The sequence below is a fragment of the Gavia stellata genome, chromosome 8 (genome assembly GCF_030936135.1).
Source record: "Gavia stellata isolate bGavSte3 chromosome 8, bGavSte3.hap2, whole genome shotgun sequence".
Classification (NCBI taxonomy): domain Eukaryota; kingdom Metazoa; phylum Chordata; class Aves; order Gaviiformes; family Gaviidae; genus Gavia; species Gavia stellata.
The window spans coordinates 30,568,121-30,634,155 of record NC_082601.1 but is presented as its reverse complement, the minus strand read 5'-3'; the positions used below and the strand labels follow the sequence as shown (position 1 = coordinate 30,634,155).

At 39.5% G+C, this 66,035-nt stretch overlaps 1 protein-coding gene across 1 annotated transcript; it reads left to right on the top strand.

Moving 5' to 3' along the window:
- The first annotated feature begins 12,960 nt into the window (after positions 1-12,960).
- On the top strand, positions 12,961-38,038 carry FAM117B (family with sequence similarity 117 member B). Its single transcript, XM_059820635.1, has 8 exons — positions 12,961-13,564; positions 21,299-21,450; positions 26,311-26,403; positions 26,911-27,024; positions 33,102-33,245; positions 34,296-34,521; positions 35,368-35,488; positions 37,720-38,038. Exons 1-8 carry the CDS (start codon positions 12,961-12,963, stop codon positions 38,036-38,038), a joined length of 1,773 nt encoding a protein of 590 aa, XP_059676618.1.
- The last annotated feature ends 27,997 nt before the right edge of the window (positions 38,039-66,035 follow it).

Below are 66,035 nucleotides of genomic sequence, written 5' to 3'. Positions count from 1 at the left end.
AACTTCAACGCATACGTCATGCTTCAACAGACACAGTAACTGTCACAGTAAGGAAGGATTTTTTCAAAGTTCTTGCAGGCTTCTGCAGATGTATTACAGGAGCATATATCTGTCAGGGGCATAGCATCTTGCCTGGTAACTATTTTAAAGCAGAAATAATTAGCTTTTGCAACTTGCCAGTTTCAAGGGCTCCCAAAAGTCCATATTTGTAGCTCAATCACTTGTTTTTAAGACAGAGCAAAAATGTGTGAGGTTTATTTCTAGAGCACTTGATTCACTTTTTTTGTGCTTCAGAACTGTATCAAGAAGTATCACACTTCAATCTTGTTTATTCAAAAGGAAAGAAAATAGTTAATGCTTCTGTAGTTTGTAAAAAGTCACAAGAACAAAGAAACAGGCAAGTCCAAGTTATAGCTGACTTTCATTTGTCACTTTTGAATTTCCTGATTTGTGACTCTTCTCTCTCTCTCACACTGTTGAAATGTATTTAAAAAGGTTTGTATGTAATGTTTCTTGTCTGCTTTTTGTCTCTAGAGGAAAGTGTGCTGTATTCACATTTATATAAGCTAGAATCATATTTTACAATCGCTGTTGATTATTTTCCCCCCAAATGCAGTATAAGAGGAAAATGAACATGGCAAAGACTGATTTCTAGGGTTTGGTCTTCTGTAGAAGCTGAAATAAGGAGATGTGAAACTGCCATTTTCCTCATGAAAGACTGTAAAGAGAGCATTACTTTCTGAGCGAGCTTTTCTGGGGAAGAGGGGGAGAAACCCTAGAATATGGAGTCTCATCAGAACCCTTTTGTTAACGGGTATTTTTGGTTTTTCTCTCAAATGAGTGAGGAAATATCATGTATGAATTTATAAATAATTGCTTTCAGTTATTTCTTTTGTATAAGCTGCCCAATACCCTTGCTATGCTGTATAAGTTGTGTTTATGGAACAGTGTGAGTATGAAATAAAAAGCTAATTTTTGTTTTTTAATCATCTGTGGATGCCACTATGAAAGCTGACATTGTTAAAGCCACTACAGAGTTTTCTATGAATACTTGTAAGAATTGCTTTGTTTATATATAAACCTAAATAAAGAGATTGTATTGATACGGAGACATTGGATAAGAACATTTAGAAGGCTATTCTTTAGGTCTAAAAGAAAAGGCTTGCTGTAAAATGGTGCATTATTCCGTTTATTAAAGATCATATTAAGGACAAAAAGCATGGTCTTTTGTGGGTTTTTCATGGTATTATTGACCATGAGTAATAAGACATGCTCCCAGGAATGAGAGGAAAACCCCTGTTGCAGCTGTGTTTTGTTGGTTAAAGGATAAGGAACTACTTCATTACTGAGGGCTGAGTAGGACTTTCAGACACCTTACGCATGTGACAGATTGCACGCTGCACTGTTACCAGATAATAGCGTGCAATAATTGGGGCCTGCCGTTGCTACATTAATGCAGTGCCTCTGCTTGCTTTTTTGTCCATTCTCACCGGTCAGCCAGTTAAGATGTTTGTATTGGCAGCTAAATGTAGTTTTGTAGGCGTTTCAAAGCAGTGGGCCTTACATAGCCTCTTGTCACACCTTGTCTGTCTGCTAAGTGTTTAAATGCAGAAAAACAAAAGGGAAGAAAAAACAGAAAAGAAAAACGGGAGAAAGAGGCGTTAAACTAAATAGTTTTGTCCTTCACTTTTGGTTGGGCTGTACTTGGGCGAAGCACAGAATTGGTGGCAACCAGGCATGTGGGAGGAACACTGCAAGCAACAACCTTTGCAGGTGAGACAATTAAAATAGCAACCCCCTATCCTTCCCACACAAACTATTACACTTTTTCTCCTCCCCATCAGGAGACAACGTCGTGGCATTCTTGCAAGCAGGAGCTTTCCCAGCCTGGAGCTGCTGTCCTGTCCAACAACTAGAAGAGATGGATTAAGTCAGTGGAAGGCCCTGCAAATTTCCCCCGCTGACTGGCCTGACCCAGGAGTTTGCCTCCTATGCCTTCTGAAGGCAAGGGGCTGGGAAGAGACAAGGTCTGTTCCCCGCCGCAGTCTCCTTTGGTTTGCTTCCTGGTGTTTTTCAACTCCTGATGCAAGGACTTCATTTTGAAGGAGTTGTCTGGGATTTTTTACTTTGCAGTGAAGAGCTCTTCCTCCAGTTTCCCTTCTTCCAGTCATGCTTGTGGGGAACTTCAAGCTGAGCCATTAACTGGAATCACCACCATACAAATCGTAGATACACTGTACCTGTACACAGGTGATGCTGCTCATTTGATCTCGCCTTTCTCAATTCCTGTGAGACCATCGGTTAAGTGCGAGAGGGAGTTACTGCTCCATGGCCTGATTGCCTCTAAGGCAGGCATGAGAATGCTGAGGCTTTAGGACATGGATGCTTGTCCATGTGAAGAACAGAGGGAAATGAATGCAAAATGGTCCCGAGAACTGAGTATCACCCCCACTAAGTCATCTTCCCTTCTTGACCAGAAGGAAAATATTAAATCTTCCCTTTAAACAAGAAACAAGCCCCATCTTTCTTTCCCTTTCTAGCCATCCAAATGCTAGCTGAGCTCTGAGGCAGCCATTCTTCCTATGCATGTGGAGGGAACTCAGTTCTCCTCTCCTCAGCTGTCTTTCTGGAGCACAAACTGAGCTGTGCTGGCTTGGGTCGTGCTGCCACTGCACTGCAAGCTCACTTGGGCAATGGTCACCACAGCTTTGAGGTAAAGTCTTACACAAACTTCAACTAAACGCAACTTAATGCCATGTCACCAGAGTGGTGAACTCCTCTTTTCTTTTGTTCCACTCCCAGTGTTCCTGGGTTTTCCTTGGCCTTGGGAAGGGGTTCCACATTAGCACCAACTCTGTAGCATGAGTGTCCCAGACCCTACAGTGCTGCAACACACATCTTGCACTTTAAAGCACCAAGCACTGTACTGTGGGACCTCGCTGGTTCCAGCACTCTCCATTATACACAGATTGGTGGATGCATCTTGCACCTCAGTTGCTTCGTTGTTTGTATCTCTCCTCCTTACTTGATTCCTGTTAATTTATTTTTTTCTATCCACAGTCATGATTTTTGCAAGCAAATAAAGTGGTGCAAGTCTTACTTACACCTCTGCGGCCAAAGAACTACCTACAAAATGCAAAGAAAGAAGGGAGACAGAATGAGGAGCTTCATTTCTTGCTGTCATAAATAAGGAGGAAGCAACAAACTGAGGCAGTACCATATGGGTTGAGCACCTGCCTGAATGGCAAATCACCTCGCTCCCACAAATGAACCTAGAAACCCCTGGCTACAGGGAAGGGCCATGACAAGCCTCGCTTCCCTTGCAAGCTGGAGGCAGACTCCATGTTCCAGGCTGCATCTGCAGCTACCTTAGGGGTTTCTGGCTCAGAAAAGGATTAGGAGATTAGGACAGTTATCGACAAGGAGACGGTCCCTCCCTGAAAAAGAGCACTGCGCTTACGTGCAGTGGCTTGCTGTTGGCTCAAGATGGCTGAACAACAGCAGCTCACAGGAAAGAGAGGCTGGCTAGCCAGGTTTTATTACCTACGTGTGGGGTTTTAAGGAGAGGCTTACAAAGCTCTTTGTATCCAGAGATCTCAATGACATTGGTAGGAGCCTGAGACCTCTGAAGTCCTCTCAGGAACAGCTCCAAGAAAGTCAGATTTCCCATGTGGCTGTAGCCAGGGAAAGTCAGTGGGGACCAGGACACCAGGAGCGCTGGCAACCACATGTAGCTCTTGTTTCCCTGGGGTACAACAGGCTCGTTCCCTGCTGCTGCCCTGCGTGGCAGCTCTGCCTCTGGAGTAGGGGAGAGAAGCTGGTGGCAGCACTGCAGCAAGTCAGGGAGGGATGCTGACCTGATCATCGCAGAAATAACAAGAGTTCCTGCATGCCCATTCCACCTTCACTAGTGCCCTGGACGGAGGGGTTGCTGCTACCAAGGAAGGCTGGGAGCATTGGGGGGCACAGCCGTGACAAAAGAAGTAGACGTACACCCCCAGCAATTACCACTCCTTGCCGACAGCAAGAGCAGCCAAGTCCTCCCCTACCCCGGCAGGTGTGGCTGAGTCTTATCCTCAGGGCATCTGAGAAGCCTTGACTCAGCTCTGCAATAATAAAGTGTTACTGGTGAATTTTACTGATGTATTTTTTACTGGGTGTGTGAGCTACTCAGGCTTAAGAAATAGTCTCCTCGTACATTTTCCTGCATGACCTCATATACTCACCTCAGCCAGCTCTCTCCTGCAGAAATAACAACCACTTTTATTTGGCTTTTGCTTTGCTAATGGGAAATGAAAGTAAAACAACAATAATTATATTCCCCTTTGTTCCAGAGCAGTGAGGCAGCTGCAGAACGCACTTTGTGGAACACAGCCACATCGGTCTTCCATTTGTTTCCATTCAGGGTTTTTTTCCCCATTTACTTCTTGGTAATTCTGATGCTATGGAAATTCTCCACGTGCAGGAGATTATAGACATCTGCTCGCTGCCATGACCCAACGCACGTTCTAATGGATAAGAAGGTTAATTTTGCACAGGCAGGAAAACTCAACTATACCAAAATGTTTGTATCTGTATAAATTCAGCTTTTCATCTTAGCCTGAAAGGTTGTCACTCTCCATCCAACAAGGAGTTGAAATGGTTTGATTTCTAGAATTTAAATGGCTCAGTCGGGTCTTCTGCTTTTACGTCAGGGGATCTTTCTCTCTTCAGCTCTCAGTACCACAGAGAAAGTCTGCGAGAAATCCACAAATGGTGATCTGAGCCAAAGTCATGCTTTGGGGATCACTCATGCCTCTTTTACAAAGACAACAGATAACACTGCCTGAGGACTCTGGGGCAGCCCCATCTGTCCCGAGTGGTCTGTGGATGTTGACTAAGGAAAGCAAGTCTGTATTTACTATGCAGCGTCTGAGCAAACGGCATTTCTAGATGGGGCTCGCATGGGCACTGGAAAAATGTTAAGGATGCAAATATTGAGAAAGGTTGGAAATGCCTGATCCAGGTGCATTTCAATTCCTGATAGGAAGGACAGAAGCTTCCCAAGACCCTCTATCACAGTCCAAGCACCTTCTGAGAATGAGGACGTACACCCAGTACAGTGCAGGCATAGTTTGGGCAGATGATGGGCAAAAGCCAGTGGGCAGTGTCTCAAGTGCATGAGGTAGATTTGAAGATGGGGAAGGAGTGTGGGGGGAGGGTAGAGATATTTGTTTCAGGCATCAGCAACACGGTAGGACTCAGCATTTGTCTTTGGCCCTAATTCTTTGTTGTCCCTGCCAAGTGCTAATAGGAAAGGATAGTGTAGGGCATTGTGATAAAGAGGCTACAGAGGCTGAATAGCTCATTTTACTAGTGTCACTGTTTGCAACAGGCCTGCAAGCAGCTCCTGGGAATGGTACAGGCTTTTTTGCTTCCCCCTATCACTTACTGCAGCCTTTGTTTGCGAGAAGTTTATGCCATGGGCTATCAGATTTCCTAATCAGAATGACCAGAAATATGGTTTTCATAAGGTACTTTTATGCGCATGGAACTGCGTGCATAAGAAGTGAGGTTAGTTTGTGCTCTGTTCCTGGTTTTGTTACTGATGGTTTGTATTTTTTACAGCAACTGGTATTATACCAGTCTGACATAATATTGAAATTATACCTGTGTTCTCAATTTCTTTCTCCCTTTCTCCCTCTTTCTTCCCCTCCCCCTTTCCTCTTATTGGAAAGGTAATAATTAAGCCCTGCAGATATGTTGTAAAGAGTAACTCTTAGCACCTCCAGGTCTCTGGATTAGTTAAAAAAATCAGATCTGACACAAACCATTGTAGCAAGTTGTAGGTCTGACTCCAGTCAATGAGGTAGGTGTTGCTGCTGCACACATCAGTTTTACTGGTGCAGCCAAGGCGTGTATGGGTGGCCAGAGAATCTCCTGCAAAAGGGAGGCCTTGCTGGATCTCTGCTGAGGTGGAAGATATTTATTGGGAACCTGCATTTCTGTTGCCATGCCAAGAATTTTCTTGCAGGACCATTAAAAATTCTGAATCAGGCCTCAGAAACAGCTGGATTAAAATCATTATTAAGCAGGCTAATTTTATTTATTGTCTGCTTCTGGAAAACCAGAATGCAAGTAAATCATGTGTTTGAGCTTTACCCTGTGATCATGAGGGACAGAAATATGCTTTCAAGGCACAGGCAGGCAGAAGTTCCCATCTGCTTACATAAGCCATGAACTGAGACTGTAAGTGAAACGTGAGGTATTTGCAGCCAAACAGAAGCAAGCAGTGGTATCAAAAAGGCTTGATTTGAGCACTGTGTTAATCCTAGCATAGCAGCCGGCCACAGGAGGTACTCACAGGTTCTCCTGTTGCAAACCAGCAGTGGCCAACAAGCTGCAGACTTGGGAAACCTTCCCCTGTCCCAGGTTGGGGTGCAGGAGGCAGGCAGAGGAACTGAACTCTGCTAGGGCAGGGAGGGAGGGAAGCAGGAGGAAGGGCATGTTGGTTAGTGATCCGCCCCTGGTGGGATGCCAGCTGGGAGACCTTTGGCTCCGTGCTGGTGTATGGCAGAGCTGAACAGCAGCTCTTGCACACTGAGTTTTTCCTCAGCATGCTGCCATGAGGCAAGTGTGCTTAGGCGGTTGCCCCCCTCCTTGGAGGAAACAGGCATAGTCCAGCATGTGGTTCAGGGTGGCTGTCGGGCTGTGCTTTCTCCTGCAGCCAAAGGGTTTCTGTGAGCTACCAGGCAGGTTGCAAGTGTGTTCAGGGAAGCCAGGCAACACATGAGGGTCAGGTGTCTGCATCACCTTCCTTAGACCACCACTGCACAAACCTGCTGCTTTGGACAGGCTGTTGAGGCTTCTTTGGAAAGACCCCAAGTAGACCTTGTCCAAGGATTTACTGGTCTCTGCTCTAAGGATAAGAGACAACTTGCAGGCTCACCGCTGTGAAGCATCAGCCTAGCCATGCCAAACATGACTGCTGGAGACGTCTGCATGCTCCTGCTGAGCAGAGTGAGCCTGACACCCTGGCTGAGCATTGGATGAGGCCTTGGCTGCTAACAGCAGCGGGGCTTGGGGCTTTGCCCAGCTTTGCTTTTTTCATCTTCTCAAAGATCACATCCTCTTTCTTAGTGATGGCTCTCTGGCTCTCCTGCAGGCAAGGTCAGACTGAATGCAAGGTACAATGCATGAGGACAGCATGGCACAGCTGAGACGAACTGATGTCTGGTTGAGATGCAACCAAACTAGTTAAAAGCTCCCCTATCCCCCATGGCTGAATGTAAGGAGGATTCAGAACACTGCTTGATCCATTCTTTCTAAGTAGATGTTTTCCCAAATCAGAGAACCCCATGCTCTCACTTCATCACACACTCTGCTATGGTAATTAGTTTAACTACAGGGCTAGTATATATATGTGGAGAGAGAAACAAAATCATTTTGTCACTGCCTCTCAGTGCATGAATAATCCATGCCAACATGCTTTTCACTAGCTTTTTAGCTTTCTTAAATGTTATAAAAAACAGAAGCAAAACAAGATTGTCAGCCTGAATCAGAAGCTGGGAACTCTCTTCTCTGCTCTCTTAAGTGTTCATCACATATTCAGGATGCTTATCATCCTACAATATGGCCATAAAATCTACATTATTGAAAAATTGGATTTATCAAATTAATTTACGTCAACAATTGAAATAAATATTTTACAGCATATAGTTCTCTTATACTCACAGTATAGAAATTGTGCCGGTGGCTCGTAGGAGCTATCAGTGTTTAATGTTTGTAAACCAAGAGTTTCCTTATATAGTTCGTACACATTCTTCTGCCCTGAGACTAGAAATACAGAAACACATGTTACATCTCTATACACAACACAAATACAGACAAATCTCTGTATTATATTTGCAAGCTCTGTAAATATGTGCTAAAAATACTAAGTTTTTGGAAGATAATTTTAAAGAAAAATTACTTGCTTCCTTAAAGGAAGGAAAGTTTTATTGTTGGAGGGGAGGAATTGTGTGCAAATTATCATTCAGCATCTTTCTTGCAGGATACCTGGGGGAGATTAAACTGTTTCTTGTTTAAATGAACTAGGCCACTTCTCTCAATGTTACCGAAACCAAAGATTCAGAAATGTGGGGGACAACATGCCTTTTCTGCTGCTCATTCTCTTTCCTCAACAGAACCCAAGGGCAGTTGCAGTCACTCTCAGCTGGTGAGAGCTCATGTTGGCGAACCAAGCTTGACTCCAGTTGCCCCTCTCCTTCAGCAGCTGGACACTCACAACGAGGTTATTGCTTAGTGCTGCTGCTGTCATTTAGCATGTGCTCAGAAAATCTGTATGTGTGGAAAAACATGTTGCATGTAGGTGAACTTAGCACTAGCTTCTAACAAAATTAAGCTTGTACTTCTCCCAGGTAATTATGGGTGCCGTAAACGCACAGTTCTCAAGCCTGCAGTTAAGTATTGCATTGAGGAACAGGGTTTGTTTGTCAAAAACGTGTTATCTTAACGCCAGTGAGGCATTGAAGCCTCAGGATGTTATTTATATGACAACTTTTTTTAAAGATTGTACTTCATAAAATGTGGCAAGAGCGCATTTTGCTTTAAGTTGTCTTTTGCTTATCCCATACAGTTTGATTTATGTCCAAGGTCCCATCTGTTGTTTTTTGTTGTTTTAATCTTAATACTTTATTTCAATCTGTTTGCCTCCTCAAATCCCCCCAGATATTCTGGAATATTAACTAGGATCTTACAGGTTTTGTGTGAAGCAAATTCTATTACATTTGTCCTATTTTTTTAAATGTCTTTTTCTCCTGTTTATGTTGAACACCCACATAAACAAGCAAAACAAACTCACTCTGCAGGGGAGAGATGAGAAATGCAGCGAAATATCCTGGGGCATAATCTAATGTTTAGATTAGACTCCCAGAATCTTTAATCTTTCAGCCTTCAATATCACTTGCAACAACTGTAGGTAAAGCAATTTCAGGCAGTATATTACTCCTTTACATGTGCTGCTTTGCATTCATATAATTTTGGAATAAGACAAGAACATATTTGAAACTACTTGGAGCACAGTCATTTTCCAGAAGGTTTGCTATTATTACTATTATTTTTAACAGTATATTTTTCATATAAGTATTACTATGAGCAGTGAGAGGTTCTACTCATAAACTCTCAGTCCATAGTACAACAAAACTCCCTAAGTATTAGTTGTTCTGATAGCCGTACAGCGGGATTTGGGCCTATGAACGTAGATAAACCTCTTTGACCCTTGTTTCTCTGCTTTTCATTCGGGGTTACTACTTTGACCGCTTCCCTGACTTGTTTACATCCCTATTTTCAACAGGTTGCAGATTAGTTCATGCAGCGCTGTGTGTTTTATCAGTCTGCCTTTGAGGGCACCCTTGATACGCTTCCAACACTTGGATTGTATCTGCAGCTTTTACTACACACCGTACTTTACAAAAGAACCAACACCTTGCATGTAAGGGGATGTCTGCAATACCGGGATTCCACCTCCCAACAATGACTACAAAGCAGTACGTTTCAGCAGGCCTCTGGTTAGGTGCCGAGTGCCTCCAAGTCGGTGGGAGTGCTCATCACCTGCTGGGTATGTGAGCATACCAGGATCTGCTCAGCGCATGCGGGCCAGTGGGTTGATTAAAATAGCAGGTAGAGACGCAGAGATGGATCCTGCGTATGTGGGATCACGTGTGACTCCAATGAGTTTGGAGTCACTGAAGTGGCTGAGGTCACTAAACGCTGGTTCAGGTGATACTGGTAGAAGGCTCACAGCGTCTGCGACGACAGTGAGTTTCGTTCCTGTTTTTTGGATCACTGTTGGCACCATTACATTAGGTGTTATGGCCAGAGTAAGGGCATCATGGATGTGAAGAAACCCCAGCCTAAAGGCTCCATGTGAAACCCTATGAAATGTGTTGTTCAAAGTTGGCTGGGACAGCGTTTGGCAAAGTCTGAAGGCAGTAAGGGGTGTGACAGCTGAAACAAAACCCAGAGCTTGGGAGATGTGAATTACAACGATAGTCTGGGGTGATCTGGATCCAAGTTATTCGGGGCTGGGGTTTTGTTTTGGTTTTTTTTGTGTGATTAAAAGTTTCAAAACTATTTTCAAGTAATTCATAATTCTGCTTTAGTTGTTTCCATTATTTCTGTAAGGTGTACGAGCAAGATCCTGTTGTAACACATTTGTTACAGTTTAAACAAATAAGTGTATGAAGTACATGGTGTTTGATTATGTCTGAGTACGTGACTTTCCATGTTGAACTTTCACATCTAATGTGTGTAAAGCAACTGCTGATGAGAGGTATACATAAATGCTTTGCTTTGTATTCTCATAAAAACTGTGTGGAGCAGTGCCATTTTTTGCAGTGTCACAATAATGTGGGAAGTACTATAATTGTGACAGCTATCTTCTGCATTCAAAGTCGTGACTTGGCTCCATAACGTGCATCATGCAAATTAATATGAATCAATACCTTTCGTTTTGGGCCTCTTCAAAACAGTAACAGGAATTAGAACGTGTTCAGAATATTTTATGCCTTAAAAATATCTTTATGGCACACTGCTTCCAAACAGACCCAGTACTTCTAAGGGGGGATAAACTGTCCAAGGGATAAAAGTCTGCTGAGCAACTGTACTGGCACTGGCAGTGGGTGCTGTCACAGTAGGAAGAACTGCAAAGAGGATTGCATCTTCTGCTCTTGACTGAAAATTGCAGCAAAGAAGTGAAACAAATGCTGCATAGGTTAACCTGCTTTAGGATCACTGTGCACTGTCCTGGGCTACCAGCAAAGTGGCAGGCAGGTTCCATTTATTTCTCCAGACGTGTGGGGGTGCTGGTTTTCTACCTCCTGGGCATTTACCTGTGGAGCACTATGAAGCTCAGGTTCTCTTTTTCAATATATACATGGAGTCACCGAGGGAATCATGAGATCCCCTCACCTCCAACGCTGGTGGTACACAGCCCATAATGTTCTCTGCCTCTCAGTCATTCCTGGTGAGGAGAGCACTGTCTCCAAGATACTTCACTAATTAAGTGGGTTATCTGGGATTTTGATGCTTTGCCACATTGTACCAGCAGTGCTTATGACGGCTACAAGAAAAGGACTGGGAAGTGGCCCTATGTGTGTAATTTATAAGGTGACTTAAGTAAATGGCACACTTTAAGAAAGAGATACAATAGGACTGATGGTGATCTGCCAGTCTTCTGGTGCCTTCCCTTGACATAGACGCTTTCAGGGGTAGCCCAGGATAATTCTCAAGACTGGGCACAGCCTCTTCTAGCCAGTTTTGGTTGACCCATCCAGCTGTCCCGCAGGCTATATTACTAGTATTTACAGTACCTGTAAGCAAGCGTAATGTCCTTCAAAAAAATGTAATTAATCCAGAATGCAAGAGCTACATTCATAACAACCTCATCACCAGAAACACATCCGTCCTGTTCTCTTTTGCCAGTCTGATTTCTCATAAAAAGCTCTTGACTCTGACAAGAGCTTTATTTAGCCTTCAAGGCTTTAGGTAGGCCGGTGTCCAGGCATCCTTAAGAAAGGCCTGTGCACATAGTCTTGCTTTTCAGGTTTGTTAAACTCCACAAGGATGGGGCTCTTCAAAGGGCAAGGTGGGCCTTTTTAAGTGAAGTAGGCTTCAATCAGAAACAGCAAAGGGGAATGGAGGAGAAAAAAAAACAAACACAAGCACAACCAAGCTGAAGAAAAGAGAGAATGCTATGTAATTTGTTGCCATGCCATTTGTACCATAGCAATGGTATTAAATTGCAACATGCAACTTGTAGGGCAATACTGAAAAGTATTTGGGTAAGTTCTGGTAACCCAGAACTGACATTTGCAGTAAAGACAGAGAGAGGATTTATTGATTCCTTCGTGTCATGAAGTGCTAAAGTGTGTTTACCTTCCATTTAAATAATCCAAACACGTGAACTAAAGCCTATTTCAGGCATGTATTCACTTCTCTAATGTGTAAGTCAGGTTAAGAGGATGCCGGCAGTTAACAAGTGTTTTTAAAAGATTACAGTGAAGATGCAACTAATCTAATGGAGAAGAGTAAGCACAGCAATTAAGGGAAAAGGGGGTCAAGTCTGCCTGGATATCACCCACGTATCTGGTGTCATCATCGGTAACGCTGAACTGGTGGCAAAGCCATCGGATAAACCGCTGCTGAGCCCTCGTCCTCTCGTATAGTGCATTTACAGCTAAAAGTAATTGAGCAGCCCCGTTTCTAGCGCACAGCCGCCTCCTTGGGACAGGGTCCGAGACGAGGGCAAGCCGCAGCCGCCACCCCTGCCGGGTTCCAGACTTTCCACGTGACCGTGCACACCTCGCCCAGGCCCGGCGCTGCAGCGGAAAGCCGAGGAGCGGTCTCACGGACGCCCCAGCACCGCCTGCGCCCGCCTCGCCCCCGGGGGCAGGACCGCGGCCCTGTTTGCCCCCGGGGAGTCTGGGGGTCGCCCTCGGCCAGGCCTTCCCGGGGCCGGGGCTGCAGCCCAGGGTACCCTCGCTTGCTCGCTCGCCCCTGCAGCGCCCCCGCCCGCCCCGGCGGCACGTGCCGTGGGCAGCGCGGGGGCTCGCGGCCGGCCGCGTGTTGCTTTAAGCGCTGCCCCTCCCCCTCCCCGCGCAGGCTCGGCCACTCAGGAGCGCGCTCCGCAGCCAATGGGAGCGCCGTAGCTGCGCGAGCCGAGCTGCGGCGCGCCCAATGGGAGGGCGCGGGGGGCGGTGCGGGCGGCCGGGGCACTATTGTTGATGAGGCGCACGGAGGCTGCGGAGGCAGCGCGGGTCGCCCCAGGCTGGGGACGGCGGCGAGGAGGGGACGGGGCCGCGGCCACCGTCGCGGTCGCCTGAGGTGTTGGACCCCTGCGAGGACTTGCCTGCGCCTCGCGCCTTTCCTTTCCTTCCTCGCCACCGACGGTCTTCCGTGAGCCCCGGCTCCCAGCGGACAATGTCCCACCAGCGCGTGAGGCGCAACGGCTCCCCGACCCCGGCCACCTCCCTGGGGGGAGGAGGCGCGGCGGCGGCGGGTGGCGGAGCGGGAGCGAGCAGCCGCCTCCAGCCCATGCGGGCCACGGTGCCCTTCCAGCTCAAGCAGCAGCAGCAGCAACAACATGGCAGCCCCACGAGGAGCGGCAGCGGCGCGAGCGCCCCGGGCGGGGGTCTCCCACGCGCGACGCCCGCCTCGCGCAGCATCAGCCCCACGCGCGCGGCGCCCACGGGCAGCGGCGGGCGCGGCGGCCCCGCCATGGCCACGCAGACGCCGGGGGGAGGGGGAAGCAGCGCCGCTGCCTCAGCGGCCGCCGCCTCCTCGCGGGGCAGCCCCACGCGTGCCGGCGGGGCGCGGGGGAGCCCCCCTCGGCCCCACCACCTACCGCCACCTCCCCCCCCGCCGCCGCCGCCGGGTTGCGGGCCCTCACCTTGCTCTTCTCCGGTGCCTCCGCTGCCGGAGGGCAGCGCGACAGCGGCGGGCAGGGTCCGGCACCGGCGGCACTCGCCGGAGCAAGGCAGGAGCTCCCCGGAGAGGAAGAGCCCCAGCTCGCCCGTCTGCAAAGGTGAGCGCTTCTGCCAGCCGACCTCCGCCGCGCACCTGCTGCCCGCCCGGCCGCTACTGAGGGGGCGCGGGGGGGGGCGCGCGCGCCGCCGTTACCTGAGGGGAAGGGAGAGGTGCGCGCCCAGACCGTTACTTGGGGGGGGGCGCAGCGGTCGCCGGGGGGCGCCGGGCCCAGCGGCCGAGGGCGCTTCCCGGGCGGCTGGGCGAGGCGGCTCGGCGTGGCCGAGTTTCAGCCAGCGCTTTACGGGGTGGGAGGGCTGCGACCGGCGGTGCCCTCCGCCCGGTGGTGTGCCTGCGAGCGCGCCGTGCTCCCGGGAGGAGAGGAAGGGACAGGGGCCGTGCCCAGGCTTGTGCGCGTTCTGATCTCTGGCTGGCGGCAGCACTTGCGAGGCGTCTGTGTGTTTGTTGAAGGGCTTGTTGCTTTTGTTGCTGCTCGGTTGCTTCCTGTCGTTTAGAAGAGGAACAGAGAAAGCCAGGCATGCCATGTGGGGAATTGTAGCCACTCCTGTAGCGCTTCTGTAAGTATTGCCGAAGGTTTCCTGATGAGAGAGAGTCAGTGGTGTAAGAGATGTGCTGAAGACACTTCGGCACAAGCTTGAGGTGAATTTGGTGTTCGGGGGCTGTTGTGATCTTCTCCCCTTTCTGTGCGTCTCGTGCCAGATGGTATGTGGTTTTGATCCAAGCAGTGTCCGCAAGCTAGTGATTGGGAAAACTAGCTAGCACGGCAGGCATTGCACATAGATGTAGGAAAGAAGTACTCAGTATCTGTCTTAGTAGTTACTCTCAACGTGAAGTCTGCAGAAGGACGTGTAAACTTCAGAGAGTGATGACGAGCTTGCGCTACAGTGAAGATAGAAAATAGTGTGGGGATGGTGTACATTTCATAGCAAACTGCTTTTTAATGTTTTTGAATAATTAAAGCATACTTACTGAGAATGCTGAAATTTAAGCAATACGTAGCATCTGGTTGAGGATAATAGAGGCTTACATATATAAGTCCTTTTTCTTCTTGGGATAAAAGTTTACTCAAAAATGCATGAGCGAGGCTTTGTGTTAATGTCCTCAAATCTGGAAAAATCTGTGACTTTTGAGATACCAAAGCTTACAGCTACTGTTTTTCATGAAATTGCATGTGGTAATCTACACAATAAAGTTGACTAATATGCAGAAGTGTATATGCAGAAATCTAGGACCAACACGATTCCCTTTAACACTTCTACTTCTCCTAATGTTGCTTTCCCCCTGTCTAAAATAATGATTATAACCAGATTACTGTGTTGGGTTTTTTCTTTTTTTTTTTTCTCTCTCCTGGCCCTTGAGGAATGATGCTGCCAAATTAGACAGTCATAACCAATTGCTACAGTACTTAAGCTAATGTCTGTGTGACTTAATTTTTCTTTTTTTATTCAGACATACCCCTTCAAGATTACCATGTGCCTGCTTGTTTGCAGCATAAGAGAGCAGTGCCACAAAGGCGTTCAGGTTCTGGATTAGGTTTTCAGCTTTCCAGATAAGAGTAATGTGGGTTTTTTAAGGTTATATTCTGAGGCTTTGGATTGAGGAACGTGTATTTTTCATTTGAGATTCTTGTTAATCAGTAATCTGAAAAACTATACACGTCACAAAATCCCATCTTCTTCCTGTGAACTTTATAGAAACTCTTGCCCAAGATACAATCTACTGGCCCGGAGAATGAGGAACAGGATGGCTAGCCTTGAGATCTAGGTTCAAAAGCTGTTTGTAAAGGCATGTGTCAGACCACTTAGGGTGGAAAAATTGCACCATCTTCAGATCATTGCGCAGAAGTCTGCTGAAGCCATGAGATCTTCTTTACTAGATCTAAGAATTAGCTTATAGAAAGAAACAAGTCATTTGACCACTACTGTGTTAAGATAACTCCACCAGCTTTTTACAAGATGTGTGAAAACAGAAGAGTAGTGTCCATTTAATTGCTTCCATGTGTTTAAATTTCTGAACAGTACTTGTATTGGCCCAAAATGCAAATTAAATCTGTTTAATACTGAGTAACATTTGTATTGCGTAGTCCAGTGCTTGATAGAGACTGAGTTAACTTAAATTTCTTCTTCATCTAGATGAGAAAACTTAGTGCTAGCTGAGAAAACTTAGTGCTAGCTGAGAACATGGAAGTGGAACTTTATTTTTGCTAATGAAGCTACAGTTGTGAAGCCGTGCAGGCCACTTCAGGGTATCAGTCAGAATCTACTGCAGAATAACTTGGGTTTTCCTGTTTCTTGTTTTCAGCTGATAATGGCTTTTGTTCATTCCTACAACTGCAGCCATGTTTTTTTAGATTAAAATGAACCTTGAGCTTAGACAAATGATAGCTTCTTCTGAACTTCGATACTGGTTCTGTAAGTAAGTTGTATGCTTTAGACTCAACTTCATGTTTTGCAGATTTTCTTTTTTTTTTCTGGGAAGCAGTTGATTAGTTTTGAACATAGTTTTCATCAACCTGCTTAACACTTGAGAACCCCAACTTGTGAATTTGCAATTGTGACTTAATAGCTTCTTTTGGGTTTTTTTGGTGGTGGGGTTTTTTGGATGGGTTGGGTTTTTTGCTTTTTTTTTTTCTTGTTTTCAGAACTGAATTGGAGCTAAATGTTGGAAATACTTAACTGAATTTTCTGTTGATGATCGGAAATTTACAAACTGAAGATTCCATGGCACAATTTTTAAATTTCTGTGCTTTTCTTGCCACTTCCCTCCTAAATATGACCAAAAGCCTAGATCTTCCTACTACCCATTTTTCATCTTTTACTTTCCCTCCCTGCAGTCTCCAGCACTTACTTCACAGACTTCAGCTTCTACTTGCATGTTAATGTGCTATGTCCTTTCCACCACTGGTGTGGCCGCATTTCTACACTGTGAGGTCTGTCCTGCAATCTCCAGTATTGGTTCAGTTTTCACATATGCCTCTCTCTACCTGTCTGCAAACCACCCCTGTTAGAAGAAGTTGGTTTGACCTGCTAGTAGACTGTTGCAAAATGAGATAAAGAAATGTGTATGTTCTACCTTTACTTTATTGTTATATTTATCTTGGTTTATCTACTGAGTAAGGATCAAATGTGATCTTGTTATTTGTGTTCTTATATAAAACACATCTTCTTGGAAGAGTTCAGGTGTTCAACTCCAAAAATGTTCTAATGCATCAGGATGTGTAAACAAGGAGGCGAAGACAGAGCCATGGCCATTCAGGTTGTGAGAGGTTTCTTTATGGGATACTGAACTTTCTGGTATGTTCCAGTTGACTGTACTGGACATTTAAACTCACTCTGAAAATTAAGGAGAAAAATTCGTTAGTTTTCTTCTGGAACTATATTGTCCTTTAATTATTTAGAATAGTCTATGGAAGAGTAATATTAAAGCCTACTTGTGTGAAAGGAAATGATGAAAATTGTTATAACAGTATACTGGAAAGTCTTAAAGAGTTCAGATGTGAACCCCTCCTTGGGGTAGGGAGAAGGAATGGAACTCCATTACACTCTTAAATTTCACTGTAGAATTTGTTTTAAGAATTTGGTGACACAATCATAGCTGCAAACCTGTCAACATTAATTGCCAAGGTTTTACAGTAGTTATGAAAGATACTACTGTAGGATAAGAGAATACAGAAGGCGCTGTGTACCATTACATGCCAGCTTTGCTTACCTAAACTGTTTAACAAATGGTAGGTGTAAAGAAAGTGAATTAATTTTTGCAGCATCATACTTTAGGTTTCTCGTGGCCAACAGTGCAGGGGAGTTTATTTGAATTAAAAATGTTTTTGTTCACTAGAATTAAGTAACTTGAACATCTTGGGCTTTCTGAGGTTTGGTTTTGCAAAACAACATTAATTCAGCCATTCTCCTATCAAGGGGTCATTTTGAATTACTAGAAGCAAAAGTGTGAGTAGTTCTTTTACATTTATGCGAAGATAATAGCCAAGATTGTCTTCCAAAGGGAATATACACAATTGCGCAGTGTGTCTGTTCGCAATACTGTCCGAGCCTGTTGAATACTTTCAAGAAAACATAAAAAGTAGGTGAAGCCCCTGAGATCAGTTGTGTTTGTGTGAGTTTTTGGGAAAAGACAGCTATATGTGGGAGAGATCCCATGAATGTCCTTTCTGAGGAAAAGGCTGACCAAAACAGAACAAAAAGCTCAGCTGTATGCCTAGATGCCAGAGCAGCTTGTTGGGTCTCGCTCTTTCTTACTTTTTGGATATCCCACCTGTATAAAAAGCTTCAATTAGAACTCTTGTCAGGGCATTTCGTGAGGTTAATGGTGTCCTGTGCTTTCCCTGAGGCTCTTTCTGCTGCTTGCTAGTTTTGTTTTGTTTTCTCATGGTATCTGTTAGAAGATGTTTCTTTGGGGTTTTTATTTTCCTTTCTGAAAACTTTAATTTCAAATACACAGGAAGATATCAACAGGACTGTTAAGATCAATCTTCAAGTTATCCTTCAGCAGTGATCCCTATTTTGCAGTTCTAACAACAGTTCTGAGTTTTTCCTGGAAAATTTAAAGAGGAATTTTCAGTGTTTTGTTTCTTAGAACTTTCTTATGTATAAGACCTTCCCTCTTTTTTCTGTCCTTTCTTTTATATATAGCCGTTTTCTCCCGTGAGGTATCCAATTCAAATGTATGTGTTCTCACGCTGTAATTTCCTAGTTCAGTTTCAGTTGTAATTGTAGTTGTAGGACTTGCATGTTAAGACCCCTCGCAAGTCAGTGCTCTCTTTCCTACCTTTCAGTTAGTTATTGGTAAGCATCTCTAGTTGTTCAGTTTTGCTCTTCAGTCACGTTGGTAGACTGTCTTAGCTTAAATTGCCTTCAGAGGTGCCTGACTTCACAACTGCAATACATGTGTGTGATGCCAGTTCTGTCAGTCAGTTGTACTGCAATGACTTGTGAAAACATGGTAACTTGCTTGTTTTTTTCCCACATTATGGACTTTGTTGATTTGTATTGTGTATGTTTTGTTTATGTTTTGTTCTATTATTTTGCTTTGTTTGAAGCCAGATTGCAGAAAGACTTTGTTTCTAAATGTATTTAGAGTAGTGGGGGATGGATAGGAGGGTTGATATTTATCACAAATACTGGTTTGAAGAGATAATCAGGCCAATTAAAACAGATCTAATATTTAAGAAGCATCTATTTGATGAAACAGCTCCATTGTTTTTCATCAGCCACAGCTGTTGTAACTGTTATCTCTATGGAGGCAGATCTCTTGTTATGTAGGTCACATCAAGGAAAAATAGCAGCTGAACACTTGCTTCAAGTATTGTAGAGGAAAGTGCAATGAAAACATTGTATATGTTCCCATTGAAATGTTTTGAAACAGCAAGAGGAGTTGTGTAGTAGACTTTGGCAATTTGTATTAAGACATGTTGTGAAGGTGGAAAAGTAAGTAAAAACATACCCAAACATCCTTGCCCCATCTACATAAAAGTAATTTGAAAACAGAATTCCTTGAAGGAATTTTTAAATGAGAGGAAAAGAGAGTACTTACAGGCTTTGTACCTTGAAGTGAGCAGCTTCCCTTGAACTTAAATAGTAAACAGGCTCTTCAGTTTTCATTCTTTCTGTTTGCCCAGCAAAATATTCTTTGCACTTTTTTGTGGGGGAGGGGAGAAGGTAATGGCTTCTGCTGCTTCAGTTTTGAAGCTGTCTGCTGCAGTGGCTTTGCAGATGATGTGACTGACTACATACACTTACTGATTTTTAACATTTTTCGCATCCTTTCTTTTTCCCCTTGGTAAAAAGACAGAAACTTCTTGAAGAGGAAGAATAATAATTCAGAAGAAAAATAAATAGGGAGAGTATGGAAGCTATTTCTGAGACAAATAACTTTGGAAGCAAGTGTAATTTTTAAGGAATGACACGTTGCATTCAGATGCCACATTCTCCCATGGTACAGACAAAAAGAATCGTTTTGAAATCTTTTGATACAAACAGATCCTTCAGTGTGCTGGACAGTGGTAGTAGTAGTCAGAGAATTTCGTTGATACAGGGGTCTTAAGTGCATGGTAACTCCAAAATTGAGCTTTGCTGCTACTCCCCGAGAACAGATCTGCTGTGAGCTCAGTAATAAGATTTTATCATTGTTAGTATTAGTGGAAATAAACCAGATGAGGTTTCTGGTCTGCTTTATGTGAATGTGGTTGATTATAGTGCTAATAATTATTTCCTTATAGTTTAATTGAAATATTTTCCACACTTTTAATGTGTACATTTCTAAGGCAAAATTTGCATGATGATATTTAATACAGAATGCCACTAGACTTAATTTGAAAGACTGGTGTTCCATGAGACTAAGATGTTGTTCACACCACTGAAATTTATACCTAACAGGTTTTATTACTATTTATGTATCTTTAGTAGATTGAAACAACTTAGAAATTGAATTCTGGACTTCTGATGGCAGTGTTTTTATTTCTGACTAGCAGTCAGACACTAATCAGGCACAACTTCTTTTGCCTATAAATGAGTTTATGTAGAATGCAAATTGCTATGTTATTCATACTTTTAGTGCAGAATTCATCCTAAAGCACAGTCAGGAAGGATATATGACTGAGTTTTGCCAGTGCCCTTGTAAAGCTTCCATCTGATCTCTGTATCATGTTTGCTGTCTTCTAGCCATTTGTTTTAGGCCTTTGTATTCATTATAGGTAAGACTAATACATGATTCTTTCAGGTATAATTCTGTGGGGCGTAGATGAATTGATAGTAAGCTTAGTTCATTGTGATCTCTGGATTTGCATTTTACATCTAGAATAGCTAGTAACAAATAATGTGTGAGCATATATGTATAGCTAAACCCTGGGTCTTTCCTGCTTGTCCATCTCTTTAGTTTAACAAACGTCAGTTACTATTTTGAGCAACCTTTCTTCACAGTGTTTACACTTATTTGCTTGCAGTGTAGTGCCATTTCACTTTATCCCGTCTGTCAATGATATATGAGATGCAAATTTTTGTTTTTAATTGTATTCTCCCTTCTCATGTTGCTTCCTGTGCTTGTTGTATTTCACCTTTTTCAGTAAGGGTTCCTGTTAGTAGCTAAATTGTTCTGAAAATTGATATCAATGTAAACACTAAAAATGAGGCGTTGCAGAACGTGTAGTGTCAGACAAATATGAATGTAGTTACCAAGTAGCATGTAAAGGGAGGAGATGTCTTGATTATCTTGTAAAATGTAAATCATTACCTTATCGAAGTTGACTTCTGGATCTTAGGGTTAGACATAACTCTATGAATCTGCCATATATTGTATACTGGATGGTTAATAAAACATGTCAGTTTATAGTGTCTCTTGAATTAAAGCAGGTGAAGGGCTGGTGGGATGAACTCTAAACTTGCTGTTGAATTGAAAAAGTTCAGCACAGATTTTCTTCGTTAGCCTTTATGTATGAGGAAACTTAGCTATTTTTATTTCTTCCAAGCCTTCATCATTTAAGAATCCAAAGACTGTTGCACATTTGAGGGAATAAATGGTGATGTGTGAGTACCAATGCAACATTTGTGACATAAGGATGTTTTTAAGGAAACCATAAAACCACATTTCATTGCTTATGAAAACTGAACAGAGCCCGGAAAAGCAAACTTAATTCCTATGTTAAAAGTATCTTGTTATATACTTAATAACATAGTAGTTCTGATTTGATATGGTTTCTTGTAGGCAATTAAAATAATTCAGTGCTCTGTTTTGCTTTCTTTCTAATCAAGTGTTCTTATTCTAGCTGACAAATCAAGACCACCTTCATCAAGCCCTTCCAGTATTATTCGCCGGACTTCCTCATTGGATACACTTGCTGCTCCGTACCTTGCTGGACAGTGGCCTCGTGATAATCACGGACAAGCTGCTCCATGTATGAGAGACAAAGCCACACAGGTAGGACAGATTTTTGTCTTTGGAGTGTTTAAATGTGAAAACAGGATTTAAATGTAAGAAGCTTGTCCCTTGAAAACATTCACTTCAGCTTTCTTGTTTGCAAGCTCCTATTCACTTTCAAATTGCAGGAGTCCTACGTTTGCTATTACGTATGTGAATTATTTGCATTCTTCTCGAAGAAAAGGCTGTGAACTGTAATATCTGTTAAGAGTTCCACTTTCTTATTGCCTCAGAAAACCACTAGTGTATTGCACATAAGTTTTCTCATTGTTCTTACAGTGTGCAGTACACTAGATTGCTCTGGTGTTAAGTACTATTTAGTTTAAATTTATACAAGAGAACTTAGTGACTCCTTGTATGTCTGTCTGTCTTAAAACTGAATAAAAAAGCTTCTGTAGTGCCTGTATAAAAGTTATTGTAGCCTTTTCTATGACAAGCTGTTCATCCTCTGGTTGTAAAAGGCTTTTAATGTTCACCTAGGATCTATGCACCAAGTATAGAATTATATACATTGAAGAGCTGCCTCATTGAACCATGAATGATGTTCAAATTTAGCTCAACTGGAAAGTATTAAGAAAGTACATGATTTGTCAATAAACTTCAACAACTTGACAAAACTTCACCAGCTTTTAATGATTCAGTCCTATGCCACCTGTAAAGACAGAACCAACAAACAATTGGATGAAACTGGCTTTACAAGAGCTATACGCTTACCATGACAGTTGTTTTATCATTCCCCTTAAAGGGAGCTGTTGTTACATGGTATCCTACTGTATGCAGAAGTTATTAAAGATGAATTTTTCCATAAAATACTCCAGTGTTTCATTTACCCTTCTGTGGATGCAGTCTGGCAGCGGATTTCTCTAACTTGTAGAGTGAAAGAAAGATCCAAACATATCAGATTTTAAATCCCTATTCCTAGAGCATGTTTTCTACAACAGGTCTCCACCAATTCCAAAGAACATCAGCAAAATGCAGTTGGAAGAGAAACTTGGGGCATGCTTGAGTTTGAGCCTGTCTTAAGTTTGGTAACAATAACAAAAATGTGGCAACGTAGGTTTCAGTGTGCTATCTACTCAAATGTGGAGGATGTTGAGCAGATATGTCTGCAGCATTGAATGTTACTGAATGGCCTTCTCAAGGTCCACAACATTTTGCAGAAAGGACCACAATTCAAAGGACAGATCGGTACAAAAGTAAGGTGTTTTGTTGGGGAGTATGCCTGCGTGGATAAGGTGGAAATAGAAACCAGTGAAGAAAGGAGAGCTGAGGAACAAGTTTTCTGTGTAGGAAAATGAATTGAAAAAATGGTTAGAAGTTGGGGTGAAAAAGGCAAGCAAATCATAGTAAGAAGAGGAGGATAAAGGAAGGTGTATGATATACAAGGAATTGTTGTTCATGCTTAGCTATTAAAAGGCATCATTAAAGGGCAGAACTAAACCAGTGTGGGTGCCTTAGCTATTTATTTTCATATTTAATTTCTTAGGATAATAGTTTTTTCAAAATACTTATATTTCTATACTGCTCTCAAAGTATTTGCTATATTCAGTTGATCTCTTTCAGTGTAGTTTTGGTTTAATCTGAGTCATGGTTGGGCTTTTATAATCTGTGTATTTTCCAGCTAGATTAGATGTCATCCTTTTTAGCTTACATTTTTCTTTTGTCTTTGTCTTCCAATTCTGACACATCTAGCTGCTGTGGTAGTGGGGCTTTGATATGTAAGGGGAAACATACCTGGAAAGATAAATGGGAAGACTGTAAAGGGCATTGGATATTTCTGCAGAATGAGTATATTTAGTGGTGACTGATGTTAGTATACTGCTGATGGAAATAGAATTACCTGTTTACACTTCCTAATTTAAAATTTGTCAAACCAGTAAAAAATTTTGGTATAGAAATGTGCATCTGTACATCCAAAGCTTGTGTTGATATGACACTGATGAGACATCGTTGCTTTTAATCTTTCTGGTGTGCTTGAGAGCAACCATTTGAGCTAGGGACAAGTTTAAAATGTGATTTACAATAGTTAGTTTCCCAAGATAGTATAGGCTCTCCATTTGTATTGTTTAGTGATTCTGAAGACGTGGTGTTTGGATGAAGTTTCACTTACAAGGTATTCTGGCTCCAGTGTGTAATTTCAGATTTCACAAAGTCTGATGTGAAATGGATGTGTTCAGATTTCAAAGGTTTAGGGAATAGGAATTGAATCTATTACGATATGAAAGATTTTCAAGTTGAGTAAGCAGGGTATCTTGATTCAGCAGGTTCATGACATAGGGAGTAGAGTCATTCAGGAAGCAGACTGGGAAGAGACAGCAATTAGTGACACACTTCGGCTTGCAGGCCTTTATAAAAATGCCCATAGGTCATTGCTGAGAACTGTGTAAGAGATTCCAGGTCATGCAGAGACTGTCTATATATCAGGCTCCTGCTTCAACTGGTTATTTTGATGAAGCCTGTCTATAAAAGCAGACTGAATTATGTACGTGCAGAATGTTTGTTGGATGATGAATAAGTGTATTATTGAGCGTCCTAGGGTCTAGCTAGAATTTGTACATGCAGATATTGTTTTAAGTGCTGCTAAAACAGGTGTTTGTGTCTTTTTTCCTTTGAGTCAAACCTGTTTCACTTTGCCTGTGGTTGTTTGAAATACAGCTGTGTCAAAACACAAGTTAAAATATGACAATTGCTTTGTATCTTTTTAATTCTTAAAAAATAATTAATTTCAACTGCAAAATTTTTTTTCTCAAGTGTTATACTGTCTGTGATAAATTTAGCCTTAAACTCATTTCTCTTTGTAATTCTAGAACAGGCAGAAGGATGTTGTGAATGGTAACAACTAATGAGCAAGCAGTAGTACTTTAAGAACCTAGAGAAATAGAAATCCCTCTTTGTCTATTGGTTATTGGGTCTGTGTTTCTTGAAAATAAGTATTGTAACCAAAATATGGGGAATAAGTAGGAGGAGACTTGCTAAAATAGTATTAAATTTCTGTCTTGATATAGAGGTTTCCTTTAACTTAATGTTTTATACCTACTCTTGCTCTAAAAAGATTTCTATTTGTTTTGAGGATGAGCATCAAAGCAACCTTTAATCATATAAAATTAATCAGATATTAATTTATGAAATAAGTCTTGAATCTTAAGTCAAAGTCTTGAATATAAATTAAATGCAAAGACTGATTAGAGTGGTAATTAGATTCCTGTAGGCAAGTGTAATGGTTATGCTGAGTTGGTAAGTTAGAATTAGTGGCTAAAACTTATTGTTCCAGGAGTTAGAGGATAGGATGAGACTACAAACTGACTTTTGAGAATTGACTAGACAAAGATTGGTACTTGGGAATGGGGGTTATAAATTATTCTATTTTATGATGAAGATAAGTGAGTACTTTTCTGGAAAAATAGATTCTAATGGATTCTAATTTTTCTATGAAATAGGAATTTCAAAGCAACCCTATAAACTTTATTATTCAGATTTGTCCTAGTTAGTTTTTTATTTGGAATGATGAAGATGAAAAACTACTGATAGTGGAGGTTTCATTTATATGAAACTTATATCTGTAACTGAAGCCGATGGGAGTTGCAATCTGTATGTTCAGAGTTACATTTTCCCTGCAAAATGAGGATTAATACTACATCATTGAAGGCCTTGTGAGTTTCTGTGTTCTGAGTACAGATGGGGTAAGTAAGGTCAGCTTGTCGCTTCCAAGCTGTTAGTCTCAAATGTAAGAACAACTGTTGCATACTGTACATGTGAAGGCTTTGAGGCAATTGAAGTTCTTGTCTGTAGGAGAAAGTGAGATATCAATGACTTCTAAGGATGAGTTAGCTAGATCACTGCTCTATGCTAAGAACTGCACTGTGGCAACAGTGAATTTAAAGGAATTTGCTGTCTCTTTCAGTGTGTAAGCTGCTTTCAGAAATCCTTCCCCCTGCTTCATTAGGTATATTTCTTGTGACTGCACAAAAATTCCTGATAAATGTTATTATTCCTCTTCTTAGAGCCTTTACAGTTCACTGCTTTTGAAGGCCATTCTGGACATGGTTAGGTGGGAATACAAACTGTCCATAAAGCATGCAGTATTATCACAGGCTTGCCTGTGCATTTGTTACCTTAAATAAATACAGTTTGTCTTAATGATACTTTGAATATCTCAGAACTCTTTCACCACAGTGTGTTTGCAAGTTTCTTTATTAAATGTAAATTACTTTGTTGGTTTAGTGGAACTAGCTTAGTATTATCTGTGTTGCTTTCTGCTTGGCCTGAGACAACTATGAACCTGAAACCCTTTGAGGCATTAATAAATTAATACCCTGCTTTGCAATAGCTCTACTGCTGCTTATAGGCTTTGCCTTCCTTTTTCTCATTCTTCTGAGCAAGAACATGATTTTGAAGCTGTACTGGTGCAGGCTTGCACAATGATTACACCAAGCTACCCTTGCTAGTGTGTCAGGAATAACAAGGTCAGCATTTGTGCAGGAAATAAAAAATACCATCTCCCCCAAATTCAGCACTGTCATACTGGTTCATCGGAGCTCTATAGCAGCTTGTGGTATATCTGGCTGTTAATACTGCCTTATGCTCAATAGTTTGGAAAGGGAACTAGCACATTCCTGTATTAGAGTAGGTCTGAAAGTTGGGGTTTTGTGTTTTGTCTTTTTTTTTTTAATTACATCGTTTCACTCCACTTTTTCATACTTTACTTGTCAGAAGGACTTCTAGTCGGTGACTGCTTTTCACTCACAGTTGTGAATCTAGCAAACCTTAACACTGTTCTCTCTTCTAATTTGTCTTAAAATATTCTGCCAGAAAGTAGGCATTACCTTTTTTTAATTAATAATGTAATCCTTTGTGCTGCAGACAGAAAGTGCCTGGGCTGAAGAATATTTAGAAAAGAAGAGAAGCTCACACAAACGTTCAGCATCATGGGGCAGCAATGATCAACTCAAGGAGGTCAGAAATGCTGTTATTTGAGATACCTTTGGATTAAATTTTTTACTGGTATGCACTGTTACTGTGAGTTTTCAGGAAGGCATGAATATTGTGCTGCTTTGTTTTGTTATACAGATAGTGGGCTTGGTAAAAAATAAGAAATAGCAGTTCATTTGGTATTGATTTCATATAATAATGCAGGACTATTAAAATTTTTAGTCTGAATGTGTGGGAAAGGAAGTGTCAAATGCAGGTGACATTCTTCATCAAAGGAAGAAATACAGCAGTGACCAAACTACTCCCAAACTTTATGTATTTCAAGTTCTTTCGTTAAACTTCCAGAGGTATCTTTTGGGCTGGTAGCTAACATGTTATATTTGCAAGAACTTGAGTCTAATTTAGTGCTGGCAATAATTATGAACATTGTGGTAGTAACTAATTTTAACTAAGTGATGTAATAAATTGACAAAACTATGTGTGTACCTGAATATATCTGGTGAAATCTAATGTGAATTTTTCCTTTATTAGATTGCAAAATTACGTCAACAATTGCAGAGAAGCAAACACAGCAGCCGACATCATCGCGACAAAGAAAGACAGTCTCCATTTCATGGTAACCATGCAGCCATTAACCACAGTCAGGTAAGGCTGTGTGCTTTTTGGACATATTGGGTAGCTAATACTATTTTTAACTCCTTTCAAGCCTGTGATTTGTCTTACAAGGATCTTAGAAATACCACATACTGCTGAATATGTTGTAGCTATGGGTGGATTCTAAGAAACAGGTCTGTTTCCTTTGACTTCCTCGAGTGTATGGGGTCCCGGATCATTTCGTTATTTGGCTGGGTTGGCTTTGAACTCCCACTTTCAAAGAATTATAGATAGTTAGATGCTTCCTTAAAGCAAGACTCTTAAAGTGCATTCTGCAGACTCTACAAAAGGATGACAGATAAGTTTAATCTAAGACCATAGATCATCTTTTTCATTATGCATTGCTGTAACAATTATGAATTTGCATGTAGAATATGGCATAGAGCAAACTGGTGCCAAAATGATACACTCAAATAAAATCATAGTTTGGGCTGATCACATTCTGTGTCTTCACAATAGCACTTGTCTAATCCTATGAGGAACTGATTTAGAGAGCTTACCTGACAAAAGGCTATTCAATGGGATTTTTATGTACTCTGTTAAAAGTGTTTATACTCTTGATGGCTTCAGCCTTTTTAAATTTTTTTTTTTTCCTGTCATATATCATGCCTTGAGACTTTAAGTAGTAATAACTTCAAAAATTGTGATGGTTAGGTCAGCACATGTTCTGTGTGCAGTTTTAGTTTCATCTCAAGACTGTTAATGAGGTCAGGTTCACAGAGAGGTAATATTTTTAGCTCAATTGATAGCAGGTGGAAAAAAATTACAGGCTTTTAGACTCACTGATCCTTTTTCAAATCTGTTTTGTTTGAGTAACTATAAGAAAACCGATAAGGAAGTTTGGTCATTTTTTCAGAAGAAAACTTTTTTCTCCCTTACTGATATCTCATGAATGTAGATTTATGATATACACACAATTGTTTTTAACAGTCACAAAAAGAATGAATCCCTCACAATTGCATTGCAAGTCGATGTAGTTGAAAGAAACTGTGGAACTGTCAATTTTGTGAATTGAGAAAGTACTTTGGCTCTGAAGCTTCTCTGCAAATCTAATCATTTTCCCAATTACTACTGAAATACAGTTAGCATTGTTCTAATAAATATCATACTTTGATACCAGTTAATGAAAACTGTTTCCTTTCCGTTGTTCCATCCTTACGGAAATAATTTAGGCCAGGTAGCGAAGCTGTTGTGACATGAGCATGTGTTCTGCTCTACAAGTACTTACCCATTCTGATAAAGGATGAAATAAAAAATAGAAAGGAGAACCATACATACAGTCCCGAGCAGCCAGATTCTTTTGTAGATAGAAGTCAGGTGTCTGAGTGAATCTGTTATACTTCAAGACTGGAAATAAGCAAGTAGAACCGTGTTTTGAATTTCTCCTGCACTGTTCTTCTTAACTCCTACTTTGTGTAAAAATCAGTAGCATCTTTTGTCTTGGACTGCTGTAGTTCATTTAATTAGGAGCCAGGATTTTTCAGGACGTAAGTGGCTCTTGAATTCAGTTTTCTATTAGTTTGAATTCTGTACTACTAGAAGCATTGTATTTAGGATTTTTTTTAGAATTACATTTCAAAAAATAACAATTTAGGAATTACTTCTTCAAACTCTTTAAATCTCAAAACAGAAACTGTTTCATCCTCCTCTTCTGTATAGCAGAATAGTTTGAATTTGAAACAGGCTGTCTAGTACAAATTCCTACATTTTGATCTGCTTTACTGAAGTACAGGTGCAGTGTAGCATGCTACTAATCTTAGCAACTGCTGTAGATCAAGTCAGAACAGTCCAAAATTATGAAAGAAGAAAGACAAGTAAATCGCCCAATCCCTTTCTAGGGGTTTTTGAGAAAGTTTATGAAAATTGGTGAGACTTTTTTTTAAAAAAAAAAAAAAAAGGCAGGTCAAGATACTTGATGCAGGTATTTTATCCAAAATCATAGAACTTGTTTGAAGATTTGTTCTGTGCTTGTGAGCAATTGAGGCATTTCAACCAAAAAAAAAGTGTACTGAGGAACTTGGTGTAGGCCCTTCAGTACACTGGAGCATTCCATGCAGTCTGACAGGTTTGGCTTGGTATTCTACAAACCTGTAGGTTTCTGTATGCTAAGCTATTGTCACATTAACATAAATAATCTTAGTGGTTTTTAATTTTGCAAATGAACAGTGATGCTACTTCTCTGAAAAATACACCCCAAAAAATTATGTATATAATTTTTTTTGCATCATAATTACTTTATTATTACACTAATAAAATTTTGCTTCCTGTATGGAGGTCTCTTGCATTCTGCCAAATTTTAAAGTGTGTGAATAAAATATTGCACAACAGATAATTAGTTTTTGGGCTTGTGAAACAGGCTATAAAATATAAACTGAGGCAAAGCAGCTTTTCCAGCATTGTGTTACAAAACAAACCATTGTTTTTCTTGGTAAATTTTGTGCCCGCTGTGCCGAGCTACTTGTGAAGGGCGTAAGTTACACAAGGCTTCAAAAAGAGTAAGTGAAGGGTTTAGATTAATGGCATTTAGAGGCTGCTTTCTAAGTCAGAGTGAAAATCTGTAACTGTAGGCATCAAGGGCAAAGTTCCTAGGCTTTCTTATTCCTTTCTAGGGAACTGCTAAGCTAGAATTTCTGGCAGCAGCTCAGTTCCTTCAGGATTTGTGAGAAGAACTGTGTGGAAACACTTGCAGTTAGTGATTAGAATATTTAGAAATTTTTTTACATTCCCAACTTGAGGGACACTTGCAATTGTTTACTCTAGAGGGTCATACAAAGATTTCTGAGCTCAAGGAGTTGGATTCCTGACAAGGCTGAGAAAATGTGTTAGGAAATTGCCTCAGTAGTCCCTTCACAGAAACCAGGTATACTCTGTTTAATGTTTTGGAAGTGGCTTACTCTCCTAGTTAAAATTAAAAGAAGCAATTCCAATGGATTTATTTCCTCTTTTCTTCTGTACTAATAAACACTTAAGCATTGCCACAATTCTTGAGTTTTCCCAAAATTTTTACAGTGATTCTTACCACCTCAGCCTCCAACTGATTGTTTAGTTGTGTTTCTCTCTTCTATGCTTTTTGTTTGAAGAAAGAAATCCACACAATCTCTATGGAATAAGTAAGCATGTTAGCTATTTCTGTCCCTCTACTCAGAATCAGGAAATAGTTGGTGAGGAATTTGATCACGTCCTTGCTGCTGACTACATTTTTTTCCAGAGCAATTGAATGTATTTTGTTTGTTTGTTTTCATGATGCCAGAAATGTTCCATTCTGCCTCTCTTTACAGGAAGAGAGGTTTGCAGAAAAATCATACCCTTCTCAGGTGATCTCAGGATGCTTCTGAGAACATTGGATTTTGAATTAATTGCATGGTACTAAATCTGTAAACAGGAGTCAAACCAATGGGATCTTCCCTTATTCTCAGTGTTAATGTAATGGAGAAACTAGAATTGAAGCCAGAGCTGAAGCCAGATAGAAGGATAAATGGATTAGGTCTTTCAGAATAATCCTTTTTCCTCAGTGCATGTGGCTGATGTTATGCTGCTACTTGACACTATGAACCATCAAGTGCCCTCCTTTCACTTTCCTGAGAAGCATGTGTCCTTAATGTGTTACCAGTTGATTGATCCTAAGCAACCACTAATATTGAGACCAACTGCATGCAGTTTGCAGTGGGTTGGGTTTTTTTGTGTGAGTCTTACCACCTTATATAGGTAGAACATCTCATTTTTAGAGTGGAATTACTGTGATGCATTCAACCTGAGATGGTTTGATGTTAATATTCAAAAGCATCAAAAGACCTTGGATTCTATTTAAAGTTCTGTTGCTTGTTGAAAAATTGGAAGAGCTTAGAGCATTTTTCTAAAATGCCTATGAACAGTTTAGATTTGTCATCACCCATATTTCATATCTCATGACTTTATGTCCTACCTGTAAGTTTCAGTACTCTAACTGTCCTGCACCAAAAATCCTTGACAGTGTGTTACTATGTAAGCACTGTAATTCTTATCCTGTATTTGGCACCTTGCTTCATTTTGTGCGTTCCCAAATACGCAGATCAGTAGTCAAAGGTTGGTAGCCTATTCCTGTATGTCAGGGGCCAGTTCCATGCAGACCTCTGTGAAGGCAGTATTTCTAATATAAAGTTTCTTGTTTTGAGACAGGTTGTTCCACCCCTGTAATGGTACCTTCTTCCCTTTCCATCCTCCGGCACTCTGGATTAACAAGTCATCCTCAGTCATGTACAGAATATTATTTCTCTTGGAAGTGAAACATGCTGTGTTGAACCATAATGAACTCTATTGGAGCAACTTGTGCTTTTCTACTTTGAGGTCTTCAGATAGTACTATGATGCTAAGAATTTCTGTGGCAGGCAATCATATTTAAAAGTGGAGAATTCCCAGGTTTTGTTAATGGCTGCTGAAATCTTAGACAAGCATGCTTGCGTTCTGCTTTCTACTTTTTAACAAGTTCAGTTTGTCCTAAGAATGCATGTATTTAATAACTGGGTACATAAATAGTCTTTATTTATGCCTAAACTTGTGCTAATATACCTGTATTATGACTGGATGTTGACCTGTATTAGTTTACTGGATTGTTGATCCAAGGCCTTGTTCGGAATGGAATTAGTAGGGTTGCTTTCTCAGACTTCTTTGTGCTTTTCTCCAGTGGTTTCTGTTTTCTCTCATCTTCAGGCAAGACTTCTGAAAGTCTTTCCAGTTTGGCCATTATGAGAATGTTTAGTTTTTGTTGACATAAACAGAGTCACAAGCATTTCCTGAACAGAAGCTTTTGTAGTCCTTGTGCAAGTCTCTCTTTTATAGCTATCCTAATGTTTTGCTTTACCAAAACCAATATAATTCGTAAGTTTTGCTGCCTTAGAGATTTGGGATTGTGAGAATAAGTCTGCATTATGAGCTGCACTTACAATTCTCTGGATTACATTAATTTTTCTAAGGTAGTTTTTCTGCCAGACAAATTTTGCATGGTTTTTGAGAATTCACATGCGCAGTTGCAATGCTTTGGTGTCTGTTTATGCACAGTCTTGTTACTTAGAGGAAAAATAAATAAAAAAACACAAACAAACCTCTCTAAAGTCCGGGTGAGAATGCTACCATCCTTCAGTCAGTAGAGGAGATGTTCTCAATCACAGCACACTAGGCCATAGAGTCTAGGAATTTTACACAGGAATTCTGCTGTGACTTTAAGTGTCATGCTGTTCTTTGAGTTGAACTAAATGTTCGCAGGAAGTGTTCCATTATCTGCAGTAGTGCCCTGCATAATCACCAAGGGGGTGTGGGGGTTGGGGGGGGAGATGCTAATGGAGAGGATGGGAAATCTCTAGAAGTTGTGGTGTACCAAAAGGGGCTTTGGAAAACTTCAGTAACATGTTTTCTGAGAATGGAGTTTTCATGCATACTTTGAAACACTGGATTTTTAAAATGTCGATTTTCATTCTGAAGCAACTATGTTTGGGTTTGGGATCTTATCCTTTCTGTGGAAGTCTTCCTAAACTGTTTTGTCAACCTTTTATTCTGGCTTCATACAGTTACTGTGTTGGTCTTCATTTCTTGCATAGTGCAATCTTGCATTTGTGGAATAATTTTCTTTCTGTATGTGACATGTTACTGTACATGACAGCAGACTTCCATTAAAATACAATTTAATGAAATTATAAGTGGTAAATCTAACAGTGAAGGAAGTGAAATTGTGGTACAGCTCACTTCAGAAGGAATGTGAATATATTTTAAAGGCTTCAAAATTACTTACATTTAAATGTTTACTGTTAAATTTTCACTTGTAAAGCAACGTCGAGCTGGAGGCAGACCATATCAAGGGAATTTTTGAGACTAGATTGTTGCAAGCTTTTCCCACTAGAAATCAGAATTGAAACAAAATTCAGATGTCTGTGTCTTAATTTAAGGCATCCATTTTAACACAATCACTATAGTTTCATGTAAATCCTTGATAAAGAGGTATAGATGTGTTCTGTTTAAAGGCTCACTTTTGAGTAGAAATAGTAACTATGTTTTGTAAGTAAATGTACATTGCTTTCTCGCTGTCTCTGGTTCTTCAGGCTCCCATCCCAAAGAGTGCTCTTGTTCCTGTGATACCTATTACCAAATCAACAGGATCACGATTCCGAAACAGCGTAGAAGGACTGAATCAGGAGATTGAGATAATAATTAAGGAGACCGGAGACAAAGAGGAACAGCTTGTTGTATGTATCTGCTACCATGATTACCTTCTATAATTATTTTGGTTTTGCTTTGAGGTTTTTAAGTCATGAGCTTTATTTTGCACAGTTTTTGAAATTTGTCTGGAATTAATTTTGCTTTCTTTTAATAAAGGTAGTTGAAAAGTCTTTTGGAAAGCAAAAAGAAGGAATAAGTTAAAGCTTGAATCTGAACCTTTTCCTCTGTGATTACTGTGATGCAATTAGTTTTCCAATAAAATAAGAAAACTCAGTAAAACAGGGGAAAAGACAAGGTCTGTGTTGAGAATTTTTATAGTAACTTTTTCTTTGCTTTGCCCCTGCTGAACTGTCCCCATCCCAGTTGAAGCACAACTTGCCCATTTTTAACTTTCATTTTATTTTTAGAGGTAAATTTAGTAATAAAGTATCAGAAATACAGGCCACGAAGATGATTAAGGGACTGGAACATCTTTCATATGAGGAGAGGCTGAGAGAGCTGGGACTGTTCAGCCTTGAGAAGAGAAAGCTCAGGGGGATCTTAACAATGTGTATAAATATCTGATGTGCAGGAGGAGGGAGCTGGAGTGCCCAGTGACAGGTCAAGAGGCAGTGGGTATAAATTGAAAAACATTAAATTCAATCTGAACACAAGAAAAACACTCTTTTTTTTTTTTTTTTTTTTTAATGTGTGTGGGTGATCAAAACTGGAGCAAGTTGCTCAAGAGAGGTTGTGGAATCACTGTCCGTGGAGATATTCAAAACTTGACTGGACACAGTCCTGGACAGACTGCTCTAGCTGACTCTGCACAAGCAGAGCTGTTGGATTAGATGATCTCAAGAGGCCCCTTCCAACCTCAGCAATTCTGTGATTCTGTGAAATCTTGAAGACTTAGTCTTAAAGTCCTTAGTTTCCAAACCTGACTTATTTTATTTTCTGTTGGAGTCTTGTGTAATGAATAACATTTTCTACTTCAAACAGTTTTATGAAACCCAAAAAACCCCTCAGCATTACTGGATTTAAAGAAATTGCTAACCAGACAAGAGCAGCCAGCTGATACCTTTTATTTTTAACAGCCTCAAGATATTCCAGATGGGCACCGTGCACCACCTCCGTTGGTTCAGCGTAGCAGTAGTACTCGCAGCATTGATACTCAAACGCCTGGTGGAGCAGACAGGGGTAGTAACAGCAGCAGCCGCTCCCAGTCAATATCTCCAACCTCATTTCTTACTATCTCTAACGAAGGCAGTGAAGAAAGTCCATGTTCTACAGATGATCTTCTTGCTGATTCCAGAGATAAAGGTACTGTGTAGCTTTAAGAGTTCAACAGTGCTAAACTTCAGCTTGTTGCTATGTCCATGAACATGTAGTAAAATAGGGGGTCTGTTTCCCATATCCATGGAGAAATGATAGAACTTTTTTTTTCTTTGTAAGTGATTTGTTTTTTTAAATTGCTTCAAATACTATGTGTGTGCACACATATCTAGTGCTCTGTAATTGAAGCTGGATAGATGTGACTGAGGTGTGTGCTTCCCAAACAAGTTTTTGTTTTTAAATAATAGATTCTTTAAGTACTTTAAGCAAGTTGAAGAAGCAAGAGTGTATGGCAACAGGTGGAAGAGCAAAGTAGGCTAGTCCTGTTGCTTGTGTCAGGTATTTTTTTATGATCTTGGACAAAATGGGCAACCTTCCAGCATTTCATACATGCACCCATAAAAGTTTTAACTGTTTGGGTTTTTTTAATTGTTCTTTTTTACCAGAAATCTTCTTAGATATACTAGGAGAATTTTATAATTCAACATAAACCTGTTCTGGTTTTTAAGGAATATGGCTTCTGCTCATTTCTTTTAGCTAGACGGTGACAGCACAGGACCATACATTCGAGTTTGCAGTTACAAACTGAAAGTATCTGGGAATGAACAGAGATTGCAGAGGAGCCTGAGAATGATATAAGGAGAAATAGAATGGAGGAAAGGGATTGAGATAAGAAAGCTTATTTGCAAATTAAGACTTGGAGGCGAATGAAAATATTTTAGTTTTATAACATTGGTAATGAAGTGGGTTTCAATTTGGGGGGCATTTAAATATAGTTACTGGGGTTTTTTATAGTGTGACACATTTAAGTAATGAGATACTCTGTTCCTGCAGAGAATGGGAATAATTCTCCCTTGCCAAAATACGCTACCTCACCAAAACCCAACAACAGCTACATGTTCAAGCGTGAACCTCCAGAGGGCTGTGAAAAGGTGAAAGTCTTTGAGGAAAGCTTGTAAGTTGATCTTTACTACATGAGAAATAACATTCAACATTCAGAGTTACCCACTGGTTTATTGATTTTGTGTCAGATCGAAATTATTAGTCCAGTTGCTAAAAATGTGCTAACAGCCTGATCTCTGTTTTGTGTGACTATATACTGGTATATATGCATGTATTTTATTGCTGGAATTTTGTGTTAAAATCTTGAGAGGCTTTATTTTAAAACCAGCATAACTTGAGAAGATTGTCTCTTACCTGGCAGATAGTAGGGGAGAAACTCAAATAATCAGGTACAGAGAGATGTAATAAGAAGCTGTAATGCAGGTGCATGAGCTAATATATGTCACAGCTTGACATGCACATCCAGTAATCTAGACTCTGAAGACCATATTCTTTCACAACTACACAGATGTAGTGGAAAACTTTTAGTGACAGAGTAGTGAATTTGACCCTGAGTATTTGATGCTTTGGTTATTCTGAAAAGGCCAACTGTTGTTATTTGGGAATATTCTGGGGGGTTTATGTTTTCTTTTTAATGTCAGTGGAGTTTTTATACCCTTATGTCACTTGGATGCAAGAATCTTAACCTATAGTTAAAAATTTCATTTCATCACACAAGGAGTATAATTTGGTAATAATTCTCTTATGCCTATATTATCTCAACAATGCCATCTAGTATAAGTAGTAATTAAAAAAAAAAGCTGCCTTTGTGTATTTTCCATCTCTGATCTCTGTGAATGGATTTTGAGAGGTCTCTATGGCCTCTCCATAGCAATGTGAAAAGGGTTACAGTAACTTAAGTTACCAGTCTCTATTTTAGATTGTGTAAGCTATGTTGCCAACAGATTAGATAGTCTTCACTTGCTCCAAGAACATACTCTATTGTGATCTGACTTGCATTTGCATTTCTTTTTGGATGTCCTTGCTGCATAGCTGTAGGACTGTTCTGCTATAGAGTGAAACAAGCTTCTGTAGAAGTTTTTTTACCTAGCTATGGCAGTCTCATGCAAAAATCTTTCTCACATCTGGTACTTGCGTTCCACGTGGACATGGAATACATGAGTGTAACTATTTAAAGTTCAGCCTTTGTTTAACATTATTTTATTTTGAAGTTCACAGGATTTTCATTTGGGGAAAAAAAAATTATAAATGGGGCTGGATTTTCTGGACACTTGGAAAGTCACCTAACATGGAAATGTACCCTATTTCATGAACAAAATTACTTTTCAGAGTAGAGATAGGCTTGCTTGGCCTAGTAGAATGAAGATAAAGTGCATATAGCTGTCTAACAAACACTTGGAAGAGAGGGGGAGGTTATAGGCTAAAGGACAATGCTGGCAACAAGAAAAAATGAGTATAAATTTCTGATGGTCATTTTCCAGCAGGAAAGAGAGGCTTTGGAACAGATTCCTGTAGTTCTGTCTTAAAGTAGAGTTAGATTAGCTTAGTAGATTTACATTGCAGAGTTAGAGATAGATACAGAAGGCATTCCTGTGATATCCACAATTTCTCTTCCAGCTCTGTCTTTCATAAAGCATGTCTTTGAGTTGGCTGAATTATGTGCTGAGGTGGCAAAACTGCAAGTCAGGATCTAAATGTGTGTTACACACTTCCTTCCCAGGTTATAGGTACTTGATCATGAATGCCACTTTGGGAATACTACATTTTACTTTCTGCGTTGAGTTTTTAAGTAAGATGGGCTCATCTTTTACAGAGGTTCAGGCCACACTCAGGTGAACATGCAAAGGAGGCAAAAGTCTGGAAAAGGGGATCCCCCTATGATCATGAACAGCTCTAAAATAAGCAATATTAGGAACATTGCTATGCCAGCTTTCTTTCATGAGGCTTGCTGTGTAAAGAGTGTTTATGTGTGGGGCAGAACTTGTTGGGTTGTGAAAGTTTCTGGAGAATGCGATCGAGAATACTTTCTCATATATTCGATATGCCAATTCATGGACAGGTTTTGTGATCTGCAACATGAAGTTAGTGTTTCCCTTGGGTTTGGAGACAGCCTGCCCTAAGAACGTGCTGTTTATCTCATAGTATATATAAACAAGCAGTTTAAACCATCTTGCCATTTGCTGTGTGGTCCGAGTGTCATTAAGGCATTATTGAGTAGCTGAAATACTTCAGGTTTAAACCTCAACTTGTCTCTGGTGATGTGTTCAGCAATACATACCTGCCATTGACAGAATTTGATTGTTCAATGTCATTTTAAAGCTATTGTGTGTATTTTATTTCTAGGCCAAAGCCATTGCATGAAATTCCAGCCTTCTACTGCCCTGACAAGAACAAAGTGAATTTCATTCCTAAAAGTGGCTCTGCTTTCTGTCTTGTCAGCATCCTCAAGCCTCTTCTTCCCACACAGGATCTCACACTTAAGGGCACTACACACAGCCTGACTGTCTCCTCCAGCATGACGCCCAGTTTGTTACAGCCCATTTCTATGGCCTCTTTGTCAACAAACACAGATCAAGACAGGATCTCTCGTGGAACAAGTACAGTAATACCACAGACCTCTATACTTCAGCAGACGGGACGTATTGAGGAAGCTGAAGGATAGATTTAGATTGTCTTGATATTTTTCTGGGCAGCTACTGGGAAAAAAATTGGAACCAGTTGACTGGACCTTTCTGATCACACTATTTGCATTGTTTTAACAATTTAGGGCACTGTCGTATTTGAACTGTTTGTATAATTGACAGTTTGGTAGCACATTGAGAAGTTTGGGAGGATGCAGCAGCTGATACTCTGTTGCACTTTCTGCTTATGAAGACTGTTTCTGTTTATCTTCTGCTTTTTTAAACACTGGTGAAAAAAAAGACTGTCATAATCCTTTGCCATTTAAGGACCAGTTGTTGTGATGCTGATGTAGACTTTTTCCCCCATTAAAACAAAAATCTCAAGACCAACCAGCTGATCCCATTTACCATTGTAATCTGAAGAGGGAGGGGCAATCAGATGGTTTTGCAAGATGTCTTTTGTATGAAAATGTGTATTTTGTAACAAAAATTTGCCTTTTCTGGTGCATAGCAGATGGTGTTTAGAAGATACTTCCCTGGTGATGATCCCCCCTCCACTTTTTTTTTTTTTGGTAGGGAAGGTTCTTTTTTACTTGGCTGTTTTACAGCTGCTGGGACCAAAGGATTGCTGAAGTATTTCAGCAGTCTCAAATTATGTGATCTTGCTGAACAGCCTCAGCCCTAAACAAAATAAGTTAATACGTTTGAAACTTATAAAACAGAGGAGTATCCAAAAAGCAGTGTTAGTATGTAGTGTACTTTTTTTTTTTATATTGGAAGTTTGTGCTCCAGGTAAGTCACATTCTTAAGTCTCCTTCTTTCACAGAATTTCCACCAGTGTTGGTTTATTGGCTGGAAAATTGCATTTCAAAGCACTTGCCCCAGTGTTGTTCTATTTGTCCATAGGATTTTTGTGCAGGGGTGGGGAAAAAACATGTTATCCTCTTGCTCAGTATTCTTTCTTCCGGAAGATATGCCACTTGCATCTTACAGGCTTGCTTGACTACTTAGGGAGTTAGCCAGCCTGAACCATTAATCACTCTTGGCACAAATTTGCTCAGATGTGACTCATCACTGTATTATAGACCCTGGCCACATAATACCGAAATATCTGTGCATGATTTCCTCCCTTTTGTCATAGTGGTGTTTTGGGTGTCCGTCGAAGGTGATGGTTTGTCAGGCATGGTATCTGTTACACAGAAGTCTACAGCAGCAGATACATTCTCCCTTTTTGACTAGCAACTTAGGCTGGCATGTAAAACGGAGTATTTTTTGATACCTGGTCTGTCCTGATATGCAGCAGTTTATGGTTCCTTTGAAATTATAATAAAAGATGAAAATGGGGCGGGAAAGGAATTGCAAATGGAAACTGTTGAGGAACGTCAGGGAGGTTTCTTACATGTTCCTGGAGTGCATTACTTGGGTTTGAGTAAATACAATATAGATATGCAAAAAAATGCAGTGACCTGAATACCAGTGTCGTATCAACTTACAAAACAAGTTGACCTTGTACCCCTATTACAGAGTTAGATTCAGTAATTTCAAAGTAAGTGTCATTGTGGACAGTCTCTGGGTCTGAGTATTGGTCTGTTACACATGAGCAGTTCTCACTGGCTTGCATATACATAACTTCTGTGGATCAGGTCCCCTCATAACTGCATCTGTTTAAAGATGATACTGCAAATGTAACAATTTTGTTCAGTACTTAATATGCTAAATTTGGTTGCAAACACTTCACTGGGGAGAAAAAAAACCCTGCATACCTGTGCAGATAATTGTCATAGTTTTGATGCACGTTTACTGTTCCTTCAAATCCTACCTAAATAACTATGATAGCAATGTACTTTACTCAGCAAGTACGTGTAAATCACACTCGTGTGCGCAAGTCCTGTGTTCATAGTATAATGAACCCTTTTTTAAAACATTGTGCAAAAATTCAGCAAATGAAAAATGTACCAGGAAGTATTAAAATATTAGACCTGTTAAATTAGCAAACAAGCAGAATTTGGTTTGCAGTCTTTTTCCCCATCAGAATAGATAGGATGGTGCAGGTGGGACTAAAGAACTCTGTTTTTAAGTAACATCTCTGATTTACACTGAAGAAGTTGTTGAGGGACAGAATTATAAAATAAGCATCTTTTTGCATCAAATTTGTGTAATTTGGCCAGTTGATAATTCTTTTCTAGGTTTTGTGGATATTAATCAGTTTCTTCTGAAACAGTTACAGTGCAATTTGAAGTCTAAAATCTACTGCTTTAGATAGGTTTGTTTAAACCTGGTATGACTGGATTCACAGAAGATCAGATCATTCAGGTGGAGGAAGTGCTTGTAAGTCTGTTTTCTATTTCTATAACAGTAGCATGTAAAGAGCTTCTCCATCAATGCCAAACTGCCTAGTGCTTTATCAGGAGATCTTAACTGAATAGTTAAGAACCAAAGGGCTAAAGTGAACAAATAGCCTTTATTACAGCCTTGAGACTTAACTGACTTCACCAAAACTGCATTCTGATGTTCATTTTCATAACAGAGTGATTCTCCCAAATAGCAGTGGGCTTTCTTACCCTGGACTTTACTTTGCACCTGTTGTTGTAGTACTTGAGCATCTCTTTGGTAGTTTACATTGTATGTTATTGGACAATGTACTGTACAAATTAGTGAGCTGCTCTCATAAAACCCAAATGTCAGTATGTAAGGTTTTTGCTTTTTGTAAAAACAAACTGCATTCAGGACAACATTCAGTCTTTCTTATATGCAGGACAACTCTACTATTGCCATGGCAGCTCTACTTTATTATGAATCCACACTAAAGACTCAGAATTAAGAAAATATGACAGCTCTTGTTCCGAGACCAGGTTTTACATGTGTGCATACAGAAATTAGCCTTAAACTTTTTATGTGCTGTCTTGTGCCATAGCAGAGATGTTAGATAAAGTATTTAAATAAATTTCAAAATAGCTTTGAGAGTGCATGGAGCTTTTTAAAAATTCTTTCATGTATAGAGTGGAATATTCAGTTTTTTGGGGGGTTGCCCCATGCATTACTTGAGCACAGTTTTATTGAAAGAGATTTTTTGGCATACTTTAAATCCTAACTATGCATAGACCTGGTCAGTTCCTTGATTGCCTACTTTGTAGCTTAAGAAAAATTAAAGGTCTATTTTTATGCACAACTTAACACACTTGATACTCCTGTTTTCTTGGTATTTTACACTTTTAGCCACACTTAAAGGCTGGTGGCAGTGTTCAGTAACACTGACAGTTGATTTTGAGATATACTAAATGGTGTTCCTCCAGTTGTAAATTCTACATAATTCACAAGGAAGGAGGGCATTGTTGTAATAAAGATCCGTGGTGGCAGCTATGACTATTGGAATCCTTTTGGCACAAGGGAAGAGGACTTCTTTGTTAAAGTTTGATCTGCTTTAGCTATTCTTTCCTTGCTTGGTGCCATAATCCTGTAGCAAAAAATTTAAGTACTTGGAAAAGTAACAGGTAATGCTTGATTACATATATCTTGGAAAGACATTCTTGGTTGCATGTACATATCCCAAGTGAGGAAAAAAGGGAGTGGAAATGAAATATTGCATACTGTGGAAGTAAATGATTGCTGTGTTTGACTTACGTAAAGCAATAGCAGCTCTTAAAAAGTATGTTTAGTCTCAGGGCTATTTTTTTGGTTTGGTCTAAAATACAATTTACTGGAATTCAGAATCTGAGATTGTTGGAAAACACTGAAGCTGAGCCTTTTGGGAAGAAAAAAACAAAGTCATATCCATTAAACTTTCTTCTGCCTCAGGCCTAACTTCTTGTTGCTCATTGAGTTTAACAGAATTCAGTGGTACAGCAATAATTTCTTGCTGAAGTATTATCTGTTCTCTCCCTGTCGTCTCTGAAATGCTAACTGATGTCTTCACAGTAACTCACTGCCAGTGATGTCCATATTTCCTTTCTGAATGTTTCCTTGCTGAGTATCTGACAGCTTCTCTGTGAAAGTGAAAGGCCGAAGGAGAATGCATAGAAAGTCACAAGAGACTTGCAGTTACAAAGATCAGTGCTGCAGGGTGACTTCTTAGGTATCTTGATTTCTGTTTGACTCATCATGCGCACGCACACATACAATCTGCGTAGGTCTGCTGCTTTTATCTTTATGGTTTGAGGCAGGACTGGTATTTATAAGAATCTTATTTTATGGACAGACTCGCAGACCTGTTGTCATCCAGAACCGATGTGCACTTACATGTATCTACAAAGCCAAGCTTGTGTGTCGTTCTTACTTGTTCTTATGAAATGAATATAACCTGCAAAAAAGACCCTTGACATAAAAGCATCCAAACACTTGAGAGTGTCAGGACTGTGCTTTCTCTGCATAGTTCCATAGTTTAAGTGTGTGCCCTTCATCAGATGTCATAGCCTAAAGATGCTGTTATGGCTTAGACCCAAACCAGGTTGGTGTGTATTGAAACAAAAATGTTCACTCTTAGAAAAAGAATAGAAGGTACACCTTTCCTAACCAAGGGAGGTGAAAAGCACTGTGGAAGAATTGGTTTCATTATGATCAAAGAGTTCTTATGGAATTGTTTTTCTAAACCTGGGTATGCAGGAAAACAAAATGACCACTTGTTGCAAGATGTACCTATATATTTCTTGACATGAGTTTGTGAGTGTTCAGCAACTCTAAAAATCAGTTCTGCTCTTAGCATTTTGTTTATGCAAAGAATGACCTAGATGTATTGTTTTGAAACTGTTACTTTGCGTGTCAAGTCAAATGGGGAGAGAATGTTAACTATTCACAAGTGTTTTATGAAATTCCAGTCCTGTACCCCAACTGAACTGCAAGTCTCTTTCTGAATGCTCCAAATGTAAATGGAGTCCTGTTACTGCTTGCTTGATTCCATTGCATGTCATGAGTAAATACTTAAGGTATGGTCTTTGTTTAATAGTTCTTCATTGGGATTTGTATTTGACTAGAGACTTCTGTAGTGTTGACAAGTCTGTCTGAATTGCAGAGGAGGACTTGGCCTGATAACACTGCAAGTTAATATTTCTTACACAAATTTCTTTAGAAACAACTCTCTTTGGAAAATCTAGTACGCTAAAAAAAAATGAATAACCTTTCTGGGCACCTCATCCACCGTAATTGTCAGTGTACTGATGCTTAAGGAAGAATATTGCTTGGCTTTATTCTAAATTATTTCATTTATCGAAATGTGCAATTTTTGAGGGTAGCAGTCAAGGGGTGTCCAAAACTGCCATTAGATTTGCCTTTGTATGAAATTGGCTGATATGTTTTCCTCTGTTACACTGTGATAACTTGTGGAGGTGTTCTTGCGTGTGTTGTACTGATAGGTTACTTGTTGCATGTAAGGCAATTTTTGTAAGCAAGAGAAATTCCAGGGATGTTCTGCAAAAAGGGCCTATTCTGAGGTGATGTACACTGGTGTAACTGGAGCAGCTCAACTAATTTCAGTGGAATTCTTGATTTACACTAGTCTCTTTGCTATGTGTAGTTATGCCAGTACTATTTTGCACAATGTTATTTTGAATCTTGAGTTCTGACTTGTGAACTGTTTCTACTGAAAACAGTGAAAATTTTACAAACTGCAATAGCGGAATGTTTTTGGGATATTTTTTTTTTATTTGCCTAAAATAAAAAGTCATCACTTCGAGCTATGGGCTAGTCTTGGATTTATTTCTAGTAGCAAGGGGTTTTGTGTGTTCTGACAGCCTGAAGGTGTGCCTGAGGATTTACCCTGAGGGCAGTAGGCATTTACTTCAAATAAAATATGCACTTTTAACCCATTTAGAGGAAATTAATCAGGGTGGAAATCTCTGATTAATCCATACCCTTATTCCTTCAGTGCATTCTCAGAATAGTCCTGAGAATCTGCCTTTCCGCATCTTCATCTGCAGTAGGTTTGGTCAGTTCCTGAGCACTTTACAATTCCACTGTTAGGGGAAGATGCCACAAGTCCTGGATTTCGGGAACAGAAGGATTCAGCATGTGTTCTCCTGGGAATGAAGGTATGGGAACAGGACTGAGAAAAAAGACCTGGATTCCTGCTGATAGGTTCATACTGCTGTTCAGTAGAATGCAACTGCTGAAGCCTACCTGGGAAGGTATGTAGGCTGTTTGTTGAAATAGTCTCATATTCTACATGCTTCTGTTCACTCAAAACAAGCTTTTTTCTTCATAAGCAGAATTTGGAGCCAGGACTCCTTTATGCTAGAAATAGTGAGTTAGATAAAGTATGTATTTTGGGGTTTCTTGCTAGCTCTTGTATTAAATTTAAGTCTAATTTGTCTAAAAGACTTGGAGCAATTCCCCTTCTGGAAAATCAGTCGGCTATATTTCATTCCAGAATGAAGAGAGGGGTAGGAGATTTCCCTGAATCTGGGGAAACCGAAGGATTTCCAGTGTGTACCCCTCAAAGCAGGGCTGGCTTGTTCTTTTCCATCGGTGGAAAGGGTTAGACCGATACATATGACAGCAGCATCAAGTTCCCAAGAAGGCATTTCACAGCCGGAGTCCATGGGTAAATTCACACCTAACTCAGAAACTACTTGGTTAACATGTAAAAGAGGAATTCACAGCTGTTGAAGTCTGCAGACTTCAAGAGACTTTTCTGTATTTGATGCTTTCTCACATTTTATTCTTTTTCACCTGTTCAGTTGTCTGCGGATGTTTGCCTGTTTGCAGGTGAACAGGACCTGATTCTTTGTTAAATAGGCTGTGACTGCATTCTTCATTAAACTATTTCTTCACTGCTAATTACAAATCTAGTATTTATGGTTTCATGCATGTAAGGATGATTTTTACTGTAAATACATCTGGTGTTTAAATTCTTTTCACACCTTGTATTACATATAGGTAAACTGCATGACACATTAAGAAGCTGATGAAGATAATCTATGAAGGCAAAGAGAACTGAACTGTGCGGTGAGCAATGACAGTCCTCCAATTCTTGATTCACTGTTTTCATTGTGAGCAGTTACGTTTCTTCAGATTGTGAGAGGAAGAACTAGGCAGGAGTCCAGCTAGGAGAATTTCTCAGGTATCTCTGTTTTTTTCTTAAGAGTTAGGTCTGACTGCATACCAAATTGGTATAGAAGTTGTAAGCCAACGCTGCATGTGCTTTATTTTATCCCCTTGTTGTCCTTTTGCCTCCTCTTGGCTCTCTGCTTAGCATTTGGAAGTTGTGTGAGATGGTCATCCCACCCAGACTTCGAAACTTTTCAAATGCTGCTGTCTTAAAATATTCCTTCTGTATACAGCATTTATAGAAGCACTGTTCAGCTGCCAGACATATACTGGTTAAGTGCTGTGTAGGGTAGACTTAAAGTTAGAATAGGGTGGAGGAAATAATTCACATGAAGTTCTCCCACATTTGAAATACGGTGGATTCATCACCACTGCATGTACCCTTTTTCCAAGTCTTCCTCCTGCTGAATAAGCCTTATTTGCCACCTCCTGCACTGTCTGTTTACAGAACCCTGTTTCACATACCTGAAGCCACAGCCCTGGAACTGATGCTTGTATTGATGTAGGAACGTATTTTTAATGAATAACACTTTCACATTGTGGTGACATTGCTTTCAGGAAAGAAAAAATTCAGTAGTAGATTAAAAACTAATTACTGCAAGCAAAGTAGAACACTGTTCATTAATTCCTATGCTTATAAGCATGGGTACATAACTGCTATGATTAAGCTGTTGATTAAGAAACTGCTTGTTACACAGTACGTTGTGGATGCCTTTTCTAACTATAGATGTGTAGCTGACCAGTGTAAACACTTTCACTGCAAACACTAATTTCACTGTTTTTCACGGAAATGGCTATTAGGGAGGTTTCCCTGTTTCTTAGCAGTGGGTGCTTCACTACAAGTTTGTGAACAGTGAGCACTGCCAGAATTCATCTGGCTGTGTGTGTCAGGCAGGCAGGAGATGAGAATCTGTTCTGTTTGCACTTCTTCATCTTTCTGAACCTCTGAAGTTAATTACAAGTTAGGGCAGAACTCGACCTACAACATCTTGTACTGGACAGATTAACAAAAAGGCTACATCCTGGCCTAGCCCAAATCTTTTGCGTGGTTTTTGCAAATTCAAGATTTTAATCGTGTCTTAAAAAGATTCTTCTGTATACAGAATTCATAGAAGTACTGCTCAGCTGCAAGACATAGTCAGGTGCTGTGTAGGGTAGATGAAGAGCTGCAGTAGAATTTGATTTACAATTTGCAGGTAAAATTACTTGTAATTGCTACAGTGAGTACAGTTAACATCAGCTGGGAAACTGCAAACTAGGCTGAGCAGTCAGATAATTACGAGTTACTTCTCTCTGGAGATGAAGTTTTTGTTTCCATTTTCTGTTTAAATAGAGCAGTTTTAAAACAAACAAACAAAAAAACATAAAACAAACAAACAAAAAAACCCCCACCCCAAACCAAACAAAAGAACTAGACCATTCTCAATCTTTTGTGATTTGTAGATATTTAATCCCTTGTTAAGAGGTTGCTTAACAGCATGTTCCTGTGGTATGTGTGGAACAATTCCCTTTCCCCACACAGAAAATTATCTTTTCGTAATGATTTTGGTGCAAATTATAAGCTATGTCTTTAGCCCATAAAGTTGACCTTCAGGTTTCTGGGAGCTGTTTGATAAGTTCCAACAAATCTCTTCAAATAAAACTGCAAGGGGATGTCCTTGCCCCAAGAGTAGGATGGATGGCAGCATTCTCCTGCAGGTGTGTAACAGCTGCCATCCCAAATCACCAATATCCAAGAGCGGCAGGTCACCTAGTTCAGGAGTCGCAATACAGGGTGATTCTGATCTTCAACTGCAACCTCTGGACAGCATTAATTGCAGCTATTTGAAGACCATAGTTTCATGAATGTGTCTTCAGTTGCATTGCTCATTTAAAGCAGTATCGCCTACCTGCCTGTTCTTTTCTTCCACGGCACCTTCAGTTGTGCCATACATCTCTTCTTAGAGCCACAATCTCAGTTAAAATGGCCTTTAAAACCCACTGCTGTGCAGTCAGAACTGATGGGATCTGAAATGCAAGAGCAGCTAGAGTCTGCATAAACTAAAAGAAATGTTCAAACTGTGCCCTGCAGTGTAATTCTCCATGGCCTAGGGCTTACTGGAACCCACAGAGGGTTGATGCTATTTTTCGTGCTGCAAGAAGTTAATTACAAGTTAAGGCAGAGCTTGATCAATGTCATCTTGTACTAGGCAAACTCATAGAAGGGCTACATCTGGCCTAATCTTGATTTTTTTTTTGTGTGTGTTTATTTGGCAACATCAAGATTTTAACCACGAGATTCCCAAGTGTCCTCATTTTTGGCACACTGTAATAGAAACAGTGCAGAACCTATGCCCAGTCTCGCCTTTGTTGCCAAAAAAGGTCCTGTGAAATTGCAGATAGCCAGTAGAACAATTCTAAAGCTTTCAAAGTACAGTTAAAAATGAAAAGTCATGGCTTCCTCAGGCTTGGGAAACGATACCGTCATCCTATCCACTTTTATGTCCCAAATACAGTTTTGCTGTCTCAGAGGTGTGAGTCCTAAGCATGTGATTTCCTTGAAGATAAAACAATTTTTTAAAGAGTCCATTGTATGCCCTGGAGTATTTTACTGGAACTAGTATTCGCCTGGTAACCTCAGGGATTTTATTTTTAGAAGACCATGGGATAAAAAGCAATTAGCTAGATCTAGTTTCTGCCCGCCCCCCCCTTTTTTTTTCTGTGATGCATCAGAAAACAAATCTTTTCTGCATTGAACCTGTACCAGCTTAATAGGCTTTCAAACAGCTCCAAAATGTCCCAAACCCAAGGTGTTAAGAGACTGATTTTCTCTTAAAGCTTATAGTAGGATCCTTTAATGCTGTTCTCCTTGGAACTTAAATGTCCATCATCATGCCAGATGATGATGTATGTTTGGAGCAGAATTTTAAGCATTCTTTATAATGGTAAAATGAAATTAGTCTGCTTTGAAGACCACTGTAACAAAATACCATAAATATTTGCCCATTGGATAACACTATAGACATTAAGCAGCTCATCTGCTGAGTATCCAGTGGCATCTGGATTTGAAAGGAGATCCAGATCTGCAAAAAGACTGAACCATGTTGATGCAGCTTCAGTCGTATCCTGAACAGCTAGAGAAAAGATAAGGTGAAGTAATGTTTTTGTTAAATCTAGTAAGACCTTTTTAAATAATAAAATATTAAAATTGACCTCAGGATATTTCTGTAGGCAAACAAATAATAACTGAAGTATTTTCTCAACAAATCAAAAATGCTGGCCTAACTTGACTTGATTGGTACCTGCAATGAAGTGGGAGATTGAGTCACTTCACAAGTTGAATGCAACTTAAAGTATGTTGCAGATCATCTAGGATTAAGGACTGACTGAAGTAGAAACTGTTGGTGTTTCTTAACCAAAAAAAATTTCATAATCCAATATAGAACAGAATCTGCTTAACTTCTTCTCCCTCCCTCAGCATGAGTTCCATAACGTGAGACTGAGTACAGCCAGTGTCAAATACTGTGTGACAAGAGTGTTTATGTTACTTTTTTCTCTTCTCTTACTGGCAGATTTTCTGGCATTAGTGGAACTTAGAGTATGCAAAGTGTAGAACAAATTTTCTCCTTGTGCCAAGAGTGTAGTACTGCTGTCTAACATTGTAGCATCTAGTACTTCCGCTTGGAGGTGCAAAATGTGGTTGACCTGTGAAAGAGAGAAAAGCAAATTTGTGGTAACTTCTCAAATATAGTGGGAGCCTAAAAGGACAGTAGGACTAGAGGTCACATGTTGGTTTATTTTTCCATTGGAAATTCAAATGTTGTTATCACTTTTGCTGATAACTTTTTGAGAAGTAATGAGCTTTTGAGACATAATGAATGGAAGATCAACTACAAGCTTAAGATGCTGTAAAATATGAGCTATTAGATTAGTGCTAGACAGTACAAGATCCAGTACAAGAGGCTGCACTGTGGTGATTCAGTTGTTACAAATTAGCACTTATTCCAGTTGTTTGGATTTTGTCTTTCCTTTCAGCAGCTTAAGTAAATAATGCCCAAATAGATAGTATTAACTGCATCAGGTATTATCCTTTTCTGATTTTTGTGTAGTGCTGGACACTATATATTTCATGTTTAAAAACATCCTCTACAAGGCCTACAATTATTCTAAGAATTAGAGATGGTTCTTTTTATTTTTGCTTTTGGCTGAAGTACTGATACAGATCTAGGGAACACTAGATCTATATTTGTTGCATGCAAGACAATCTCACTTAAATTTTAAAATTAATTTTTTAGTGGATTTACTGGAAAGCCTACAATAATTCAGTTTAATCTATTCAATCCAAGCCTATTTCTGACTCTTATTTCCTTTTACAATAACAGTCTAGAAAAAGCAACCTGGACAAGTATTTTAAAATGTATGTTTGAAGAGTATGCACTCAAATGACAAAACTCTGAACCCAACAAATTCTTCAAAAGTGTTTGAAAAGGTGCAGTCTTGTTCCTGGAGAAGAGGGTGGTCCACATATAGTTATTTCCTGTTTGCATTAGTCATTAGTGGAATAGAAGTGCTGAGGGTGCAGAGAGGTCCATGCCTCTGTCCCATGCGATGCCTGTGTCTCAGATTATATGGTGCCTGTTTCTCAGGTTATATTGTGACTGAGTAGCTTCCTCATTTGCAGCAACTGAATTTACCTCTAAATATTGTGACCTTCCTCTCAGCATGCACTTATGGTCTGAATGGTGCAAGTATTGCTGTGCTGTATCATGATTGCTTGGTAATGTAGATTTGTCCCTAATAACACTCCAGCTTTCCGATCGTGTAATTGACTTCTGAGATGGCTGCCTACTTTGAAGACTTAAAGTCTTCTCACTTTACTGGATGATCTCTCCAATATCAAAAGAATCAGGACTTACTAAGGGATCCAGATTCCTGGAGTATTATTAGGATATATTGATAATTGACTACTTGTCCTATTCTTTCAATTTCTAGTTGTTAATACATAACAGAATTTTACTTCCTTTTGTTCTCTAGTTGTCTTCTCTTCTGCAAAACTTAACAATGCTTAAAGTAGGACAGGAGGATGTGATGTCTTTATGTGTAAACTTACTCAGATAACTGTAGTATAACCTACTTTCAGGAAGAAAAATTAATTTCTGTAAGTAATGAAGTTTTCATTTGGTTGTTACTGGATTTCAGATGGCATTTCTTAAATGAGTGCATGTTCTCATTTGAAAGTCCAGGATCTTCAGAAAATTTTTCATGCTTTGGAGTAACTAATTCTGCAAGTGGCGTAGAACTAGCTTGTTGGCCACTATACAGAGGACAGAGCAAAATTTTTGCTCTCCGTAGCTGTTTTGGGACATTTTAAGCCATAGTTGGTTTGATTCATCCTAACATTGGGTGTGGCTGTAAGGCATTAGCCAGCTGTTTTGCAGAAGATCATCACGCATGTGCCTCTGACTGGGAAGCATTTGAAAATGTATGCTAGCCTCTCAGGTTGTGCAACTCATGGTCTGGCAGGTTGAAACACTCCCTCCACCTCTCGCAGCACTGTGTGGAAAATGTTAATGATGTTAATGTGTTTCAGCACATAACAGTTGGGTTTTTCGAACCATCTGGGCTATGGGTGAGGAATAATGATTTATACAAAACTTCTTGTGGCTGTCTATGTTAACCCTAGGGTATTTATTAAGGCTGATCTCATGGAAAAGCTGATCCATCTAACCTCTGTTCTGAAGAACAGTAGTAAGAAATGTCAAAAAGTAATTTTGAGTACAGGTGTTAAAGGCATTTTTTGTTTCTTGAATTTTCTTACCTTTTTCTTGGCTTAAAAGCTGAGAATCATCAGGCTTCCTTATCTGCACGTTGTTTCTTCATTGAACGTCTGTCTTCTGAACTTCTGGAGTAACTCCAGAAATAAAAATAGGCCCAAGCTGAAAAAACACTGCCAGAAGAGCTGAAAATTAAAGCCAGCAGGCCAGAAGAAATTCACAAACAAATGTGTATGCTTGGGGTGGGTCAGAAATAATTACATAAAAGATGACAAAGTATTTGCAGTAGTATTGTTTAAAGGCTACATCATTCTTGCAAAAATTGGGCATTATATTTCAGAAAGTTCCTTTAAAAAGTATAACGAGAGATTTGACTTTGAGTCTCTATTGTTTGTAATATCCTCTTTCAGCATGAAAATATTTTCCGTTCCCATCAGTTTTGTCGTTTTTTTTTTTATTTGGCAAACATGAATATTTTTCCTGAACTTTAAGTAGAGTGAAAAATCATTATTTTTGTTGGCTTGCAGACATTGTAGCTTCCCTGCCAGTAAGACTGGCAGATTTATTTTTAGAGATGTTGTACCAATATATATCTCACACAGTTATTTAGTGAAAGCAGATTAGACGAGCCTACAGAAAACGTTTAGTTCAAGGCTTGCTTGCAAGATTTGAGAGTGAGCTATTTGTGACAGAAAATACAGTTCTTTTCTATCTGGAAGTATGCGGTAAGTTTTACTCCATGGTTACACAGCTATCTGCTTTGTGCTCTTGGCTGTCTCCATCTCCCTCTAATCCAGCTCCAAAGGGACTACTTCTGACATTCCAAACTGCTGAGCAGCTTTCTGACAGCTGCCATTGAAATAGGAATAAAAACAAAACTGTTTTCTTTGTCTTCCTCCCAAGTGTGGATCAGGAGAAAACAGAGCCAATTTCTCATGTGCTGACTCTACCCTACTGCTCCATCACTGGTGTAGGGGTGGTCACCGCTGATGTGCAGCTGTCCCCTTAACAAGACTACCAAAGTCTGAGAGTTGGAGTTGCCCTTTGGGAGAGGACAAACAATAAATCATGAGCTTTGCAGTTCTAAGGCCTGGAGACATGAGCCTCTGCGTATAGAGGGAACTGCTTGGTGTTTCTGGTGAGGTGGTCCAAGATAAACAGCAATCATTCTTTACCACATCATCATGGTGCTAGACCTTAACCTGTAGTATTCAGGCCTACAGAAAAACTCTCTTAGGTACCTTTCAAGTGTTTAATAACTTAAGTTTTAACTTTCCTTTTCCTGGTAATTAAGTTAACCGGGTAAAAGATTAAGCACCCTATAAAATTTGTGTTTTCTAAAAAAAATTTTGAAGAAATTACATGATAATAAAGCTGGTGCTCCTTTGCCTTTATGGGTATTTCCATCCATTTGGTCTGCATTATAATAGATAAAACAGTCTAGGCACACCTTCTGCAAAGATCTCACTTGACTGTAGCTTCTCTGTCCTCTGCCTGCTTCAGCAGCTTGGCCCGCAGTAGCCTGAAGGACTTTTGTAGTGTAGAGGTCCTGAAGCTGCTCTCTCTTCTCTGCCTCACTAGCGTGAAAACAGCTTGCTCCACGGAGGAACTCTTTGCTCTGCATCAAAAAGTTGTAACTCTGACCTGTGTGGATATGTAGCTGATCATATGTGATAGCATTTGTTTCTTTGCTAATCTGCTGTACTATATGAGGATGAAATTCATGCTGAAAGCAAGTTCCTTCCTATGCAGTTGGATGGGTCCAGGCACGAGGACACTAAGAGGGTTCAGGTAGCTAGTGATGTGCATGATAGGGATGAATTAACACTGCTCAGCGTACTTCTGGCATGCCTTCGTTTGTTAAGGTGACTATGTTAATTGCTGAGATACTACGTCAAGTTTCTTGAAAGAAAATTGCTATATATTCATGTGTCCTACCTATTCCAGTTTCTGTTGTGACAGAAGTTTCTTTAATGAGGTTAACCTCAACAGAATAAGAACAAATTGATCAGAGAGTGCTCGTGATGCAGGTTGTGTTGAAATCTTAGCGATCTACCTGCTGTACAGACAAGGAGAGCCTACATGTATCTCCCTTGTGTTGATTTTGTACTTGGCCAACCCCAGCTACTCCAGTGGAAATACCTGTTACTTTGTACTGACGTCAGGGAAGGGAGATCACTACTATGAAGGTACGTAACTTTTTTTTAAAATTTGGTAGATATAAATTAATGAACATGTCATCGTTTTCACACATGACATAATACTACCAGGAACGTTGAAATTTAATGCTGTTGTAATGTGAAAGAAGATGATACTTACGCTATTATAACTAAGGTGAGAAAGAAGAAAATTGAAAGACTGCAAATTGCAGGAAAAGGTGAGAAATTAGCAAATAGTATTTTTTTAGGTTTTGTTTTTTGTTTTTTTTAAGAAGCTATTTCCTTCCTAATAAAACATGAACAGAACGTTTATGATTATTCTGGGCTCCAGCTTATTTTTTGTGCTTACTTACTGATATTTCTGGAAATGTCATCTTTCTTCTCTCCACATTCTTCAGTGGAGCTGTTTAAGGGAGACTTCTGTAATGGCTAGGAAAAAATATGTTTCTTAATAAAGAACGAACACATTGACCTATTATCTCGCCAATTTATTGATTTGTACAGTGCAAGATGTGTAATGATAATGTTCTCTCAAGTATCTGCTTGTAAAAATAGTTTAAATAATGTGTTTAGAAACAGTTACAGAAATTCTGGTTATACTTCGTAACAGTGGGACTGTTTATATTTCCTTAGGAAGATGATGATATGCCAAAATTTTGGTCACACTTAACAAGAAGATTCCATTTCTAAGTTACAATGCTGTATAGCCATTTACTAATTTAATCAGATGGTTTTTTACTTCTATAAAAATACTCTTATAGATGGAATTTTAATATACAATATGGCCAAAGAGATATAAAAGGGGAAAAAGTGAGGGAGAAGGAGGATAAATGTTTCATACTTCAGTATAGATTGGCAAATGAGCATGGGGAATGAACTTGAATGAGCTGAATGCATTTCAGCTGTTTAATTCTAGACCAAACGATCATTCTCCTGTTCTGAAACTTTGCATCTGTAAGAAAGCCATTGTCTTAGTATGAAGGAAATTTACCTCTGTGCAACAATGATAGGGATGAAGTCCACAGGCTGTTCAAGGACTTTGGACATGAGCTGAGCTATTTTGCAGAAATGCAGAAAGGTTACTGAGGGAGGCAAAGAAGTCATTGAACAAATTTAAAGCTGGCTGCTATTTGCATTGTTGTTGTTATAACTGTCTGGTTCTACAATATGTGTATCTCAAACAGTTGGCTTCCTATTTGAATCAATTTTAAAAAAAAAAGTATACGAGATACCTCAAGCTTGAAAAACACATTCCAGTCTTACAGCCATTTCTTCATAAAGCTTCATCTATTCTAAAATTGGAAAACTCACTACTGAGCATGCAGTTCTCATGTCCAGATACTTGTACATTTGATTTATGGCTAGAAGGATAATTGGAAGATTCAAGGGTGAATGAGCACAGAATCTTTTGCTTGCTTGGAGGAAGACAAGGAATTAGAGCTCAGCCTTTCCTCATGGTGCATTCCAGAAGGCTTTGCAGAATTCTTCAGGTTTTATCTTTCAAGTTGAAAAGAAATTCTTAAATACTTAGTTACAGTTGTTTTCGTTCATTGAAAAAGATGAGTAAACTGTGCAAGACTGCTGTTCTGGAGTGGTCATTCCAGAAGACAGACAAACAAAGGCAGCAGGTCCGTATCTACCATGGTAAATTGCATGCTCAGTCATGGAAGACTGGGGAAGGCGGGCGAGCAGGAGTGATCTAGGGCTACAGCAGATACCTGATAGCCTGCCAGGGAACGTGATAACGGGTTACAGTGATTGCCTTAGCAAGGTTCACCTTCTGACAGGCGCCCTTTCAGCTTCTCAAATTCAGACTTGGTAACCCTTACTTCCATTTGTATCTAAACCCATGAAAATTGGAAGATGCAACAGCAAAAGGAGATCAGTCTTTGACTCTTATTATACAGTATACTACCTGCAACAGTTTCTGATTAGAGAATCTAAAAATTGAAACCAATTTAGAAATCTGTAGGACTGGGACATACTCTATTGCTATGAGGTTTTTTATGTGCTTAGATAATAAGGTGATTTTGTCTATCCCAGAGAAATTGACCATCTATTGGAGGAAAGTGTAGAAATACTGAATAGTAATTGTAACTTCTTCACTTCCTAAAGGTGAAAACATAGTGAAGATATGCAGGTAATCTTGTAAAGTAACCTAGCAGTAGACACGCAATTTTGACTTTCATTCATTTTATTTTACAGAATTCTAACTCTGTGCACTTTGCACATAATCACAATGTCATCCTGGAGGAGAGTGTTTCAGGCAGAAAACAGAGTTCAGTTTTCCTTCACCCTTTTGCTTGCTCAGAAAAAGCACTTAAAAGAGCAACTGCTTGAGAGACAGAAGGTGGAGAGACTTTTGGAAGGCAAGTATCTACATGAGTAGGAAAGTTGTTGCATGGTTCCTCTTATGGTTACTTATTCATGGTGATAAGCACATTCTTCTGTTTTAATAACAAATACAGGGAACAACAGGTTTTTGTTCTCCAGGTGTGGAAGGGATTCTTTTGTTTCTGTTTTGTTTGCTGAGTCCATTTGTGAGATGCAATAGATATCGCTAGCTGAAAAATGTACTAAGATGACATGTCTTTGCCTCCACTTAAATCACGGTGAACTTGTTGGCAACCAGTACTTCGTCTAGTGTAGACAGTACTCATATGGATGAGCGAATGTTTACTTTTTGGAATTCCCCGTTTTGCTTGCAGCTGTCAGGATACAGCTCTTGGGATTCATCTTTCATCCACAGCGATGCTCCTCTGTATTCCATGCAGGCTTGCTCCAGTGGTTATCAGATACTGTAGTTTTATGGCTGAATGTTGCTAGTTTCTGCCCAAGGTGAGGCAAGGGCCAATCTGAAGGTAAAAGAATAAAAAAATAGTAAAATATGCAAGAGCCCAAGTGAGCAGAATGTTTTGGGAAAACGTGAGAGAAGTGGACTGACTGTAACTACCGCATAGCTAAACATGAAGGCTAAAGTCTTAATTTTATCAGCATTCACACTCAGGCTGCCTTTCATTGCCTTGACATGGCAAGAACAATAATAAATGCTGAGATAAAAGATGGTACATAAAGTTGATTTTCTTTCATTCTATGCCCCGAAGTGTAAAAGTACCAGAGATGCATGTTCCACAAATGCAACGCTGTATTTACAGTAGTGACAGGAACCTGTTGGCATGCTCATGGCGAACAGTGCATCCAAACACTGCAAATGCCTAACTTGGGCAATGCCCATTTTTTCTCTAACTTCTATGTCAAGAAGCAGAGCAAACTTCTGGGATCATGAGGGGTAAGTGCATGCAGTATTCACTGGAATTCCCAACATGCTGAATATAAATAGAATTAAAATGTCATACTGTAATAATTACTCATATTGTTGCCAGCTCTCAGTAGACAAGTGGGTCAAGGATCTGGTTTTGATAGCAAGGTGTGTTTCTATCTACTCAGCAGTAGCATTGAGCTCACCTTCTATCTGTTGACTGAAAATGTCCAATAATAGCTTGAGTGTGTAACAACAGGTATTGCTTTTTGTTGCCCAGGCACTTTAGCAGTAAGATTGCTCCTACAGAATTGCATGGGCCTTTGCCAAGTGTTAGCGTATCAGGTTGAAATTTTGGATTTGGTGTATCTCTGTGGATGGGCTTGTATTAACATTCTGTCTGAGATGGTTGTGTAGCCCAATCTGAACAGAAGGATGTGTGGGCAGGAAATAGAGCAGGCACACAGCTTGAACTGTCTCAAATGATGGGGTAGAGAGAGGTGTGTAGAGCTCCCTTTTATCACCAGATCATCAACACCTGCTAGCTCGTACGTGAGGTTGGGGGAGGAATTAATTAAAAAAACAAGTCACTAATGTCCATGTCAGACTTAATGTGGAACAATGGTGAAATGATGGGCGTTGGGAAGACAAAATGGCTAAGGGATATATAGGCATGCTACAAAGGAAAACGAATGTGAATATTTTACTGTATTATTAAATCTGGTATTTTTTTGGCTGGTTTTCCACTTAAATGTCTTTAATTGAACTCTGGGGTTTAAGAAGGCATTCCTAGCAATGTAACATTTCCAGGAATTTTAAAAAGGGAAATTTTTCTGTTCTTTTTGTTGAGACTTATGAAAGCTTAGAAAAAATTATAGTATCTGTGAGATACATATATATATTAATAAATCCATAAATAACAAAAAAATGTAAAAAGTTGAAAACAAATGTGAGGGAGCCTGTGTGTATATGTTTTTATGTATACATTAATGAACATTTTGAAAGAATTCTGAGTGTTTAATACTTTTGAAATGTTCATTATGAACAGCAGACAGCATTTTGAAAGGCTATGCAGTTGTAATGTAATTCTAAATACTAATTTCTAAACCATTTCCCATAAATGTTCTTAACATATATGTAAAATACCGATTTTACTATCCCAAGGTGTTTTTTGTTTATTTGGCTTTTTTAAGGATCAAGGAGTAAAGGTGCAAGGGAGGGGGAACTTCTTTTGCATAAACTTTCTACCTTAGTAGTCCTGTTGCACTGTGCGATTTATAATGAACAGCACACTTGTAATTACATAATATTATGCCAGCATTTAAATTTGTAATTGGAAAGACATAAAATCCTTTTTTATCCATAAAATAATTTTTTTTAAGTATAAGGTGCCATTAAAGTTTTCACGGATTATAAATTTCTTCCTTCATTACAATTATAGCTTCAGTAATAGGCCCTGCAAAGTCTAGTTAGGTTGAATATTTAACAAAGGACTTTGTTTTCTTCTATTTGTGAAAATGTAGCATTAATGTATTTTTTTCATGAAATCTCAAACCTAATCTCTCAGTGGTCAGTCTGAAGCAGTGATTGCCTCAGGAGACTCTAAGTGTTTTAATGTATCCCAATTTAATAGACTATATAAATATACATATAAAAATATAGATATTATATATCCCTAGTGTTACAGATCCAGTATTTAGTTAAATAATAAGAATGCTAAAAAGAAGCACAAAAAGAAGAGCCTCAAACTAGAATAAACTTCTCATTGCACATGGTACCATAAAGCTCCTGTCAGTACTCCTCACTATTCCACTACTCAGTAGTAGGTATCTGTGCAGGCCATCTGAATGAAACAAAAAAACCCTTCAGAAAGAAATAATTGATTTATTAGTTTGTGGACAGAATAAATTAAACTATAACATTAAATTATATAAGTACATAAATAAACAATATGAATTTAAAATTACAAAATTTAATATATAACAGCATTCTTTTATCTCAGAGCAATCAAGCTTCCCAGCAACAAAAAGCAAAGAAACTGCAAGTCAAGTTGAACAAAATCCATTTTCAGAGGTCATCGGGGTATTTCTATTGAGAAGGTCTTGTTTCAGTATGATGTTTCACTGGGCAGCAGTGCAATATGGGCAGAATCACGTTCAAAGACTAAACCAGACTTCAGTTTGACATAAGCAAATGACATTTCTGTTTGAAATGAGTTGAACTTTACTACTGACAAGTGCTGAGTGTACTTATAGACAATTTATGAAATATGATTAAGACAAAAGTCACACACACAAAAAAGAGTGGTGGTTCAAGCTATTTGTGCCTTTCATCGAAAGTAATTAGGACCACAGACATGGGGAGAGGATTAGGTTCTGGAGAATGGGTGGTGGCTTAAGCTACAGGGGTGCAGACATCTGACTGTACTTGTAGACCATGGGTGATGGTTCTTCACAGAGCCCTCCTGTTAGTGTAGGAGAGCTATTAGCAAGCAGGGCTGCTGTTTATCACTTGAGCATCAGCTGTGCTTCCTTTCCACTTAACCCCTGTTCTTCAGGTGCTCGGTAATTCTTCTAAAGGTTGGGGAAAAATTAATAGCAGGGACATTTGCAGAATAAATGTAAATGACAAAGTGAGTCAAAGGCAAATACTGCCTGCTCTAATGGCCCTAGTGTCATAATGTGGTCAGTAATGCATGTGGGAAGAGAAATACAGTGGCAATGCATTAGGCACCCGGAGTGTCTTCTGTATCGGGACACATTAGCCTGATATATTTAAAAGGAGGGAGACTTTTACTTCCTTGACCTTGATACTCCTGTGACAAATAAGAAACTGGATACTTTCCTTATAAAACACAGAGTGGGTCACAAAATAAGGAGAGTAAATGGCAAGAAGATACTACTGCAGAGGGAAATAAAAAAGCTTGTAATTCTCTCTAACTTTTTACGGTAGCAGCCCTACAAACTGCTGTGTCATAAATTATAAAAAGTAATTAGAGAAGGCCAGTAGGAAATGGTGAAAGCAATACTCGAGCCAGCTAAGCAAAATTATTAGCTTCAAATGTGTCTGCCAGGATATGAGAGAGACAATTCAGACATCCCAAAACTGAAAATATTTTTCAGTTGCTGCACTATACTGCAGCTAGCTGAGAAAAGCGTAGAAATAGAGGTTTCTTTCATTAAAGCAGACTTCTCTGGTACATAGTCTAATATTATCAAAAATGATCTGGTCAGATACAATTTTGTATCTCATAATCCTCTGTTTACATCTACCAAGCAATACTACAGATACTGCAGAGATTCAGAATGGTGCATGGTGGGACGGTGCACAGGTTGTAAACTGCTCTCCTTGCAAAAATGATGGCTTCTTTTTAACATGACACTCTGGACTTGTACATTCAAATCACAGCAGACTAGAGACTGGTAAAACTGAAACAGGGAAACTGTAGTCTCTTCCATCTTCTCATCTTCGGTGAGTTCATGCTGGGTTCTGTGGTGCCAGTATTTCAGGCAGCATTTTTCATACTAAACATCTGTTGTTTTGATTCCTCTGTTTAAATAGATTGGATTAGAAGGAGAGAAAACACATCATCTCCTCCTCCTCACCATTTTGCTCCAAAGCTTAGTTACTATGAAGACAAATCTTATTTATTTCCTTCCAGAAAAGGCTTCACTGACATGCAGTATTTGATTTTTTGGAAACTGGTTCTGACTCAATTTTCAGCTACATCAAGATACAAGATCTAATTATTGTAAATTACATTCAGATAGGCTGCATGTAAGCTCCACTGTAAATCTATATTAAGTCCATTGATTTTGATAGGCTTTGCTGTCTTAACTGACATGCTCTGGAATTACAGCAGTGTAACTGAAACCAGAATCTGCTTAAATCTGTGCTGTTTAGATCTAGGAAACATTTTGTTTAGTATTTTAACTGCAGGAGATAACTACTGGCCATAGTGCAGTTTTCTGAGAAGCAACAGAGACTATCTGTTGAGGGTCTCTGTATGCTCTTAAACCTAAAGGCAAAACCTTATTTATTTTATTATTCTTTTAAATGCTAGGGATATATTAAAAGGACCACTTGCTTGTTGATGCAAGATGGAAGAAAGATCTTTTGTGTAACACCAAGAACTGTACTTGATCCCTGCTCCAAGTATTAAAAACCTACTTGCCAGCAAATTCCAACACCTCATCCTATGCATAAAGTCCACCAAAATAATGAACTACCAATCCAAGATCTGCTGAAAGATAAGATCTCTCATCTGAAATTGAGAGTGGAAGAGTCAAAGCCAGCTGTGATCTTACAATCACACAAACAGATTCTGGTCCCTGATGGAACTCAGTGAAATCCTGTCAGATTTTGAGTGTTTTGGGTTTGTTTGTTTTTTTTTTTTTTTTAAGATCGAAAAGAGTTCCCAAATTTCTATGAACCTTCCTAGATTCAGGCTAAAGCTGATGCAAAACCTGAGAGGAAAAGGATGGGAGACAGCTGAAATTTGTGCCTTTTAAATTAGAAAACAAATTACTCTATTTACTTTAACAGGGGACATTAGAAAACAGATGTTTGTTGTGAATCCAAACCATATTGTAGTATGAACAACTCTTCCTGCTTATGCACACCCCTGCCACACCTTCCAGACTTTGCTTCAAAGTACACGTTTTCAGCAGATGCCTCTGGGTATCCACATCTACTGTTCAATCAGCAGTGTGCCTTCAGGCTTAGAATCACGCAGATGAGGGATTTATGTCACCCTTCAACTCTCCAAGTATTGTTAAAAAAGGAGAGTGTAGCTTATTTGTTGTTGTCATCCTCTCGATCCCCAAACAAGCCCTATATGACAGAAAGAACTCTCGATCTGGCTGGCAGACTCTATGGTAACGCTTTGGTTAATGCAGTAAATTCAAAACTGCTAAGCTATTCCACCAAACGTTAAGTGTGTGCAGGGATGTGTGCACAGACGTGGTAATGACACCATTTAGAGTGGAGAATAATTTAAGAAATTCCTCCTCTTTGCTGAATAGATTTAGAAAACAATAATGCAATTCAAACACTAGATAGCATTTCTTGGGCTTCTCAAAAGATACAAATGACTGAGACTGCCCTACTGAAAGTAACTAGTACGTGTTAGTGGCAGGAGAAATGATGCCATTTTCATGTATTCATATTCTACATATCAATTCATACTGACACTGCTTATGATCCTTAGGTTTATCTCTGATTTGGCATCCAGCTCTGCATCAGATGTTACCACATACTCATCTTCATTCTTTGGTGAGCTTGTTGCAATTTCCAGTATTTCTTCTGCATTTTGTTGACCACTGGCCAGTCTTTTGACCTGTCTTGTGTGCAGAAATCCGTGAGATAACTCTGTGTGTGCATGCATGTGTAACAAACTCAATTGTTTTTCAACAACTAGGATAGAGTTAAAGGAGAGCAATTGCCAGGGAGCATTTCCAGAATGTTCTTCCAAGTGATCTCAGCTGTCTTTCACATGCAGTTTACAGCAGCTGTGGTCTGACTGAAGATCAGAACTTCCCTACTCTAAATTTATCGACCATAGACAACAGAAAGTGTGCTTTTGGGTGAGCAATCTATATTATTGGGATGTTTTGCTATAATTGCATATCACATTTCTCCTTACAGCTTTTTGTGAATTCAGTTTTGCATTCAGAGATGGTCTCAAATATTTAAAGAAATTTCTTTGCTGAAATGATAAGCTGAAAGTCTTGGTAGCAATCACAGAGCATTTACTTCAATGTTTGTTTAGTTTTACAGACGTTTAAACTCATGCTAAGATCGCCTGTTGGTCACAGGCTACTAGTTGCCCAATGGAATAAATTGCAAAGATATGCAAAGTTGACATTTTAAAGTTTTGAATATGAATATTGTAACTGATAGAGAAATTTACATATTTGTGGCTTGAGTTATATTTTCAGCATTCCATACAGTACGTGCCTTGATTTGGATGGCTTGGTAGACTCATCCAGACTGAGCAGCTGTCTTTCCTAGACCAGACTCAGCCAGCTTCTTGCTGGCAGCTGAAAAGCCACTCATTTCATGCAGTTTACAGGACAATTTAAATTGGTTTTCATGACAATTAATTTTAACCCAAGTTTTGCCCCTAATTTGAGAGCTCTGCCAACATGCTTACATTAAACAAAATTGGTGATTCTAACTCGATTGGGCTTTTTTGGCATATGGGTTGCAACATAAGGTGCTATAACCTGTTGCTATCCAACAAAGCAGTCTGTGTAGCTCATTGTGTCTGTGTGCTTCTCTCACCTGAGTTGGCCGAGCAGGAGTCAACTGCAGGGAAAGCTGAAGCTTATGCTGGCATTGGTGCTAAACCAGCAAAATAGCCATTCTGTTTGCTTGGATTTGGGGCTAGAAATCAAGGGTAGGTTATAGTTCTGCCCGTCAGAACAGGATCTTCAGCCTTGCTCTCTGAAAAGCTGTATCCCTCAGCCATTTAACTATCATACAGAGGTGCAACAGGGATAGCGTGACAGGACAACCTGCCACAATTAGGCATTCTCAAAGCATGTTTAGTAAAACTTACAGGTAAACAATAACTAATCTTACCAAATCTTACCCTTTTTTAAAAAAAAAAGTGAATACCCTTTTTTAAAAAAAAAAGTGAATACCCTTTTTTAAAAAAAAAGTGAATACCCTTTTTTAAAAAAAAGTGAATACCCTTTTTTAAAAAAAAGTGAATACCCTTTTTTAAAAAAAAGTGAATACCCTTTTTTAAAAAAAAGTGAATACCTTTTTTTAAAAAAAAAGTGAATACCTTTTTTTAAAAAAAAAGTGAATACCTTTTTTTAAAAAAAAAGTGAATACCTTTTTTTAAAAAAAAAGTGAATACCTTTTTTTAAAAAAAAAGTGAATACCTTTTTTTAAAAAAAAAGTGAATACCTTTTTTTAAAAAAAAAGTGAATACCTTTTTTTAAAAAAAAAGTGAATACCTTTTTTTAAAAAAAAAGTGAATACCTTTTTTTAAAAAAAAAGTGAATACCTTTTTTTAAAAAAAAAGTGAATACCTTTTTTTAAAAAAAAAGTGAATACCCTTTTTTTAAAAAAAATGTGAATACCTTTTTTTTTTTTTAAATGTGAATACCCTTTTTTTTTTTAACAAATAACGAAACAAAAAGATGCAATAAAAAAATAATAGCATTAAATGAAACAGGGTGATAATCCATAAATTGTATTCACCCCTGGACTGGGGCATGTGAGAGCCAGCTTGGCAGCCCCATTCTGACAGAGAGTAGAAATCCAAGTCAAGTGTGTTGACCTAGTTCACATTAAGTATTTAATCTGACAAAACCTTTTGCCTTTCCCACAGTTGGGGAAAAGGGTACATGCTGAAATCTCAGTGAAGTCATGGAACAGATCTGCCCAAATCTGATCCACCACTCTCTTTCTCTTTTTTTTTTTTTTTAAGAAACATGTTTAGAATCACACAATCTTGGAAATAACTTTGTAGCTTCCATTAATTCAGTGATGAGAAAAACATTAAAAATCCTGTAATTCTTAAACTTATATCCATGTTTAAGTAACAAGTTGATAATTAACAAGACTTAGATCAACTAAGTGTAAGAAAAGTGTGGTTTTTTTCCTTTGGGGAATCTTTGTGTATGCCTAGCGCTTTCTGCTGCAGAAATGTCACAGAAAATGCAGGAGAAAACCTCCTATCTCAGGTGTTTTCATGAAAAGTGTAGTACTTTTTCTATGTAAGTTTTTTCCTTCCAAGCTCTGCGAAATGTTTTTGTTTAAATTGTAGAAGTCACGTTAAGAATACCTAGTTTGTTCTATTTCCTAAGGTATGTGTGCTGAAATCTAGGAAAGTATGTTGAGTTTATACTGGAAATTTATCAGCCTATACAAAACTCATTTAAACTTCACGTAAGTTTCTTTTCATTAAGGAAAAACCTCACCACTATGCTATGGGCTGTATGTTGAAAGGAATAGGCAGAGCAGCACCAGCTGGAGATCTGCATCCTTGCCACAAACTCATTAAAAATGACACCTAAGAAACCCACAGTCTCCTGTCAGCCTGTCCTCTCCTCTCGCCTGTGCCTCCAGAGCGCAAGCTCTCAGCGCTCACACCCAGAGAAGAGGGTCCAGCAGGAAAGCGTTTGACTGGGGAGCAGGTATCTGAGGTGAGTTTGGGGGTCTCAAAGCCATGTCCGGCATGCGGGTTGAGGCTGCCGTCCGCAGTGCTGTGGGTGAGCTGACATGCCCTCCCCTGGTGGGGGTCTGCACGGTTTACCAAAAAGGTGCTGATCTTGTGGGTGGTACCACAGTGAATGGTGTTCTCCACACATGCTGTTTTAGGTTGTATGTCACTTTCGCTGGAACATTTACAGTTTCTTTTTCCCTCCCCTTGTTTTTAATTCAATCTCCTAGTTGAGAGAAGGCTGAGAAATTAAAAAAGCTAAACAAAATGCCAACAAGAGAGAAAAAACAGAGCTCTGCCAAGGCTGGCTGTAGGAAAGCGATGGCAATCACCCAGAAGCAAAGATGAAAGTTTCAAAGCAAGAAGAAAGCTGAGAAGAACGAGCTGGGAAAAAGCAAACACGTGAACAGAAAATGCAAGTGTGACACTACACCAAGGGCCAAGCAGGTGAACCCTTGTCTTAAACTAATGCTTTTAACATGTGTCGTAAGGCAGGATGTTGTTTGAACTGTATTTACAGGCAGCTTATGTGCGCTAGTAAAGTTAACAGTTTATGCCAGGTGTCAGTGCAGAATGAAAAGATGAAATAGAACAATTTATTGCACAACCTCTCAAAAACAAACCCTACCCCCATTGATAAAAAAAAATGAGTAAAGCTTGCAGTAGTTGACTGTTGTCTTTATTCTCCTCACTTCTACTATCACTGTGATGTTTAAGGAAAACTAGCTGTTAGTACATAAAAGTTCTTTATTGTTCTATATTGTGCTGCTAGGGCACTATGAATATACAGAAATGGTTTTTTTAAGGGGAGGAAAAAAAAAGCATTTTTGTGAGTAGAATCACCATCAGCACCTTGATTCTGGAAGACTAAGTTTGTTTTTGACTCAGTTCTTTTGCAATTTTAAAATCAACTCATGCTGGCCATTCTAATTTCACATCATTATTTTAAATGAAAGGACTGCATGTTTGGAGGAAAACAAATATTCTTGCTAAAATGTTTTAATTAAGATCACAGATTACCCAAAGAACTGTCAGTCAGCCAATCTAAAAAGTATTTTTGTAGGTTCTAGGATAATTTATAGACAGTGGTAATACAGATGCATTCCAAAAATATGTTGTACTTATCTTGGTATCACTTCAAAATGTTAATGTGGTTTACTTAGTTGCTTCTTTCTGCGTCTGACACAGTACTTTTCCAAATCAGAGAACCCAAAGTGAGAGGAGGGTGTAAAAACCCTCCTGCTTCTGAACTGTAGTCTACCGAAACCTACCTTTCTAGTTGTGCTCTGTATATTTACTAGAGGTGACAAGTGTAGTAGATCTAATAGATTCAGTGTTTGAAATGGAAACAATTAATGCCAGCTGGGATTTTTTAAGTCTAAACAATCTTTCTAAGCTGACAGTCCAAGTGACATCATCTTTTTAAAAAAGTATTTTTTTGTATCTTTCTGGGAAGGCAAGAAAACCATATTACGGTTAACTATCTTGCATTCCTGTGTTCTTAGACATATACATATAGGAGAACCCACTTATTTTTATCAGCTACTTAATTGGCTGGAGGTGCTCCACAGCTATCTGACTGTAAAATATCACAGTAATTCTAAAAGCTATGCTCCAAGCATAATTTATCTGAAGGAAAAACTGAAAAGA

What these genes read in the sequence shown, in the direction of transcription:
- FAM117B (XM_059820635.1), top strand. Translation starts at nt 12,961, where the DNA reads ATGTCCCACCAGCGCGTGAGGCGCAACGGCTCCCCGACCCCGGCCACC. An exon ending in TGAGAGACAAAGCCACACAG is followed by an intron (nt 21,451 to 26,310) that starts GTAGGACAGATT and finishes TTTGTGCTGCAG; the next exon opens with ACAGAAAGTGCCTGGGCTGA. An exon ending in ACAAAGAGGAACAGCTTGTT is followed by an intron (nt 33,246 to 34,295) that starts GTATGTATCTGC and finishes TATTTTTAACAG; the next exon opens with CCTCAAGATATTCCAGATGG.